Consider the following 71,249-nt stretch of genomic DNA (forward strand, 5'->3'; position numbering starts at 1 on the left):
CGACTTTTAATTCTGAAATCCCACTTTTTTACGCTCCAAACGCTACATTAAGGGCACAAAGTCTCCATTTTAGGTCACAACGCTTCCTTTTTAGAGTCCGGAACGTTGGTTCCACGGTTGAAAGCCTCCCTGTTCTGCTTCAAAGCGTCATTTAGAAGGTACAAGCCCTCATTTTTAGGGCGCAACGCCTCATTTTTTGGCCGCGAATCCTCCTTTTTAGGGGTCAATACCTCCTTTTTGCTGTAAAATCCCTCACTTTTATGTTCCAGACATCTCATTTAGGGCACAAAGCCTTGTTTTGTGGTCCCAAAGCTTCCTCTTCAGAGTCCAAAGCTTTGATTCTGTGGTTGAATTCCTCGTTTTATAATCCAAACCCTCACGTTTATTGCACAAACCCTCATTTTTAGGGCCCAAACGCTCATTTTTATGCTGCAAATCATTTCACTGGAAAATGCCTCCTTTTTATGCTCCAAACGCCTCCTTTAGGGCACGATGTCTGAATGTTAGGTCCCAAAGATTTGGTTAAGAGCCCAAAGCTTGGAGTCTAGGGTTGAAAGCCTGCTTTTTACTCTACAAACCCTCCTGTTTAGGGTACAAACCCTCCTTTTTGGTGCACAAGCCCTCGCTGTTAGGGTGCAAACACTCACGTTAAGATTCCCAAGCTTCGAGTCCAGGGTTGAAATCCACATCTTTATGCTCCAAACGACCGTCTTTAGGCTTCAAATCCGACTTTTAATTCTGAAATCCCACTTTTTTACGCTCCAAACGCTACATTAAGGGCACAAAGTCTCCATTTTAGGTCACAACGCTTCCTTTTTAGAGTCCGGAACGTTGGTTCCACGGTTGAAAGCCTCCCTGTTCTGCTTCAAAGCGTCATTTAGAAGGTACAAGCCCTCATTTTTAGGGCGCAACGCCTCATTTTTTGGCCGCGAATCCTCCTTTTTAGGGGTCAATACGTCCTTTTTGCTGTAAAATCCCTCACTTTTATGTTCCAGACATCTCATTTAGGGCACAAAGCCTTGTTTTGTGTTCCCAAAGCTTCCTCTTCAGAGTCCAAAGCTTTGATTCTGTGGTTGAATTCCTCGTTTTATAATCCAAACCCTCACGTTTATTGCACAAACCCTCATTTTTAGGGCCCAAACGCTCATTTTTATGCTGCAAATCATTTCACTGGAAAATGCCTCCTTTTTATGCTCCAAACGCCTCCTTTAGGGCACGATGTCTGAATGTTAGGTCCCAAGACTTGGTTAAGAGCCCAAAGCTTGGAGTCTAGGGTTGAAAGCCTGCTTTTTACTCTACAAACCCTCCTTTGTAGGGTACAAACCCTCCTTTTTGGTGCACAAGCCCTCGCTGTTAGGGTGCAAACACTCACGTTAAGATTCCCAAGCTTCGAGTCCAGGGTTGAAATCCACATCTTTATGCTCCAAACGACCGTCTTTAGGCTTCAAATCCGACTTTTAATTCTGAAATCCCACTTTTTTACGCTCCAAACGCTACATTAAGGGCACAAAGTCTCCATTTTAGGTCACAACGCTTCCTTTTTAGAGTCCAGAACGTTGGTTCCACGGTTGAAAGCCTCCCTGTTCTGCTTCAAAGCGTCATTTAGAAGGTACAAGCCCTCATTTTTAGGGCGCAACGCCTCATTTTTTGGCCGCGAATCCTCCTTTTTAGGGGTCAATACCTCCTTTTTGCTGTAAAATCCCTCACTTTTATGTTCCAGACATCTCATTTAGGGCACAAAGCCTTGTTTTGTGGTCCCAAAGCTTCCTCTTCAGAGTCCAAAGCTTTGATTCTGTGGTTGAATTCCTCGTTTTATAATCCAAACCCTCACGTTTATTGCACAAACCCTCATTTTTAGGGCCCAAACGCTCATTTTTATGCTGCAAATCATTTCACTGGAAAATGCCTCCTTTTTATGCTCCAAACGCCTCCTTTAGGGCACGATGTCTGAATGTTAGGTCCCAAGACTTGGTTAAGAGCCCAAAGCTTGGAGTCTAGGGTTGAAAGCCTGCTTTTTACTCTACAAACCCTCCTGTTTAGGGTACAAACCCTCCTTTTTGGTGCACAAGCCCTCACTGTTAGGGTGCAAACACTCCTGTTAAGATTCCCAAGCTTCGAGTCCAGGGTTGAAATCCACATCTTTATGCTCCAAACGACCGTCTTTAGGCTTCAAATCCGACTTTTAATTCTGAAATCCCACTTTTTTACGCTCCAAACGCTACATTAAGGGCACAAAGTCTCCATTTTAGGTCACAACGCTTCCTTTTTAGAGTCCGGAACGTTGGTTCCACGGTTGAAAGCCTCCCTGTTCTGCTTCAAAGCGTCATATAGAAGGTACAAGCCCTCATTTTTAGGGCACAACGCCTCATTTTTTGGCCGCGAATCCCCCTTTTTAGGGGTCAATACGTCCTTTTTGCTGTAAAATCCCTCACTTCTATGTTCCGGACATCTCATTTAGGGCACAAAGCCTTGTTTTGTGGTCCCAAAGCTTCCTCTTCAGAGTCCAAAGCTTTGATTCTGTGGTTGAATTCCTCGTTTTATAATCTAAACCCTCACGTTTATTGCACAAACCCTCATTTTTAGGGCCCAAACGCTCATTTTTATGCTGCAAATCATTTCACTGGAAAATGCCTCCTTTTTATGCTCCAAACGCCTCCTTTAGGGCACGATGTCTGAATGTTAGGTCCCAAAGATTTGGTTAAGAGCCCAAAGCTTGGAGTCTAGGGTTGAAAGCCTGCTTTTTACTCTACAAACCCTCCTGTTTAGGGTACAAACCCTCCTTTTTGGTGCACAAGCCCTCGCTGTTAGGGTGCAAACACTCCTGTTAAGATTCCCAAGCTTCGAGTCCAGGGTTGAAATCCACATCTTTATGCTCCAAACGACCATCTTTAGGCTTCAAATCCGACTTTTAATTCTGAAATCCCACCTTTTTACGCTCCAAATGCTACATTAAGGGCACAAAGTCTCCATTTTAGGTCACAACGCTTCCTTTTTAGAGTCCGGAACGTTGGTTCCAGGGTTGAAAGCCTCCCTGTTCTGCTTCAAAGCGTCATTTAGAAGGTACAAGCCCTCATTTTTAGGGCGCAACGCCTCATTTTTTGGCCGCGAATCCTCCTTTTTAGGGGTCAATACGTCCTTTTTGCTGTAAAATCCCTCACTTTTATGTTCCGGACATCTCATTTAGGGCACAAAGCCTTGTTTTGTGGTCCCAAAGCTTCCTCTTCAGAGTCCAAAGCTTTGATTCTGTGGTTGAATTCCTCGTTTTATAATCCAAACCCTCATGTTTATTGCACAAACCCTCATTTTTAGGGCCCAAACGCTCATTTTTATGCTGCAAATCATTTCACTGGAAAATGCCTCCTTTTTATGCTCCAAACGCCTCCTTTAGGGCACGATGTCTGAATGTTAGGTCCCAAAGATTTGGTTAAGAGCCCAAAGCTTGGAGTCTAGGGTTGCAAGCCTGCTTTTTACTCTACAAATCCTCCTGTTTAGGGTACAAACCCTCCTTTTTGGTGCACAAGCCCTCGCTGTTAGGGTGCAAACACTCACGTTAAGATTCCCAAGCTTCGAGTCCAGGGTTGAAATCCACATCTTTATGCTCCAAACGACCGTCTTTAGGCTTCAAATCCGACTTTTAATTCTGAAATCCCACTTTTTTACGCTCCAAACGCTACATTAAGGGCACAAAGTCTCCATTTTAGGTCACAACGCTTCCTTTTTAGAGTCCGGAACGTTGGTTCCAGGGTTGAAAGCCTCCCTGTTCTGCTTCAAAGCGTCATTTAGAAGGTACAAGCCCTCATTTTTAGGGCGCAACGCCTCATTTTTTGGCCGCGAATCCTCCTTTTTAGGGGTCAATACGTCCTTTTCGCTGTAAAATCCCTCACTTTTATGTTCCAGACATCTCATTTAGGGCACAAAGCCTTGTTTTGTGGTCCCAAAGCTTCCTCTTCAGAGTCCAAAGCTTTGATTCTGTGGTTGAATTCCTCGTTTTATAATCCAAACCCTCACGTTTATTGCACAAACCCTCATTTTTAGGGCCCAAACGCTCATTTTTATGCTGTAAATCATTTCACTGGAAAATGCCTCCTTTTTATGCTCCAAATGCCTCCTTTAGGGCACGATGTCTGAATGTTAGGTCCCAAAGATTTGGTTAAGAGCCCAAAGCTTTGAGTCTAGGGTTGAAAGCCTGCTTTTTACTGTACAAACCCTCCTGTTTAGGGTACAAACCCTCCTTTTTGGTGCACAAGCCCTCGCTGTTAGGGTGCAAACACTCACGTTAAGATTCCCAAGCTTCGAGTCCAGGGTTGAAATCCACATCTTTATGCTCCAAACGACCGTCTTTAGGCTTCAAATCCGACTTTTAATTCTGAAATCCCACTTTTTTACGCTCCAAACGCTACATTAAGGGCACAAAGTCTCCATTTTAGGTCACAACGCTTCCTTTTTAGAGTCCGGAACGTTGGTTCCAGGGTTGAAAGCCTCCCTGTTCTGCTTCAAAGCGTCATTTAGAAGGTACAAGCCCTCATTTTTAGGGCGCAACGCCTCATTTTTTGGCCGCGAATCCTCCTTTTTAGGGGTCAATACGTCCTTTTCGCTGTAAAATCCCTCACTTTTATGTTCCAGACATCTCTTTTAGGGCACAAAGCCTTGTTTTGTGGTCCCAAAGCTTCCTCTTCAGAGTCCAAAGCTTTGATTCTGTGGTTGAATTCCTCGTTTTATAATCCAAACCCTCACGTTTATTGCACAAACCCTTATTTTTAGGCCCAAACGCTCATTTTTATGCTGCAAATCATTTCACTGGAAAATGCCTCCTTTTTGTGCTCCAAACGCCTCCTTTAGGGCACGATGTCTGAATGTTAGGTCCCAAAGATTTGGTTAAGAGCCCAAAGCTTGGAGTCTAGGGTTGAAAGCCTGCTTTTTACTCTACAAACCCTCCTGTTTAGGGTACAAACCCTCCTTTTTGGTGCACAAGCCCTCGCTGTTAGGGTGCAAACACTCACGTTAAGATTCCCAAGCTTCGAGTCCAGGGTTGAAATCCACATCTTTATGCTCCAAACGACCGTCTTTAGGCTTCAAATCCGACTTTTAATTCTGAAATCCCACTTTTTTACGCTCCAAACGCTACATTAAGGGCACAAAGTCTCCATTTTAGGTCACAACGCTTCCTTTTTAGAGTCCGGAACGTTGGTTCCAGGGTTGAAAGCCTCCCTGTTCTGCTTCAAAGCGTCATTTAGAAGGTACAAGCCCTCATTTTTAGGGCGCAACGCCTCATTTTTTGGCCGCGAATCCTCCTTTTTAGGGGTCAATACGTCCTTTTCGCTGTAAAATCCCTCACTTTTATGTTCCAGACATCTCTTTTAGGGCACAAAGCCTTGTTTTGTGGTCCCAAAGCTTCCTCTTCAGAGTCCAAAGCTTTGATTCTGTGGTTGAATTCCTCGTTTTATAATCCAAACCCTCACGTTTATTGCACAAACCCTCATTTTTAGGGCCCAAACGCTCATTTTTATGCTGTAAATCATTTCACTGGAAAATGCCTCCTTTTTGTGCTCCAAACGCCTCCTTTAGGGCACGATGTCTGAATGTTAGGTCCCAAAGATTTGGTTAAGAGCCCAAAGCTTGGAGTCTAGGGTTGAAAGCCTGCTTTTTACTCTACAAACCCTCCTGTTTAGGGTACAAACCCTCCTTTTTGGTGCACAAGCCCTCGCTGTTAGTGTGCAAACACTCACGTTAAGATTCCCAAGCTTCGAGTCCAGGGTTGAAATCCACATCTTTATGCTCCAAACGACCGTCTTTAGGCTTCAAATCCGACTTTTAATTCTGAAATCCCACTTTTTTACGCTCCAAACGCTACATTAAGGGCACAAAGTCTCCATTTTAGGTCACAACGCTTCCTTTTTAGAGTCCGGAACGTTGGTTCCAGGGTTGAAAGCCTCCCTGTTCTGCTTCAAAGCGTCATTTAGAAGGTACAAGCCCTCATTTTTAGGGCACAACGCCTCATTTTTTGGCCGCGAATCCTCCTTTTTAGGGGTCAATACGTCCTTTTCGCTGTAAAATCCCTCACTTTTATGTTCCAGACATCTCTTTTAGGGCACAAAGCCTTGTTTTGTGGTCCCAAAGCTTCCTCTTCAGAGTCCAAAGCTTTGATTCTGTGGTTGAATTCCTCGTTTTATAATCCAAACCCTCACGTTTATTGCACAAACCCTCATTTTTAGGGCCCAAACGCTCATTTTTATGCTGTAAATCATTTCACTGGAAAATGCCTCCTTTTTGTGCTCCAAACGCCTCCTTTAGGGCACGATGTCTGAATGTTAGGTCCCAAAGATTTGGTTAAGAGCCCAAAGCTTTGAGTCTAGGGTTGAAAGCCTGCTTTTTACTCTACAAACCCTCCTGTTTAGGGTACAAACCCTCCTTTTTGGTGCACAAGCCCTCGCTGTTAGTGTGCAAACACTCACGTTAAGATTCCCAAGCTTCGAGTCCAGGGTTGAAATCCACATCTTTATGCTCCAAACGACCGTCTTTAGGCTTCAAATCCGACTTTTAATTCTGAAATCCCACTTTTTTACGCTCCAAACGCTACATTAAGGGCACAAAGTCTCCATTTTAGGTCACAACGCTTCCTTTTTAGAGTCCGGAACGTTGGTTCCAGGGTTGAAAGCCTCCCTGTTCTGCTTCAAAGCGTCATTTAGAAGGTACAAGCCCTCATTTTTAGGGCGCAACGCCTCATTTTTTGGCCGCGAATCCTCCTTTTTAGGGGTCAATACGTCCTTTTCGCTGTAAAATCCCTCACTTTTATGTTCCAGACATCTCATTTAGGGCACAAAGCCTTGTTTTGTGGTCCCAAAGCTTCCTCTTCAGAGTCCAAAGCTTTGATTCTGTGGTTGAATTCCTCGTTTTATAATCCAAACCCTCACGTTTATTGCACAAACCCTCATTTTTAGGGCCCAAACGCTCATTTTTATGCTGTAAATCATTTCACTGGAAAATGCCTCCTTTTTGTGCTCCAAACGCCTCCTTTAGGGCACGATGTCTGAATGTTAGGTCCCAAAGATTTGGTTAAGAGCCCAAAGCTTTGAGTCTAGGGTTGAAAGCCTGCTTTTTACTCTACAAACCCTCCTGTTTAGGGTACAAACCCTCCTTTTTGGTGCACAAGCCCTCGCTGTTAGGGTGCAAACACTCACGTTAAGATTCCCAAGCTTCGAGTCCAGGGTTGAAATCCACATCTTTATGCTCCAAACGACCGTCTTTAGGCTTCAAATCCGACTTTTAATTCTGAAATCCCACTTTTTTACGCTCCAAACGCTACATTAAGGGCACAAAGTCTCCATTTTAGGTCACAACGCTTCCTTTTTAGAGTCCGGAACGTTGGTTCCAGGGTTGAAAGCCTCCCTGTTCTGCTTCAAAGCGTCATTTAGAAGGTACAAGCCCTCATTTTTAGGGCGCAACGCCTCATTTTTTGGCCGCGAATCCTCCTTTTTAGGGGTCAATACGTCCTTTTCGCTGTAAAATCCCTCACTTTTATGTTCCAGACATCTCTTTTAGGGCACAAAGCCTTGTTTTGTGGTCCCAAAGCTTCCTCTTCAGAGTCCAAAGCTTTGATTCTGTGGTTGAATTCCTCGTTTTATAATCCAAACCCTCACGTTTATTGCACAAACCCTTATTTTTAGGGCCCAAACGCTCATTTTTATGCTGCAAATCATTTCACTGGAAAATGCCTCCTTTTTGTGCTCCGAACGCCTCCTTTAGGGCACGATGTCTGAATGTTAGGTCCCAAAGATTTGGTTAAGAGCCCAAAGCTTGGAGTCTAGGGTTGAAAGCCTGCTTTTTACTCTACAAACCCTCCTGTTTAGGGTACAAACCCTCCTTTTTGGTGCACAAGCCCTCGCTGTTAGGGTGCAAACACTCACGTTAAGATTCCCAAGCTTCGAGTCCAGGGTTGAAATCCACATCTTTATGCTCCAAACGACCGTCTTTAGGCTTCAAATCCGACTTTTAATTCTGAAATCCCACTTTTTTACGCTCCAAACGCTACATTAAGGGCACAAAGTCTCCATTTTAGGTCACAACGCTTCCTTTTTAGAGTCCGGAACGTTGGTTCCAGGGTTGAAAGCCTCCCTGTTCTGCTTCAAAGCGTCATTTAGAAGGTACAAGCCCTCATTTTTAGGGCGCAACGCCTCATTTTTTGGCCGCGAATCCTCCTTTTTAGGGGTCAATACGTCCTTTTCGCTGTAAAATCCCTCACTTTTATGTTCCAGACATCTCATTTAGGGCACAAAGCCTTGTTTTGTGGTCCCAAAGCTTCCTCTTCAGAGTCCAAAGCTTTGATTCTGTGGTTGAATTCCTCGTTTTATAATCCAAACCCTCACGTTTATTGCACAAACCCTCATTTTTAGGGCCCAAACGCTCATTTTTATGCTGTAAATCATTTCACTGGAAAATGCCTCCTTTTTGTGCTCCAAACGCCTCCTTTAGGGCACGATGTCTGAATGTTAGGTCCCAAAGATTTGGTTAAGAGCCCAAAGCTTTGAGTCTAGGGTTGAAAGCCTGCTTTTTACTCTACAAACCCTCCTGTTTAGGGTACAAACCCTCCTTTTTGGTGCACAAGCCCTCGCTGTTAGGGTGCAAACACTCACGTTAAGATTCCCAAGCTTCGAGTCCAGGGTTGAAATCCACATCTTTATGCTCCAAACGACCGTCTTTAGGCTTCAAATCTGACTTTTAATTCTGAAATCCCACTTTTTTACGCTCCAAACGCTACATTAAGGGCACAAAGTCTCCATTTTAGGTCACAACGCTTCCTTTTTAGAGTCCGGAACGTTGGTTCCAGGGTTGAAAGCCTCCCTGTTCTGCTTCAAAGCGTCATTTAGAAGGTACAAGCCCTCATTTTTAGGGCGCAACGCCTCATTTTTTGGCCGCGAATCCTCCTTTTTAGGGGTCAATACGTCCTTTTCGCTGTAAAATCCCTCACTTTTATGTTCCAGACATCTCTTTTAGGGCACAAAGCCTTGTTTTGTGGTCCCAAAGCTTCCTCTTCAGAGTCCAAAGCTTTGATTCTGTGGTTGAATTCCTCGTTTTATAATCCAAACCCTCACGTTTATTGCACAAACCCTCATTTTTAGGGCCCAAACGCTCATTTTTATGCTGTAAATCATTTCACTGGAAAATGCCTCCTTTTTGTGCTCCAAACGCCTCCTTTAGGGCACGATGTCTGAATGTTAGGTCCCAAAGATTTGGTTAAGAGCCCAAAGCTTTGAGTCTAGGGTTGAAAGCCTGCTTTTTACTCTACAAACCCTCCTGTTTAGGGTACAAACCCTCCTTTTTGGTGCACAAGCCCTCGCTGTTAGGGTGCAAACACTCACGTTAAGATTCCCAAGCTTCGAGTCCAGGGTTGAAATCCACATCTTTATGCTCCAAACGACCGTCTTTAGGCTTCAAATCCGACTTTTAATTCTGAAATCCCACTTTTTTACGCTCCAAACGCTACATTAAGGGCACAAAGTCTCCATTTTAGGTCACAACGCTTCCTTTTTAGAGTCCGGAACGTTGGTTCCAGGGTTGAAAGCCTCCCTGTTCTGCTTCAAAGCGTCATTTAGAAGGTACAAGCCCTCATTTTTAGGGCGCAACGCCTCATTTTTTGGCCGCGAATCCTCCTTTTTAGGGGTCAATACGTCCTTTTCGCTGTAAAATCCCTCACTTTTATGTTCCAGACATCTCTTTTAGGGCACAAAGCCTTGTTTTGTGGTCCCAAAGCTTCCTCTTCAGAGTCCAAAGCTTTGATTCTGTGGTTGAATTCCTCGTTTTATAATCCAAACCCTCACGTTTATTGCACAAACCCTCATTTTTAGGGCCCAAACGCTCATTTTTATGCTGTAAATCATTTCACTGGAAAATGCCTCCTTTTTGTGCTCCAAACGCCTCCTTTAGGGCACGATGTCTGAATGTTAGGTCCCAAAGATTTGGTTAAGAGCCCAAAGCTTGGAGTCTAGGGTTGAAAGCCTGCTTTTTACTGTACAAACCCTCCTGTTTAGGGTACAAACCCTCCTTTTTGGTGCACAAGCCCTCGCTGTTAGTGTGCAAACACTCACGTTAAGATTCCCAAGCTTCGAGTCCAGGGTTGAAATCCACATCTTTATGCTCCAAACGACCGTCTTTAGGCTTCAAATCCGACTTTTAATTCTGAAATCCCACTTTTTTACACTCCAAACGCTACATTAAGGGCACAAAGTCTCCATTTTAGGTCACAACGCTTCCTTTTTAGAGTCCGGAACGTTGGTTCCAGGGTTGAAAGCCTCCCTGTTCTGCTTCAAAGCGTCATTTAGAAGGTACAAGCCCTCATTTTTAGGGCGCAACGCCTCATTTTTTGGCCGCGAATCCTCCTTTTTAGGGGTCAATACGTCCTTTTCGCTGTAAAATCCCTCACTTTTATGTTCCAGACATCTCATTTAGGGCACAAAGCCTTGTTTTGTGGTCCCAAAGCTTCCTCTTCAGAGTCCAAAGCTTTGATTCTGTGGTTGAATTCCTCGTTTTATAATCCAAACCCTCACGTTTATTGCACAAACCCTCATTTTTAGGGCCCAAACGCTCATTTTTATGCTGTAAATCATTTCACTGGAAAATGCCTCCTTTTTGTGCTCCAAACGCCTCCTTTAGGGCACGATGTCTGAATGTTAGGTCCCAAAGATTTGGTTAAGAGCCCAAAGCTTTGAGTCTAGGGTTGAAAGCCTGCTTTTTACTCTACAAACCCTCCTGTTTAGGGTACAAACCCTCCTTTTTGGTGCACAAGCCCTCGCTGTTAGGGTGCAAACACTCACGTTAAGATTCCCAAGCTTCGAGTCCAGGGTTGAAATCCACATCTTTATGCTCCAAACGACCGTCTTTAGGCTTCAAATCCGACTTTTAATTCTGAAATCCCACTTTTTTACGCTCCAAACGCTACATTAAGGGCACAAAGTCTCCATTTTAGGTCACAACGCTTCCTTTTTAGAGTCCGGAACGTTGGTTCCAGGGTTGAAAGCCTCCCTGTTCTGCTTCAAAGCGTCATATAGAAGGTACAAGCCCTCATTTTTAGGGCGCAACGCCTCATTTTTTGTCCGCGAATCCTCCTTTTTAGGGGTCAATACGTCCTTTTCGCTGTAAAATCCCTCACTTTTATGTTCCAGACATCTCATTTAGGGCACAAAGCCTTGTTTTGTGGTCCCAAAGCTTCCTCTTCAGAGTCCAAAGCTTTGATTCTGTGGTTGAATTCCTCGTTTTATAATCCAAACCCTCACGTTTATTGCACAAACCCTCATTTTTAGGGCCCAAACGCTCATTTTTATGCTGTAAATCATTTCACTGGAAAATGCCTCCTTTTTGTGCTCCAAACGCCTCCTTTAGGGCACGATGTCTGAATGTTAGGTCCCAAAGATTTGGTTAAGAGCCCAAAGCTTTGAGTCTAGGGTTGAAAGCCTGCTTTTTACTCTACAAACCCTCCTGTTTAGGGTACAAACCCTCCTTTTTGGTGCACAAGCCCTCGCTGTTAGGGTGCAAACACTCACGTTAAGATTCCCAAGCTTCGAGTCCAGGGTTGAAATCCACATCTTTATGCTCCAAACGACCGTCTTTAGGCTTCAAATCCGACTTTTAATTCTGAAATCCCACTTTTTTACGCTCCAAACGCTACATTAAGGGCACAAAGTCTCCATTTTAGGTCACAACGCTTCCTTTTTAGAGTCCGGAACGTTGGTTCCAGGGTTGAAAGCCTCCCTGTTCTGCTTCAAAGCGTCATTTAGAAGGTACAAGCCCTCATTTTTAGGGCGCAACGCCTCATTTTTTGGCCGCGAATCCTCCTTTTTAGGGGTCAATACGTCCTTTTCGCTGTAAAATCCCTCACTTTTATGTTCCAGACATCTCTTTTAGGGCACAAAGCCTTGTTTTGTGGTCCCAAAGCTTCCTCTTCAGAGTCCAAAGCTTTGATTCTGTGGTTGAATTCCTCGTTTTATAATCCAAACCCTCACGTTTATTGCACAAACCCTCATTTTTAGGGCCCAAACGCTCATTTTTATGCTGTAAATCATTTCACTGGAAAATGCCTCCTTTTTGTGCTCCAAACGCCTCCTTTAGGGCACGATGTCTGAATGTTAGGTCCCAAAGATTTGGTTAAGAGCCCAAAGCTTTGAGTCTAGGGTTGAAAGCCTGCTTTTTACTCTACAAACCCTCCTGTTTAGGGTACAAACCCTCCTTTTTGGTGCACAAGCCCTCGCTGTTAGGGTGCAAACACTCACGTTAAGATTCCCAAGCTTCGAGTCCAGGGTTGAAATCCACATCTTTATGCTCCAAACGACCGTCTTTAGGCTTCAAATCCGACTTTTAATTCTGAAATCCCACTTTTTTACGCTCCAAACGCTACATTAAGGGCACAAAGTCTCCATTTTAGGTCACAACGCTTCCTTTTTAGAGTCCGGAACGTTGGTTCCAGGGTTGAAAGCCTCCCTGTTCTGCTTCAAAGCGTCATATAGAAGGTACAAGCCCTCATTTTTAGGGCGCAACGCCTCATTTTTTGTCCGCGAATCCTCCTTTTTAGGGGTCAATACGTCCTTTTCGCTGTAAAATCCCTCACTTTTATGTTCCAGACATCTCATTTAGGGCACAAAGCCTTGTTTTGTGGTCCCAAAGCTTCCTCTTCAGAGTCCAAAGCTTTGATTCTGTGGTTGAATTCCTCGTTTTATAATCCAAACCCTCACGTTTATTGCACAAACCCTCATTTTTAGGGCCCAAACGCTCATTTTTATGCTGTAAATCATTTCACTGGAAAATGCCTCCTTTTTGTGCTCCAAACGCCTCCTTTAGGGCACGATGTCTGAATGTTAGGTCCCAAAGATTTGGTTAAGAGCCCAAAGCTTTGAGTCTAGGGTTGAAAGCCTGCTTTTTACTCTACAAACCCTCCTTTGTAGGGTACAAACCCTCCTTTTTGGTGCACAAGCCCTCGCTGTTAGGGTGCAAACACTCACGTTAAGATTCCCAAGCTTCGAGTCCAGGGTTGAAATCCACATCTTTATGCTCCAAACGACCGTCTTTAGGCTTCAAATCCGACTTTTAATTCTGAAATCCCACTTTTTTACGCTCCAAACGCTACATTAAGGGCACAAAGTCTCCATTTTAGGTCACAACGCTTCCTTTTTAGAGTCCGGAACGTTGGTTCCAGGGTTGAAAGCCTCCCTGTTCTGCTTCAAAGCGTCATTTAGAAGGTACAAGCCCTCATTTTTAGGGCGCAACGCCTCATTTTTTGGCCGCGAATCCTCCTTTTTAGGGGTCAATACGTCCTTTTCGCTGTAAAATCCCTCACTTTTATGTTCCGGACATCTCATTTAGGGCACAAAGCCTTGTTTTGTGGTCCCAAAGCTTCCTCTTCAGAGTCCAAAGCTTTGATTCTGTGGTTGAATTCCTCGTTTTATAATCCAAACCCTCACGTTTATTGCACAAACCCTCATTTTTAGGGCCCAAACGCTCATTTTTATGCTGCAAATCATTTCACTGGAAAATGCCTCCTTTTTATGCTCCAAACGCCTCCTTTAGGGCACGATGTCTGAATGTTAGGTCCCAAAGATTTGGTTAAGAGCCCAAAGCTTGGAGTCTAGGGTTGAAAGCCTGCTTTTTACTCTACAAACCCTCCTGTTTAGGGTACAAACCCTCCTTTTTGGTGCACAAGCCCTCGCTGTTAGGGTGCAAACACTCACGTTAAGATTCCCAAGCTTCGAGTCCAGGGTTGAAATCCACATCTTTATGCTCCAAACGACCGTCTTTAGGCTTCAAATCCGACTTTTAATTCTGAAATCCCACTTTTTTACGCTCCAAACGCTACATTAAGGGCACAAAGTCTCCATTTTAGGTCACAACGCTTCCTTTTTAGAGTCCGGAACGTTGGTTCCACGGTTGAAAGCCTCCCTGTTCTGCTTCAAAGCGTCATTTAGAAGGTACAAGCCCTCATTTTTAGGGCGCAACGCCTCATTTTTTGGCCGCGAATCCTCCTTTTTAGGGGTCAATACGTCCTTTTTGCTGTAAAATCCCTCACTTCTATGTTCCGGACATCTCATTTAGGGCACAAAGCCTTGTTTTGTGGTCCCAAAGCTTCCTCTTCAGAGTCCAAAGCTTTGATTCTGTGGTTGAATTCCTCGTTTTATAATCTAAACCCTCACGTTTATTGCACAAACCCTCATTTTTAGGGCCCAAACGCTCATTTTTATGCTGCAAATCATTTCACTGGAAAATGCCTCCTTTTTGTGCTCCAAACGCCTCCTTTAGGGCACGATGTCTGAATGTTAGGTCCCAAAGATTTGGTTAAGAGCCCAAAGCTTGGAGTCTAGGGTTGAAAGCCTGCTTTTTACTCTACAAACCCTCCTGTTTAGGGTACAAACCCTCCTTTTTGGTGCACAAGCCCTCGCTGTTAGGGTGCAAACACTCACGTTAAGATTCCCAAGCTTCGAGTCCAGGGTTGAAATCCACATCTTTATGCTCCAAACGACCGTCTTTGGGCTTCAAATCCGACTTTTAATTCTGAAATCCCACTTTTTTACGCTCCAAACGCTACATTAAGGGCACAAAGTCTCCATTTTAGGTCACAACGCTTCCTTTTTAGAGTCCGGAACGTTGGTTCCACGGTTGAAAGCCTCCCTGTTCTGCTTCAAAGCGTCATTTAGAAGGTACAAGCCCTCATTTTTAGGGCACAACGCCTCATTTTTTGGCCGCGAATCCTCCTTTTTAGGGGTCAATACGTCCTTTTTGCTGTAAAATCCCTCACTTCTATGTTCCGGACATCTCATTTAGGGCACAAAGCCTTGTTTTGTGGTCCCAAAGCTTCCTCTTCAGAGTCCAAAGCTTTGATTCTGTGGTTGAATTCCTCGTTTTATAATCTAAACCCTCACGTTTATTGCACAAACCCTCATTTTTAGGGCCCAAACGCTCATTTTTATGCTGCAAATCATTTCACTGGAAAATGCCTCCTTTTTATGCTCCAAACGCCTCCTTTAGGGCACGATGTCTGAATGTTAGGTCCCAAAGATTTGGTTAAGAGCCCAAAGCTTGGAGTCTAGGGTTGAAAGCCTGCTTTTTACTCTACAAACCCTCCTGTTTAGGGTACAAACCCTCCTTTTTGGTGCACAAGCCCTCGCTGTTAGGGTGCAAACACTCACGTTAAGATTCCCAAGCTTCGAGTCCAGGGTTGAAATCCACATCTTTATGCTCCAAACGACCGTCTTTGGGCTTCAAATCCGACTTTTAATTCTGAAATCCCACTTTTTTACGCTCCAAACGCTACATTAAGGGCACAAAGTCTCCATTTTAGGTCACAAGGCTTCCTTTTTAGAGTCCGGAACGTTGGTTCCACGGTTGAAAGCCTCCCTGTTCTGCTTCAAAGCGTCATATAGAAGGTACAAGCCCTCATTTTTAGGGCACAACGCCTCATTTTTTGGCCGCGAATCCTCCTTTTTAGGGGTCAATACGTCCTTTTTGCTGTAAAATCCCTCACTTCTATGTTCCGGACATCTCATTTAGGGCACAAAGCCTTGTTTTGTGGTCCCAAAGCTTCCTCTTCAGAGTCCAGAGCTTTGATTCTGTGGTTGAATTCCTCGTTTTATAATCCAAACCCTCACGTTTATTGCACAAACCCTCATTTTTAGGGCCCAAACGCTCATTTTTATGCTGCAAATCATTTCACTGGAAAATGCCTCCTTTTTATGCTCCAAACGCCTCCTTTAGGGCACGATGTCTGAATGTTAGGTCCCAAAGATTTGGTTAAGAGCCCAAAGCTTGGAGTCTAGGGTTGAAAGCCTGCTTTTTACTCTACAAACCCTCCTGTTTAGGGTACAAACCCTCCTTTTTGGTGCACAAGCCCTCGCTGTTAGGGTGCAAACACTCACGTTAAGATTCCCAAGCTTCGAGTCCAGGGTTGAAATCCACATCTTTATGCTCCAAACGACCGTCTTTGGGCTTCAAATCCGACTTTTAATTCTGAAATCCCACTTTTTTACGCTCCAAACGCTACATTAAGGGCACAAAGTCTCCATTTTAGGTCACAACGCTTCCTTTTTAGAGTCCGGAACGTTGGTTCCACGGTTGAAAGCCTCCCTGTTCTGCTTCAAAGCGTCATTTAGAAGGTACAAGCCCTCATTTTTAGGGCACAACGCCTCATTTTTTGGCCGCGAATCCTCCTTTTTATGGGTCAATACGTCCTTTTTGCTGTAAAATCCCTCACTTCTATGTTCCGGACATCTCATTTAGGGCACAAAGCCTTGTTTTGTGTTCCCAAGCTTCCTCTTCAGAGTCCAAAGCTTTGATTCTGTGGTTGAATTCCTCTTTTTATAATCTAAACCCTCACGTTTATTGCACAAACCCTCATTTTTAGGGCCCAAACGCTCATTTTTATGCTGCAAATCATTTCACTGGAAAATGCCTCCTTTTTATGCTCCAAACGCCTCCTTTAGGGCACGATGTCTGAATGTTAGGTCCCAAAGATTTGGTTAAGAGCCCAAAGCTTGGAGTCTAGGGTTGAAAGCCTGCTTTTTACTCTACAAACCCTCCTGTTTAGGGTACAAACCCTCCTTTTTGGTGCACAAGCCCTCGCTGTTAGGGTGCAAACACTCACGTTAAGATTCCCAAGCTTCGAGTCCAGGGTTGAAATCCACATCTTTATGCTCCAAACGACCGTCTTTAGGCTTCAAATCCGACTTTTAATTCTGAAATCCCACTTTTTTACGCTCCAAACGCTACATTAAGGGCACAAAGTCTCCATTTTAGGTGACAACGCTTCCTTTTTAGAGTCCGGAACGTTGGTTCCAGGGTTGAAAGCCTCCCTGTTCTGCTTCAAAGCGTCATTTAGAAGGTACAAGCCCTCATTTTTAGGGCGCAACGCCTCATTTTTTGGCCGCGAATCCTCCTTTTTATTGGTCAATACGTCCTTTTTGCTGTAAAATCCCTCACTTCTATGTTCCGGACATCTCATTTAGGGCACAAAGCCTTGTTTTGTGGTCCCAAAGCTTCCTCTTCAGAGTCCAAAGCTTTGATTCTGTGGTTGAATTCCTCGTTTTATAATCCAAACCCTCACGTTTATTGCACAAACCCTCATTTTTAGGGCCCAAACGCTCATTTTTATGCTGCAAATCATTTCACTGGAAAATGCCTCCTTTTTATGCTCCAAACGCCTCCTTTAGGGCACGATGTCTGAATGTTAGGTCCCAAAGATTTGGTTAAGAGCCCAAAGCTTGGAGTCTAGGGTTGAAAGCCTGCTTTTTACTGTACAAACCCTCCTGTTTAGGGTACAAACCCTCCTTTTTGGTGCACAAGCCCTCGCTGTTAGGGTGCAAACACTCCTGTTAAGATTCCCAAGCTTCGAGTCCAGGGTTGAAATCCACATCTTTATGCTCCAAACGACCGTCTTTAGGCTTCAAATCCGACTTTTAATTCTGAAATCCCACTTTTTTACGCTCCAAACGCTACATTAAGGGCACAAAGTCTCCATTTTAGGTCACAACGCTTCCTTTTTAGAGTCCGGAACGTTGGTTCCACGGTTGAAAGCCTCCCTGTTCTGCTTCAAAGCGTCATTTAGAAGGTACAAGCCCTCATTTTTAGGGCACAACGCCTCATTTTTTGGCCGCGAATCCTCCTTTTTAGGGGTCAATGCGTCCTTTTTGCTGTAAAATCCCTCACTTTTATGTTCCGGACATCTCATTTAGGGCACAAAGCCTTGTTTTGTGGTCCCAAAGCTTCCTCTTCAGAGTCCAAAGCTTTGATTCTGTGGTTGAATTCCTCGTTTTATAATCCAAACCCTCACGTTTATTGCACAAACCCTCATTTTTAGGGCCCAAACGCTCATTTTTATGCTGCAAATCATTTCACTGGAAAATGCCTCCTTTTTATGCTCCAAACGCCTCCTTTAGGGCACGATGTCTGAATGTTAGGTCCCAAGATTTGGTTAAGAGCCCAAAGCTTGGAGTCTAGGGTTGAAAGCCTGCTTTTTACTCTACAAACCCTCCTGTTTAGGGTACAAACCCTCCTTTTTGGTGCACAAGCCCTCGCTGTTAGGGTGCAAACACTCCTGTTAAGATTCCCACGCTTCGAGTCCAGGGTTGAAATCCACATCTTTATGCTCCAAACGACCGTCTTTAGGCTTCAAATCCGACTTTTAATTCTGAAATCCCACTTTTTTACGCTCCAAACGCTACATTAAGGGCACAAAGTCTCCATTTTAGGTCACAACGCTTCCTTTTTAGAGTCCGGAACGTTGGTTCCAGGGTTGAAAGCCTCCCTGTTCTGCTTCAAAGCGTCATTTAGAAGGTACAAGCCCTCATTTTTAGGGCGCAACGCCTCATTTTTTGGCCGCGAATCCTCCTTTTTATTGGTCAATACGTCCTTTTTGCTGTAAAATCCCTCACTTTTATGTTCCGGACATCTCATTTAGGGCACAAAGCCTTGTTTTGTGGTCCCAAAGCTTCCTCTTCAGAGTCCAAAGCTTTGATTCTGTGGTTGAATTCCTCGTTTTATAATCCAAACCCTCACGTTTATTGCACAAACCCTCATTTTTAGGGCCCAAACGCTCATTTTTATGCTGCAAATCATTTCACTGGAAAATGCCTCCTTTTTATGCTCCAAACGCCTCCTTTAGGGCACGATGTCTGAATGTTAGGTCCCAAAGATTTGGTTAAGAGCCCAAAGCTTGGAGTCTAGGGTTGAAAGCCTGCTTTTTACTCTACAAACCCTCCTGTTTAGGGTACAAACCCTCCTTTTTGGTGCACAAGCCCTCGCTGTTAGGGTGCAAACACTCACGTTAAGATTCCCAAGCTTCGAGTCCAGGGTTGAAATCCACATCTTTATGCTCCAAACGACCGTCTTTAGGCTTCAAATCCGACTTTTAATTCTGAAATCCCACTTTTTTACGCTCCAAACGCTACATTAAGGGCACAAAGTCTCCATTTTAGGTCACAACGCTTCCTTTTTAGAGTCCGGAACGTTGGTTCCACGGTTGAAAGCCTCCCTGTTCTGCTTCAAAGCGTCATTTAGAAGGTACAAGCCCTCATTTTTAGGGCGCAACGCCTCATTTTTTGGCCGCGAATCCTCCTTTTTAGGGGTCAATACGTCCTTTTTGCTGTAAAATCCCTCACTTCTATGTTCCGGACATCTCTTTTAGGGCACAAAGCCTTGTTTTGTGGTCCCAAAGCTTCCTCTTCAGAGTCCAAAGCTTTGATTCTGTGGTTGAATTCCTCGTTTTATAATCTAAACCCTCACGTTTATTGCACAAACCCTCATTTTTAGGGCCCAAACGCTCATTTTTATGCTGCAAATCATTTCACTGGAAAATGCCTCCTTTTTATGCTCCAAACGCCTCCTTTAGGGCACGATGTCTGAATGTTAGGTCCCAAAGATTTGGTTAAGAGCCCAAAGCTTGGAGTCTAGGGTTGAAAGCCTGCTTTTTACTCTACAAACCCTCCTGTTTAGGGTACAAACCCTCCTTTTTGGTGCACAAGCCCTCGCTGTTAGGGTGCAAACACTCACGTTAAGATTCCCAAGCTTCGAGTCCAGGGTTGAAATCCACATCTTTATGCTCCAAACGACCGTCTTTGGGCTTCAAATCCGACTTTTAATTCTGAAATCCCACTTTTTTACGCTCCAAACGCTACATTAAGGGCACAAAGTCTCCATTTTAGGTCACAACGCTTCCTTTTTAGAGTCCGGAACGTTGGTTCCAGGGTTGAAAGCCTCCCTGTTCTGCTTCAAAGCGTCATTTAGAAGGTACAAGCCCTCATTTTTAGGGCGCAACGCCTCATTTTTTGGCCGCGAATCCTCCTTTTTAGGGGTCAATACGTCCTTTTTGCTGTAAGATCCCTCACTTTTATGTTCCAGACATCTCATTTAGGGCACAAAGCCTTGTTTTGTGGTCCCAAAGCTTCCTCTTCAGAGTCCAAAGCTTTGATTCTGTGGTTGAATTCCTCGTTTTATAATCCAAACCCTCACGTTTATTGCACAAACCCTCATTTTTAGGGCCCAAACGCTCATTTTTATGCTGCAAATCATTTCACTGGAAAATGCCTCCTTTTTATGCTCCAAACGCCTCCTTTAGGGCACGATGTCTGAATGTTAGGTCCCAAGATTTGGTTAAGAGCCCAAAGCTTGGAGTCTAGGGTTGAAAGCCTGCTTTTTACTCTACAAACCCTCCTGTTTAGGGTACAAACCCTCCTTTTTGGTGCACAAGCCCTCGCTGTTAGGGTGCAAACACTCACGTTAAGATTCCCAAGCTTCGAGTCCAGGGTTGAAATCCACATCTTTATGCTCCAAACGACCGTCTTTAGGCTTCAAATCCGACTTTTAATTCTGAAATCCCACTTTTTTATGCTCCAAACGCTACATTAAGGGCACAAAGTCTCCATTTTAGGTCACAACGCTTCCTTTTTAGAGTCCGGAACGTTGGTTCCAGGGTTGAAAGCCTCCCTGTTCTGCTTCAAAGCGTCATTTAGAAGGTACAAGCCCTCATTTTTAGGGCGCAACGCCTCATTTTTTGGCCGCGAATCCTCCTTTTTAGGGGTCAATACGTCCTTTTTGCTGTAAAATCCCTCACTTTTATGTTCCGGACATCTCATTTAGGGCACAAAGCCTTGTTTTGTGGTCCCAAAGCTTCCTCTTCAGAGTCCAGAGCTTTGATTCTGTGGTTGAATTCCTCGTTTTATAATCCAAACCCTCACGTTTATTGCACAAACCCTCATTTTTAGGGCCCAAACGCTCATTTTTATGCTGCAAATCATTTCACTGGAAAATGCCTCCTTTTTATGCTCCAAACGCCTCCTTTAGGGCACGATGTCTGAATGTTAGGTCCCAAGATTTGGTTAAGAGCCCAAAGCTTGGAGTCTAGGGTTGAAAGCCTGCTTTTTACTCTACAAACCCTCCTGTTTAGGGTACAAACCCTCCTTTTTGGTGCACAAGCCCTCGCTGTTAGGGTGCAAACACTCACGTTAAGATTCCCAAGCTTCGAGTCCAGGGTTGAAATCCACATCTTTATGCTCCAAACGACCGTCTTTAGGCTTCAAATCCGACTTTTAATTCTGAAATCCCACTTTTTTACGCTCCAAACGCTACATTAAGGGCACAAAGTCTCCATTTTAGGTCACAACGCTTCCTTTTTAGAGTCCGGAACGTTGGTTCCACGGTTGAAAGCCTCCCTGTTCTGCTTCAAAGCGTCATTTAGAAGGTACAAGCCCTCATTTTTAGGGCGCAACGCCTCATTTTTTGGCCGCAAATCCTCCTTTTTAGGGGTCAATACGTCCTTTTTGCTGTAAAATCCCTCACTTCTATGTTCCGGACATCTCATTTAGGGCACAAAGCCTTGTTTTGTGGTCCCAAAGCTTCCTCTTCAGAGTCCAAAGCTTTGATTCTGTGGTTGAATTCCTCGTTTTATAATCCAAACCCTCACGTTTATTGCACAAACCCTCATTTTTAGGGCCCAAACGCTCATTTTTATGCTGCAAATCATTTCACTGGAAAATGCCTCCTTTTTATGCTCCAAACGCCTCCTTTAGGGCACGATGTCTGAATGTTAGGTCCCAAAGATTTGGTTAAGAGCCCAAAGCTTGGAGTCTAGGGTTGAAAGCCTGCTTTTTACTCTACAAACCCTCCTTTGTAGGGTACAAACCCTCCTTTTTGGTGCACAAGCCCTCGCTGTTAGGGTGCAAACACTCACGTTAAGATTCCCAAGCTTCGAGTCCAGGGTTGAAATCCACATCTTTATGCTCCAAACGACCGTCTTTAGTCTTCAAATCCGACTTTTAATTCTGAAATCCCACTTTTTTACGCTCCAAACGCTACATTGAGGGCACAAAGTCTCCATTTTAGGTCACAACGCTTCCTTTTTAGAGTCCGGAACGTTGGTTCCAGGGTTGAAAGCCTCCCTGTTCTGCTTCAAAGCGTCATTTAGAAGGTACAAGCCCTCATTTTTAGGGCGCAACGCCTCATTTTTTGGCCACGAATCCTCCTTTTTAGGGGTCAATACGTCCTTTTTGCTGTAAAATCCCTCACTTTTATGTTCCAGACATCTCATTTAGGGCACAAAGCCTTGTTTTGTGGTCCCAAAGCTTCCTCTTCAGAGTCCAAAGCTTTGATTCTGTGGTTGAATTCCTCGTTTTATAATCCAAACCCTCACGTTTATTGCACAAACCCTCATTTTTAGGGCCCAAACGCTCATTTTTATGCTGCAAATCATTTCACTGGAAAATGCCTCCTTTTTATGCTCCAAACGCCTCCTTTAGGGCACGATGTCTGAATGTTAGGTCCCAAAGATTTGGTTAAGAGCCCAAAGCTTGGAGTCTAGGGTTGAAAGCCTGCTTTTTACTCTACAAACCCTCCTGTTTAGGGTACAAACCCTCCTTTTTGGTGCACAAGCCCTCGCTGTTAGGGTGCAAACACTCACGTTAAGATTCCCAAGCTTCGAGTCCAGGGTTGAAATCCACATCTTTATGCTCCAAATGACCGTCTTTAGGCTTCAAATCCGACTTTAAATTCTGAAATCCCACTTTTTTACGCTCCAAACGCTACATTAAGGGCACAAAGTCTCCATTTTAGGTCACAACGCTTCCTTTTTAGAGTCCGGAACGTTGGTTCCAGGGTTGAAAGCCTCCCTGTTCTGCTTCAAAGCGTCATTTAGAAGGTACAAGCCCTCATTTTTAGGGCGCAACGCCTCATTTTTTGGCCGCGAATCCTCCTTTTTAGGGGTCAATACGTCCTTTTTGCTGTAAAATCCCTCACTTTTATGTTCCAGACATCTCATTTAGGGCACAAAGCCTTGTTTTGTGGTCCCAAAGCTTCCTCTTCAGAAGCCAAAGCTTTGATTCTGTGGTTGAATTCCTCGTTTTATAATCCAAACCCTCACGTTTATTGCACAAACCCTCATTTTTAGGGCCCAAACGCTCATTTTTATGCTGCAAATCATTTCACTGGAAAATGCCTCCTTTTTATGCTCCAAACGCCTCCTTTAGGGCACGATGTCTGAATGTTAGGTCCCAAGATTTGGTTAAGAGCCCAAAGCTTGGAGTCTAGGGTTGAAAGCCTGCTTTTTACTCTACAAACCCTCCTGTTTAGGGTACAAACCCTCCTTTTTGGTGCACAAGCCCTCGCTGTTAGGGTGCAAACACTCACGTTAAGATTCCCAAGCTTCGAGTCCAGGGTTGAAATCCACATCTTTATGCTCCAAACGACCGTCTTTAGGCTTCAAATCCGACTTTTAATTCTGAAATCCCACTTTTTTACGCTCCAAACGCTACATTAAGGGCACAAAGTCTCCATTTTAGGTCACAACGCTTCCTTTTTAGAGTCCGGAACGTTGGTTCCAGGGTTGAAAGCCTCCCTGTTCTGCTTCAAAGCGTCATTTAGAAGGTACAAGCCCTCATTTTTAGGGCACAACGCCTCATTTTTTGGCCGCGAATCCTCCTTTTTAGGGGTCAATACGTCCTTTTTGCTGTAAAATCCCTCACTTCTATGTTCCGGACATCTCATTTAGGGCACAAAGCCTTGTTTTGTGGTCCCAAAGCTTCCTCTTCAGAGTCCAAAGCTTTGATTCTGTGGTTGAATTCCTCGTTTTATAATCCAAACCCTCACGTTTATTGCACAAACCCTCATTTTTAGGGCCCAAACGCTCATTTTTATGCTGCAAATCATTTCACTGGAAAATGCCTCCTTTTTATGCTCCAAACGCCTCCTTTAGGGCACGATGTCTGAATGTTAGGTCCCAAAGATTTGGTTAAGAGCCCAAAGCTTGGAGTCTAGGGTTGAAAGCCTGCTTTTTACTCTACAAACCCTCCTGTTTAGGGTACAAACCCTCCTTTTTGGTGCACAAGCCCTCGCTGTTAGGGTGCAAACACTCACGTTAAGATTCCCAAGCTTCGAGTCCAGGGTTGAAATCCACATCTTTATGCTCCAAATGACCGTCTTTAGGCTTCAAATCCGACTTTAAATTCTGAAATCCCACTTTTTTACGCTCCAAACGCTACATTAAGGGCACAAAGTCTCCATTTTAGGTCACAACGCTTCCTTTTTAGAGTCCGGAACGTTGGTTCCAGGGTTGAAAGCCTCCCTGTTCTGCTTCAAAGCGTCATTTAGAAGGTACAAGCCCTCATTTTTAGGGCGCAACGCCTCATTTTTTGGCCGCGAATCCTCCTTTTTAGGGGTCAATACGTCCTTTTTGCTGTAAAATCCCTCACTTTTATGTTCCAGACATCTCATTTAGGGCACAAAGCCTTGTTTTGTGGTCCCAAAGCTTCCTCTTCAGAAGCCAAAGCTTTGATTCTGTGGTTGAATTCCTCGTTTTATAATCCAAACCCTCACGTTTATTGCACAAACCCTCATTTTTAGGGCCCAAACGCTCATTTTTATGCTGCAAATCATTTCACTGGAAAATGCCTCCTTTTTATGCTCCAAACGCCTCCTTTAGGGCACGATGTCTGAATGTTAGGTCCCAAGATTTGGTTAAGAGCCCAAAGCTTGGAGTCTAGGGTTGAAAGCCTGCTTTTTACTCTACAAACCCTCCTGTTTAGGGTACAAACCCTCCTTTTTGGTGCACAAGCCCTCGCTGTTAGGGTGCAAACACTCACGTTAAGATTCCCAAGCTTCGAGTCCAGGGTTGAAATCCACATCTTTATGCTCCAAACGACCGTCTTTAGGCTTCAAATCCGACTTTTAATTCTGAAATCCCACTTTTTTACGCTCCAAACGCTACATTAAGGGCACAAAGTCTCCATTTTAGGTCACAACGCTTCCTTTTTAGAGTCCGGAACGTTGGTTCCAGGGTTGAAAGCCTCCCTGTTCTGCTTCAAAGCGTCATTTAGAAGGTACAAGCCCTCATTTTTAGGGCACAACGCCTCATTTTTTGGCCGCGAATCCTCCTTTTTAGGGGTCAATACGTCCTTTTTGCTGTAAAATCCCTCACTTCTATGTTCCGGACATCTCATTTAGGGCACAAAGCCTTGTTTTGTGGTCCCAAAGCTTCCTCTTCAGAGTCCAAAGCTTTGATTCTGTGGTTGAATTCCTCGTTTTATAATCCAAACCCTCACGTTTATTGCACAAACCCTCATTTTTAGGGCCCAAACGCTCATTTTTATGCTGCAAATCATTTCACTGGAAAATGCCTCCTTTTTATGCTCCAAACGCCTCCTTTAGGGCACGATGTCTGAATGTTAGGTCCCAAAGATTTGGTTAAGAGCCCAAAGCTTGGAGTCTAGGGTTGAAAGCCTGCTTTTTACTCTACAAACCCTCCTGTTTAGGGTACAAACCCTCCTTTTTGGTGCACAAGCCCTCGCTGTTAGGGTGCAAACACTCCTGTTAAGATTCCCACGCTTCGAGTCCAGGGTTGAAATCCACATCTTTATGCTCCAAACGACCGTCTTTAGGCTTCAAATCCGACTTTTAATTCTGAAATCCCACTTTTTTACGCTCCAAACGCTACATTAAGGGCACAAAGTCTCCATTTTAGGTCACAACGCTTCCTTTTTAGAGTCCGGAACGTTGGTTCCAGGGTTGAAAGCCTCCCTGTTCTGCTTCAAAGCGTCATTTAGAAGGTACAAGCCCTCATTTTTAGGGCGCAACGCCTCATTTTTTGGCCGCGAATCCTCCTTTTTATTGGTCAATACGTCCTTTTTGCTGTAAAATCCCTCACTTTTATGTTCCGGACATCTCATTTAGGGCACAAAGCCTTGTTTTGTGGTCCCAAAGCTTCCTCTTCAGAGTCCAAAGCTTTGATTCTGTGGTTGAATTCCTCGTTTTATAATCCAAACCCTCACGTTTATTGCACAAACCCTCATTTTTAGGGCCCAAACGCTCATTTTTATGCTGCAAATCATTTCACTGGAAAATGCCTCCTTTTTATGCTCCAAACGCCTCCTTTAGGGCACGATGTCTGAATGTTAGGTCCCAAAGATTTGGTTAAGAGCCCAAAGCTTGGAGTCTAGGGTTGAAAGCCTGCTTTTTACTCTACAAACCCTCCTTTGTAGGGTACAAACCCTCCTTTTTGGTGCACAAGCCCTCGCTGTTAGGGTGCAAACACTCACGTTAAGATTCCCAAGCTTCGAGTCCAGGGTTGAAATCCACATCTTTATGCTCCAAACGACCGTCTTTAGGCTTCAAATCCGACTTTTAATTCTGAAATCCCACTTTTTTACGCTCCAAACGCTACATTAAGGGCACAAAGTCTCCATTTTAGGTCACAACGCTTCCTTTTTAGAGTCCGGAACGTTGGTTCCAGGGTTGAAAGCCTCCCTGTTCTGCTTCAAAGCGTCATTTAGAAGGTACAAGCCCTCATTTTTAGGGCGCAACGCCTCATTTTTTGGCCGCGAATCCTCCTTTTTAGGGGTCAATACGTCCTTTTTGCTGTAAAATCCCTCACTTTTATGTTCCGGACATCTCATTTAGGGCACAAAGCCTTGTTTTGTGGTCCCAAAGCTTCCTCTTCAGAGTCCAGAGCTTTGATTCTGTGGTTGAATTCCTCGTTTTATAATCCAAACCCTCACGTTTATTGCACAAACCCTCATTTTTAGGGCCCAAACGCTCATTTTTATGCTGCAAATCATTTCACTGGAAAATGCCTCCTTTTTATGCTCCAAACGCCTCCTTTAGGGCACGATGTCTGAATGTTAGGTCCCAAGATTTGGTTAAGAGCCCAAAGCTTGGAGTCTAGGGTTGAAAGCCTGCTTTTTACTCTACAAACCCTCCTGTTTAGGGTACAAACCCTCCTTTTTGGTGCACAAGCCCTCGCTGTTAGGGTGCAAACACTCCTGTTAAGATTCCCAAGCTTCGAGTCCAGGGTTGAAATCCACATCTTTATGCTCCAAACGACCGTCTTTAGGCTTCAAATCCGACTTTTAATTCTGAAATCCCACTTTTTTACGCTCCAAACGCTACATTAAGGGCACAAAGTCTCCATTTTAGGTCACAACGCTTCCTTTTTAGAGTCCGGAACGTTGGTTCCAGGGTTGAAAGCCTCCCTGTTCTGCTTCAAAGCGTCATTTAGAAGGTACAAGCCCTCATTTTTAGGGCACAACGCCTCATTTTTTGGCCGCGAATCCTCCTTTTTAGGGGTCAATACGTCCTTTTTGCTGTAAAATCCCTCACTTTTATGTTCCGGACATCTCATTTAGGGCACAAAGCCTTGTTTTGTGGTCCCAAAGCTTCCTCTTCAGAGTCCAAAGCTTTGATTCTGTGGTTGAATTCCTCGTTTTATAATCCAAACCCTCACGTTTATTGCACAAACCCTCATTTTTAGGGCCCAAACGCTCATTTTTATGCTGCAAATCATTTCACTGGAAAATGCCTCCTTTTTATGCTCCAAACGCCTCCTTTAGGGCACGATGTCTGAATGTTAGGTCCCAAAGATTTGGTTAAGAGCCCAAAGCTTGGAGTCTAGGGTTGAAAGCCTGCTTTTTACTCTACAAACCCTCCTGTTTAGGGTACAAACCCTCCTTTTTGGTGCACAAGCCCTCGCTGTTAGGGTGCAAACACTCACGTTAAGATTCCCAAGCTTCGAGTCCAGGGTTGAAATCCACATCTTTATGCTCCAAACGACCGTCTTTGGGCTTCAAATCCGACTTTTAATTCTGAAATCCCACTTTTTTACGCTCCAAACGCTACATTAAGGGCACAAAGTCTCCATTTTAGGTCACAACGCTTCCTTTTTAGAGTCCGGAACGTTGGTTCCACGGTTGAAAGCCTCCCTGTTCTGCTTCAAAGCGTCATTTAGAAGGTACAAGCCCTCATTTTTAGGGCACAACGCCTCATTTTTTGGCCGCGAATCCTCCTTTTTAGGGGTCAATACGTCCTTTTTGCTGTAAAATCCCTCACTTCTATGTTCCGGACATCTCATTTAGGGCACAAAGCCTTGTTTTGTGGTCCCAAAGCTTCCTCTTCAGAGTCCAAAGCTTTGATTCTGTGGTTGAATTCCTCGTTTTATAATCTAAACCCTCACGTTTATTGCACAAACCCTCATTTTTAGGGCCCAAACGCTCATTTTTATGCTGCAAATCATTTCACTGGAAAATGCCTCCTTTTTATGCTCCAAACGCCTCCTTTAGGGCACGATGTCTGAATGTTAGGTCCCAAAGATTTGGTTAAGAGCCCAAAGCTTGGAGTCTAGGGTTGAAAGCCTGCTTTTTACTCTACAAACCCTCCTGTTTAGGGTACAAACCCTCCTTTTTGGTGCACAAGCCCTCGCTGTTAGGGTGCAAACACTCACGTTAAGATTCCCAAGCTTCGAGTCCAGGGTTGAAATCCACATCTTTATGCTCCAAACGACCGTCTTTGGGCTTCAAATCCGACTTTTAATTCTGAAATCCCACTTTTTTACGCTCCAAACGCTACATTAAGGGCACAAAGTCTCCATTTTAGGTCACAACGCTTCCTTTTTAGAGTCCGGAACGTTGGTTCCAGGGTTGAAAGCCTCCCTGTTCTGCTTCAAAGCGTCATTTAGAAGGTACAAGCCCTCATTTTTAGGGCGCAACGCCTCATTTTTTGGCCGCGAATCCTCCTTTTTAGGGGTCAATACGTCCTTTTTGCTGTAAAATCCCTCACTTTTATGTTCCAGACATCTCATTTAGGGCACAAAGCCTTGTTTTGTGGTCCCAAAGCTTCCTCTTCAGAGTCCAAAGCTTTGATTCTGTGGTTGAATTCCTCGTTTTATAATCCAAACCCTCACGTTTATTGCACAAACCCTCATTTTTAGGGCCCAAACGCTCATTTTTATGCTGCAAATCATTTCACTGGAAAATGCCTCCTTTTTATGCTCCAAACGCCTCCTTTAGGGCACGATGTCTGAATGTTAGGTCCCAAGATTTGGTTAAGAGCCCAAAGCTTGGAGTCTAGGGTTGAAAGCCTGCTTTTTACTCTACAAACCCTCCTGTTTAGGGTACAAACCCTCCTTTTTGGTGCACAAGCCCTCGCTGTTAGGGTGCAAACACTCACGTTAAGATTCCCAAGCTTCGAGTCCAGGGTTGAAATCCACATCTTTATGCTCCAAACGACCGTCTTTAGGCTTCAAATCCGACTTTTAATTCTGAAATCCCACTTTTTTATGCTCCAAACGCTACATTAAGGGCACAAAGTCTCCATTTTAGGTCACAACGCTTCCTTTTTAGAGTCCGGAACGTTGGTTCCAGGGTTGAAAGCCTCCCTGTTCTGCTTCAAAGCGTCATTTAGAAGGTACAAGCCCTCATTTTTAGGGCGCAACGCCTCATTTTTTGGCCGCGAATCCTCCTTTTTAGGGGTCAATACGTCCTTTTTGCTGTAAAATCCCTCACTTTTATGTTCCGGACATCTCATTTAGGGCACAAAGCCTTGTTTTGTGGTCCCAAAGCTTCCTCTTCAGAGTCCAGAGCTTTGATTCTGTGGTTGAATTCCTCGTTTTATAATCCAAACCCTCACGTTTATTGCACAAACCCTCATTTTTAGGGCCCAAACGCTCATTTTTATGCTGCAAATCATTTCACTGGAAAATGCCTCCTTTTTATGCTCCAAACGCCTCCTTTAGGGCACGATGTCTGAATGTTAGGTCCCAAGATTTGGTTAAGAGCCCAAAGCTTGGAGTCTAGGGTTGAAAGCCTGCTTTTTACTCTACAAACCCTCCTGTTTAGGGTACAAACCCTCCTTTTTGGTGCACAAGCCCTCGCTGTTAGGGTGCAAACACTCCTGTTAAGATTCCCAAGCTTCGAGTCCAGGGTTGAAATCCACATCTTTATGCTCCAAACGACCGTCTTTAGGCTTCAAATCCGACTTTTAATTCTGAAATCCCACTTTTTTACGCTCCAAACGCTACATTAAGGGCACAAAGTCTCCATTTTAGGTCACAAGGCTTCCTTTTTAGAGTCCGGAACGTTGGTTCCACGGTTGAAAGCCTCCCTGTTCTGCTTCAAAGCGTCATTTAGAAGGTACAAGCCCTCATTTTTAGGGCGCAACGCCTCATTTTTTGGCCGCAAATCCTCCTTTTTAGGGGTCAATACGTCCTTTTTGCTGTAAAATCCCTCACTTCTATGTTCCGGACATCTCATTTAGGGCACAAAGCCTTGTTTTGTGGTCCCAAAGCTTCCTCTTCAGAGTCCAAAGCTTTGATTCTGTGGTTGAATTCCTCGTTTTATAATCTAAACCCTCACGTTTATTGCACAAACCCTCATTTTTAGGGCCCAAACGCTTATTTTTATGCTGCAAATCATTTCACTGGAAAATGCCTCCTTTTTATGCTCCAAACGCCTCCTTTAGGGCACGATGTCTGAATGTTAGGTCCCAAAGATTTGGTTAAGAGCCCAAAGCTTGGAGTCTAGGGTTGAAAGCCTGCTTTTTACTCTACAAACCCTCCTTTGTAGGGTACAAACCCTCCTTTTTGGTGCACAAGCCCTCGCTGTTAGGGTGCAAACACTCACGTTAAGATTCCCAAGCTTCGAGTCCAGGGTTGAAATCCACATCTTTATGCTCCAAACGACCGTCTTTGGGCTTCAAATCCGACTTTTAATTCTGAAATCCCACTTTTTTACGCTCCAAACGCTACATTAAGGGCACAAAGTCTCCATTTTAGGTCACAACGCTTCCTTTTTAGAGTCCGGAACGTTGGTTCCAGGGTTGAAAGCCTCCCTGTTCTGCTTCAAAGCGTCATTTAGAAGGTACAAGCCCTCATTTTTAGGGCGCAACGCCTCATTTTTTGGCCACGAATCCTCCTTTTTAGGGGTCAATACGTCCTTTTTGCTGTAAAATCCCTCACTTTTATGTTCCAGACATCTCATTTAGGGCACAAAGCCTTGTTTTGTGGTCCCAAAGCTTCCTCTTCAGAGTCCAAAGCTTTGATTCTGTGGTTGAATTCCTCGTTTTATAATCCAAACCCTCACGTTTATTGCACAAACCCTCATTTTTAGGGCCCAAACGCTCATTTTTATGCTGCAAATCATTTCACTGGAAAATGCCTCCTTTTTATGCTCCAAACGCCTCCTTTAGGGCACGATGTCTGAATGTTAGGTCCCAAAGATTTGGTTAAGAGCCCAAAGCTTGGAGTCTAGGGTTGAAAGCCTGCTTTTTACTCTACAAACCCTCCTGTTTAGGGTACAAACCCTCCTTTTTGGTGCACAAGCCCTCGCTGTTAGGGTGCAAACACTCACGTTAAGATTCCCAAGCTTCGAGTCCAGGGTTGAAATCCACATCTTTATGCTCCAAATGACCGTCTTTAGGCTTCAAATCCGACTTTAAATTCTGAAATCCCACTTTTTTACGCTCCAAACGCTACATTAAGGGCACAAAGTCTCCATTTTAGGTCACAACGCTTCCTTTTTAGAGTCCGGAACGTTGGTTCCAGGGTTGAAAGCCTCCCTGTTCTGCTTCAAAGCGTCATTTAGAAGGTACAAGCCCTCATTTTTAGGGCGCAACGCCTCATTTTTTGGCCGCGAATCCTCCTTTTTAGGGGTCAATACGTCCTTTTTGCTGTAAAATCCCTCACTTTTATGTTCCAGACATCTCATTTAGGGCACAAAGCCTTGTTTTGTGGTCCCAAAGCTTCCTCTTCAGAAGCCAAAGCTTTGATTCTGTGGTTGAATTCCTCGTTTTATAATCCAAACCCTCACGTTTATTGCACAAACCCTCATTTTTAGGGCCCAAACGCTCATTTTTATGCTGCAAATCATTTCACTGGAAAATGCCTCCTTTTTATGCTCCAAACGCCTCCTTTAGGGCACGATGTCTGAATGTTAGGTCCCAAGATTTGGTTAAGAGCCCAAAGCTTGGAGTCTAGGGTTGAAAGCCTGCTTTTTACTCTACAAACCCTCCTGTTTAGGGTACAAACCCTCCTTTTTGGTGCACAAGCCCTCGCTGTTAGGGTGCAAACACTCACGTTAAGATTCCCAAGCTTCGAGTCCAGGGTTGAAATCCACATCTTTATGCTCCAAACGACCGTCTTTAGGCTTCAAATCCGACTTTTAATTCTGAAATCCCACTTTTTTACGCTCCAAACGCTACATTAAGGGCACAAAGTCTCCATTTTAGGTCACAACGCTTCCTTTTTAGAGTCCGGAACGTTGGTTCCAGGGTTGAAAGCCTCCCTGTTCTGCTTCAAAGCGTCATTTAGAAGGTACAAGCCCTCATTTTTAGGGCACAACGCCTCATTTTTTGGCCGCGAATCCTCCTTTTTAGGGGTCAATACGTCCTTTTTGCTGTAAAATCCCTCACTTCTATGTTCCGGACATCTCATTTAGGGCACAAAGCCTTGTTTTGTGGTCCCAAAGCTTCCTCTTCAGAGTCCAAAGCTTTGATTCTGTGGTTGAATTCCTCGTTTTATAATCCAAACCCTCACGTTTATTGCACAAACCCTCATTTTTAGGGCCCAAACGCTCATTTTTATGCTGCAAATCATTTCACTGGAAAATGCCTCCTTTTTATGCTCCAAACGCCTCCTTTAGGGCACGATGTCTGAATGTTAGGTCCCAAAGATTTGGTTAAGAGCCCAAAGCTTGGAGTCTAGGGTTGAAAGCCTGCTTTTTACTCTACAAACCCTCCTTTGTAGGGTACAAACCCTCCTTTTTGGTGCACAAGCCCTCGCTGTTAGGGTGCAAACACTCACGTTAAGATTCCCAAGCTTCGAGTCCAGGGTTGAAATCCACATCTTTATGCTCCAAACGACCGTCTTTGGGCTTCAAATCCGACTTTTAATTCTGAAATCCCACTTTTTTACGCTCCAAACGCTACATTAAGGGCACAAAGTCTCCATTTTAGGTCACAACGCTTCCTTTTTAGAGTCCGGAACGTTGGTTCCAGGGTTGAAAGCCTCCCTGTTCTGCTTCAAAGCGTCATTTAGAAGGTACAAGCCCTCATTTTTAGGGCGCAACGCCTCATTTTTTGGCCACGAATCCTCCTTTTTAGGGGTCAATACGTCCTTTTTGCTGTAAAATCCCTCACTTTTATGTTCCAGACATCTCATTTAGGGCACAAAGCCTTGTTTTGTGGTCCCAAAGCTTCCTCTTCAGAGTCCAAAGCTTTGATTCTGTGGTTGAATTCCTCGTTTTATAATCCAAACCCTCACGTTTATTGCACAAACCCTCATTTTTAGGGCCCAAACGCTCATTTTTATGCTGCAAATCATTTCACTGGAAAATGCCTCCTTTTTATGCTCCAAACGCCTCCTTTAGGGCACGATGTCTGAATGTTAGGTCCCAAAGATTTGGTTAAGAGCCCAAAGCTTGGAGTCTAGGGTTGAAAGCCTGCTTTTTACTCTACAAACCCTCCTGTTTAGGGTACAAACCCTCCTTTTTGGTGCACAAGCCCTCGCTGTTAGGGTGCAAACACTCACGTTAAGATTCCCAAGCTTCGAGTCCAGGGTTGAAATCCACATCTTTATGCTCCAAATGACCGTCTTTAGGCTTCAAATCCGACTTTAAATTCTGAAATCCCACTTTTTTACGCTCCAAACGCTACATTAAGGGCACAAAGTCTCCATTTTAGGTCACAACGCTTCCTTTTTAGAGTCCGGAACGTTGGTTCCAGGGTTGAAAGCCTCCCTGTTCTGCTTCAAAGCGTCATTTAGAAGGTACAAGCCCTCATTTTTAGGGCGCAACGCCTCATTTTTTGGCCGCGAATCCTCCTTTTTAGGGGTCAATACGTCCTTTTTGCTGTAAAATCCCTCACTTTTATGTTCCAGACATCTCATTTAGGGCACAAAGCCTTGTTTTGTGGTCCCAAAGCTTCCTCTTCAGAAGCCAAAGCTTTGATTCTGTGGTTGAATTCCTCGTTTTATAATCCAAACCCTCACGTTTATTGCACAAACCCTCATTTTTAGGGCCCAAACGCTCATTTTTATGCTGCAAATCATTTCACTGGAAAATGCCTCCTTTTTATGCTCCAAACGCCTCCTTTAGGGCACGATGTCTGAATGTTAGGTCCCAAGATTTGGTTAAGAGCCCAAAGCTTGGAGTCTAGGGTTGAAAGCCTGCTTTTTACTCTACAAACCCTCCTGTTTAGGGTACAAACCCTCCTTTTTGGTGCACAAGCCCTCGCTGTTAGGGTGCAAACACTCACGTTAAGATTCCCAAGCTTCGAGTCCAGGGTTGAAATCCACATCTTTATGCTCCAAACGACCGTCTTTAGGCTTCAAATCCGACTTTTAATTCTGAAATCCCACTTTTTTACGCTCCAAACGCTACATTAAGGGCACAAAGTCTCCATTTTAGGTGACAACGCTTCCTTTTTAGAGTCCGGAACGTTGGTTCCAGGGTTGAAAGCCTCCCTGTTCTGCTTCAAAGCGTCATTTAGAAGGTACAAGCCCTCATTTTTAGGGCACAACGCCTCATTTTTTGGCCGCGAATCCTCCTTTTTAGGGGTCAATACGTCCTTTTTGCTGTAAAATCCCTCACTTCTATGTTCCGGACATCTCATTTAGGGCACAAAGCCTTGTTTTGTGGTCCCAAAGCTTCCTCTTCAGAGTCCAAAGCTTTGATTCTGTGGTTGAATTCCTCGTTTTATAATCCAAACCCTCACGTTTATTGCACAAACCCTCATTTTTAGGGCCCAAACGCTCATTTTTATGCTGCAAATCATTTCACTGGAAAATGCCTCCTTTTTATGCTCCAAACGCCTCCTTTAGGGCACGATGTCTGAATGTTAGGTCCCAAAGATTTGGTTAAGAGCCCAAAGCTTGGAGTCTAGGGTTGAAAGCCTGCTTTTTACTCTACAAACCCTCCTGTTTAGGGTACAAACCCTCCTTTTTGGTGCACAAGCCCTCGCTGTTAGGGTGCAAACACTCACGTTAAGATTCCCAAGCTTCGAGTCCAGGGTTGAAATCCACATCTTTATGCTCCAAACGACCGTCTTTAGGCTTCAAATCCGACTTTTAATTCTGAAATCCCACTTTTTTACGCTCCAAACGCTACATTAAGGGCACAAAGTCTCCATTTTAGGTGACAACGCTTCCTTTTTAGAGTCCGGAACGTTGGTTCCAGGGTTGAAAGCCTCCCTGTTCTGCTTCAAAGCGTCATTTAGAAGGTACAAGCCCTCATTTTTAGGGCACAACGCCTCATTTTTTGGCCGCGAATCCTCCTTTTTAGGGGTCAATACGTCCTTTTTGCTGTAAAATCCCTCACTTCTATGTTCCGGACATCTCATTTAGGGCACAAAGCCTTGTTTTGTGGTCCCAAAGCTTCCTCTTCAGAGTCCAAAGCTTTGATTCTGTGGTTGAATTCCTCGTTTTATAATCCAAACCCTCACGTTTATTGCACAAACCCTCATTTTTAGGGCCCAAACGCTCATTTTTATGCTGCAAATCATTTCACTGGAAAATGCCTCCTTTTTATGCTCCAAACGCCTCCTTTAGGGCACGATGTCTGAATGTTAGGTCCCAAAGATTTGGTTAAGAGCCCAAAGCTTGGAGTCTAGGGTTGAAAGCCTGCTTTTTACTCTACAAACCCTCCTGTTTAGGGTACAAACCCTCCTTTTTGGTGCACAAGCCCTCGCTGTTAGGGTGCAAACACTCCTGTTAAGATTCCCAAGCTTCGAGTCCAGGGTTGAAATCCACATCTTTATGCTCCAAACGACCGTCTTTAGGCTTCAAATCCGACTTTTAATTCTGAAATCCCACTTTTTTACGCTCCAAACGCTACATTAAGGGCACAAAGTCTCCATTTTAGGTCACAACGCTTCCTTTTTAGAGTCCGGAACGTTGGTTCCACGGTTGAAAGCCTCCCTGTTCTGCTTCAAAGCGTCATTTAGAAGGTACAAGCCCTCATTTTTAGGGCGCAACGCCTCATTTTTTGGCCGCGAATCCTCCTTTTTATTGGTCAATACGTCCTTTTTGCTGTAAAATCCCTCACTTTTATGTTCCAGACATCTCATTTAGGGCACAAAGCCTTGTTTTGTGGTCCCAAAGCTTCCTCTTCAGAGTCCAGAGCTTTGATTCTGTGGTTGAATTCCTCGTTTTATAATCCAAACCCTCACGTTTATTGCACAAACCCTCATTTTTAGGGCCCAAACGCTCATTTTTATGCTGCAAATCATTTCACTGGAAAATGCCTCCTTTTTATGCTCCAAACGCCTCCTTTAGGGCACGATGTCTGAATGTTAGGTCCCAAAGATTTGGTTAAGAGCCCAAAGCTTGGAGTCTAGGGTTGAAAGCCTGCTTTTTACTCTACAAACCCTCCTGTTTAGGGTACAAACCCTCCTTTTTGGTGCACAAGCCCTCGCTGTTAGGGTGCAAACACTCACGTTAAGATTCCCAAGCTTCGAGTCCAGGGTTGAAATCCACATCTTTATGCTCCAAACGACCGTCTTTAGGCTTCAAATCCGACTTTTAATTCTGAAATCCCACTTTTTTACGCTCCAAACGCTACATTAAGGGCACAAAGTCTCCATTTTAGGTCACAACGCTTCCTTTTTAGAGTCCGGAACGTTGGTTCCAGGGTTGAAAGCCTCCCTGTTCTGCTTCAAAGCGTCATTTAGAAGGTACAAGCCCTCATTTTTAGGGCGCAACGCCTCATTTTTTGGCCGCGAATCCTCCTTTTTAGGGGTCAATACGTCCTTTTTGCTGTAAAATCCCTCACTTCTATGTTCCGGACATCTCATTTAGGGCACAAAGCCTTGTTTTGTGGTCCCAAAGCTTCCTCTTCAGAGTCCAGAGCTTTGATTCTGTGGTTGAATTCCTCGTTTTATAATCCAAACCCTCACGTTTATTGCACAAACCCTCATTTTTAGGGCCCAAACGCTCATTTTTATGCTGCAAATCATTTCACTGGAAAATGCCTCCTTTTTATGCTCCAAACGCCTCCTTTAGGGCACGATGTCTGAATGTTAGGTCCCAAGATTTGGTTAAGAGCCCAAAGCTTGGAGTCTAGGGTTGAAAGCCTGCTTTTTACTCTACAAACCCTCCTTTGTAGGGTACAAACCCTCCTTTTTGGTGCACAAGCCCTCGCTGTTAGGGTGCAAACACTCCTGTTAAGATTCCCAAGCTTCGAGTCCAGGGTTGAAATCCACATCTTTATGCTCCAAACGACCGTCTTTAGGCTTCAAATCCGACTTTTAATTCTGAAATCCCACTTTTTTACGCTCCAAACGCTACATTAAGGGCACAAAGTCTCCATTTTAGGTCACAACGCTTCCTTTTTAGAGTCCGGAACGTTGGTTCCAGGGTTGAAAGCCTCCCTGTTCTGCTTCAAAGCGTCATTTAGAAGGTACAAGCCCTCATTTTTAGGGCGCAACGCCTCATTTTTTGGCCGCGAATCCTCCTTTTTAGGGGTCAATACGTCCTTTTTGCTGTAAAATCCCTCACTTTTATGTTCCAGACATCTCTTTTAGGGCACAAAGCCTTGTTTTGTGGTCCCAAAGCTTCCTCTTCAGAGTCCAAAGCTTTGATTCTGTGGTTGAATTCCTCGTTTTATAATCCAAACCCTCACGTTTATTGCACAAACCCTCATTTTTAGGGCCCAAACGCTCATTTTTATGCTGCAAATCATTTCACTGGAAAATGCCTCCTTTTTGTGCTCCAAACGCCTCCTTTAGGGCACGATGTCTGAATGTTAGGTCCCAAAGATTTGGTTAAGAGCCCAAAGCTTGGAGTCTACGGTTGAAAGCCTGCTTTTTACTCTACAAACCCTCCTGTTTAGGGTACAAACCCTCCTTTTTGGTGCACAAGCCCTCGCTGTTAGGGTGCAAACACTCACGTTAAGATTCCCAAGCTTCGAGTCCAGGGTTGAAATCCACATCTTTATGCTCCAAACGACCGTCTTTGGGCTTCAAATCCGACTTTTAATTCTGAAATCCCACTTTTTTACGCTCCAAACGCTACATTAAGGGCACAAAGTCTCCATTTTAGGTCACAACGCTTCCTTTTTAGAGTCCGGAACGTTGGTTCCAGGGTTGAAAGCCTCCCTGTTCTGCTTCAAAGCGTCATTTAGAAGGTACAAGCCCTCATTTTTAGGGTGCAACGCCTCATTTTTTGGCCGCGAATCCTCCTTTTTAGGGGTCAATACGTCCTTTTTGCTGTAAAATCCCTCACTTCTATGTTCCGGACATCTCATTTAGGGCACAAAGCCTTGTTTTGTGGTCCCAAAGCTTCCTCTTCAGAGTCCAGAGCTTTGATTCTGTGGTTGAATTCCTCGTTTTATAATCCAAACCCTCACGTTTATTGCACAAACCCTCATTTTTAGGGCCCAAACGCTCATTTTTATGCTGCAAATCATTTCACTGGAAAATGCCTCCTTTTTATGCTCCAAACGCCTCCTTTAGGGCACGATGTCTGAATGTTAGGTCCCAAAGATTTGGTTAAGAGCCCAAAGCTTGGAGTCTAGGGTTGAAAGCCTGCTTTTTACTCTACAAACCCTCCTGTTTAGGGTACAAACCCTCCTTTTTGGTGCACAAGCCCTCGCTGTTAGGGTGCAAACACTCACGTTAAGATTCCCAAGCTTCGAGTCCAGGGTTGAAATCCACATCTTTATGCTCCAAATGACCGTCTTTAGGCTTCAAATCCGACTTTAAATTCTGAAATCCCACTTTTTTACGCTCCAAACGCTACATTAAGGGCACAAAGTCTCCATTTTAGGTCACAACGCTTCCTTTTTAGAGTCCGGAACGTTGGTTCCAGGGTTGAAAGCCTCCCTGTTCTGCTTCAAAGCGTCATTTAGAAGGTACAAGCCCTCATTTTTAGGGCGCAACGCCTCATTTTTTGGCCGCGAATCCTCCTTTTTAGGGGTCAATACGTCCTTTTTGCTGTAAAATCCCTCACTTTTATGTTCCAGACATCTCATTTAGGGCACAAAGCCTTGTTTTGTGGTCCCAAAGCTTCCTCTTCAGAAGCCAAAGCTTTGATTCTGTGGTTGAATTCCTCGTTTTATAATCCAAACCCTCACGTTTATTGCACAAACCCTCATTTTTAGGGCCCAAACGCTCATTTTTATGCTGCAAATCATTTCACTGGAAAATGCCTCCTTTTTATGCTCCAAACGCCTCCTTTAGGGCACGATGTCTGAATGTTAGGTCCCAAGATTTGGTTAAGAGCCCAAAGCTTGGAGTCTAGGGTTGAAAGCCTGCTTTTTACTCTACAAACCCTCCTGTTTAGGGTACAAACCCTCCTTTTTGGTGCACAAGCCCTCGCTGTTAGGGTGCAAACACTCACGTTAAGATTCCCAAGCTTCGAGTCCAGGGTTGAAATCCACATCTTTATGCTCCAAACGACCGTCTTTAGGCTTCAAATCCGACTTTTAATTCTGAAATCCCACTTTTTTACGCTCCAAACGCTACATTAAGGGCACAAAGTCTCCATTTTAGGTCACAACGCTTCCTTTTTAGAGTCCGGAACGTTGGTTCCAGGGTTGAAAGCCTCCCTGTTCTGCTTCAAAGCGTCATTTAGAAGGTACAAGCCCTCATTTTTAGGGCACAACGCCTCATTTTTTGGCCGCGAATCCTCCTTTTTAGGGGTCAATACGTCCTTTTTGCTGTAAAATCCCTCACTTCTATGTTCCGGACATCTCATTTAGGGCACAAAGCCTTGTTTTGTGGTCCCAAAGCTTCCTCTTCAGAGTCCAAAGCTTTGATTCTGTGGTTGAATTCCTCGTTTTATAATCCAAACCCTCACGTTTATTGCACAAACCCTCATTTTTAGGGCCCAAACGCTCATTTTTATGCTGCAAATCATTTCACTGGAAAATGCCTCCTTTTTATGCTCCAAACGCCTCCTTTAGGGCACGATGTCTGAATGTTAGGTCCCAAAGATTTGGTTAAGAGCCCAAAGCTTGGAGTCTAGGGTTGAAAGCCTGCTTTTTACTCTACAAACCCTCCTTTGTAGGGTACAAACCCTCCTTTTTGGTGCACAAGCCCTCGCTGTTAGGGTGCAAACACTCACGTTAAGATTCCCAAGCTTCGAGTCCAGGGTTGAAATCCACATCTTTATGCTCCAAACGACCGTCTTTGGGCTTCAAATCCGACTTTTAATTCTGAAATCCCACTTTTTTACGCTCCAAACGCTACATTAAGGGCACAAAGTCTCCATTTTAGGTCACAACGCTTCCTTTTTAGAGTCCGGAACGTTGGTTCCAGGGTTGAAAGCCTCCCTGTTCTGCTTCAAAGCGTCATTTAGAAGGTACAAGCCCTCATTTTTAGGGCGCAACGCCTCATTTTTTGGCCACGAATCCTCCTTTTTAGGGGTCAATACGTCCTTTTTGCTGTAAAATCCCTCACTTTTATGTTCCAGACATCTCATTTAGGGCACAAAGCCTTGTTTTGTGGTCCCAAAGCTTCCTCTTCAGAGTCCAAAGCTTTGATTCTGTGGTTGAATTCCTCGTTTTATAATCCAAACCCTCACGTTTATTGCACAAACCCTCATTTTTAGGGCCCAAACGCTCATTTTTATGCTGCAAATCATTTCACTGGAAAATGCCTCCTTTTTATGCTCCAAACGCCTCCTTTAGGGCACGATGTCTGAATGTTAGGTCCCAAAGATTTGGTTAAGAGCCCAAAGCTTGGAGTCTAGGGTTGAAAGCCTGCTTTTTACTCTACAAACCCTCCTGTTTAGGGTACAAACCCTCCTTTTTGGTGCACAAGCCCTCGCTGTTAGGGTGCAAACACTCACGTTAAGATTCCCAAGCTTCGAGTCCAGGGTTGAAATCCACATCTTTATGCTCCAAATGACCGTCTTTAGGCTTCAAATCCGACTTTAAATTCTGAAATCCCACTTTTTTACGCTCCAAACGCTACATTAAGGGCACAAAGTCTCCATTTTAGGTCACAACGCTTCCTTTTTAGAGTCCGGAACGTTGGTTCCAGGGTTGAAAGCCTCCCTGTTCTGCTTCAAAGCGTCATTTAGAAGGTACAAGCCCTCATTTTTAGGGCGCAACGCCTCATTTTTTGGCCGCGAATCCTCCTTTTTAGGGGTCAATACGTCCTTTTTGCTGTAAAATCCCTCACTTTTATGTTCCAGACATCTCATTTAGGGCACAAAGCCTTGTTTTGTGGTCCCAAAGCTTCCTCTTCAGAAGCCAAAGCTTTGATTCTGTGGTTGAATTCCTCGTTTTATAATCCAAACCCTCACGTTTATTGCACAAACCCTCATTTTTAGGGCCCAAACGCTCATTTTTATGCTGCAAATCATTTCACTGGAAAATGCCTCCTTTTTATGCTCCAAACGCCTCCTTTAGGGCACGATGTCTGAATGTTAGGTCCCAAGATTTGGTTAAGAGCCCAAAGCTTGGAGTCTAGGGTTGAAAGCCTGCTTTTTACTCTACAAACCCTCCTGTTTAGGGTACAAACCCTCCTTTTTGGTGCACAAGCCCTCGCTGTTAGGGTGCAAACACTCACGTTAAGATTCCCAAGCTTCGAGTCCAGGGTTGAAATCCACATCTTTATGCTCCAAACGACCGTCTTTAGGCTTCAAATCCGACTTTTAATTCTGAAATCCCACTTTTTTACGCTCCAAACGCTACATTAAGGGCACAAAGTCTCCATTTTAGGTGACAACGCTTCCTTTTTAGAGTCCGGAACGTTGGTTCCAGGGTTGAAAGCCTCCCTGTTCTGCTTCAAAGCGTCATTTAGAAGGTACAAGCCCTCATTTTTAGGGCACAACGCCTCATTTTTTGGCCGCGAATCCTCCTTTTTAGGGGTCAATACGTCCTTTTTGCTGTAAAATCCCTCACTTCTATGTTCCGGACATCTCATTTAGGGCACAAAGCCTTGTTTTGTGGTCCCAAAGCTTCCTCTTCAGAGTCCAAAGCTTTGATTCTGTGGTTGAATTCCTCGTTTTATAATCCAAACCCTCACGTTTATTGCACAAACCCTCATTTTTAGGGCCCAAACGCTCATTTTTATGCTGCAAATCATTTCACTGGAAAATGCCTCCTTTTTATGCTCCAAACGCCTCCTTTAGGGCACGATGTCTGAATGTTAGGTCCCAAAGATTTGGTTAAGAGCCCAAAGCTTGGAGTCTAGGGTTGAAAGCCTGCTTTTTACTCTACAAACCCTCCTGTTTAGGGTACAAACCCTCCTTTTTGGTGCACAAGCCCTCGCTGTTAGGGTGCAAACACTCACGTTAAGATTCCCAAGCTTCGAGTCCAGGGTTGAAATCCACATCTTTATGCTCCAAACGACCGTCTTTAGGCTTCAAATCCGACTTTTAATTCTGAAATCCCACTTTTTTACGCTCCAAACGCTACATTAAGGGCACAAAGTCTCCATTTTAGGTGACAACGCTTCCTTTTTAGAGTCCGGAACGTTGGTTCCAGGGTTGAAAGCCTCCCTGTTCTGCTTCAAAGCGTCATTTAGAAGGTACAAGCCCTCATTTTTAGGGCACAACGCCTCATTTTTTGGCCGCGAATCCTCCTTTTTAGGGGTCAATACGTCCTTTTTGCTGTAAAATCCCTCACTTCTATGTTCCGGACATCTCATTTAGGGCACAAAGCCTTGTTTTGTGGTCCCAAAGCTTCCTCTTCAGAGTCCAAAGCTTTGATTCTGTGGTTGAATTCCTCGTTTTATAATCCAAACCCTCACGTTTATTGCACAAACCCTCATTTTTAGGGCCCAAACGCTCATTTTTATGCTGCAAATCATTTCACTGGAAAATGCCTCCTTTTTATGCTCCAAACGCCTCCTTTAGGGCACGATGTCTGAATGTTAGGTCCCAAAGATTTGGTTAAGAGCCCAAAGCTTGGAGTCTAGGGTTGAAAGCCTGCTTTTTACTCTACAAACCCTCCTGTTTAGGGTACAAACCCTCCTTTTTGGTGCACAAGCCCTCGCTGTTAGGGTGCAAACACTCCTGTTAAGATTCCCAAGCTTCGAGTCCAGGGTTGAAATCCACATCTTTATGCTCCAAACGACCGTCTTTAGGCTTCAAATCCGACTTTTAATTCTGAAATCCCACTTTTTTACGCTCCAAACGCTACATTAAGGGCACAAAGTCTCCATTTTAGGTCACAACGCTTCCTTTTTAGAGTCCGGAACGTTGGTTCCACGGTTGAAAGCCTCCCTGTTCTGCTTCAAAGCGTCATTTAGAAGGTACAAGCCCTCATTTTTAGGGCGCAACGCCTCATTTTTTGGCCGCGAATCCTCCTTTTTATTGGTCAATACGTCCTTTTTGCTGTAAAATCCCTCACTTTTATGTTCCAGACATCTCATTTAGGGCACAAAGCCTTGTTTTGTGGTCCCAAAGCTTCCTCTTCAGAGTCCAGAGCTTTGATTCTGTGGTTGAATTCCTCGTTTTATAATCCAAACCCTCACGTTTATTGCACAAACCCTCATTTTTAGGGCCCAAACGCTCATTTTTATGCTGCAAATCATTTCACTGGAAAATGCCTCCTTTTTATGCTCCAAACGCCTCCTTTAGGGCACGATGTCTGAATGTTAGGTCCCAAAGATTTGGTTAAGAGCCCAAAGCTTGGAGTCTAGGGTTGAAAGCCTGCTTTTTACTCTACAAACCCTCCTGTTTAGGGTACAAACCCTCCTTTTTGGTGCACAAGCCCTCGCTGTTAGGGTGCAAACACTCACGTTAAGATTCCCAAGCTTCGAGTCCAGGGTTGAAATCCACATCTTTATGCTCCAAACGACCGTCTTTAGGCTTCAAATCCGACTTTTAATTCTGAAATCCCACTTTTTTACGCTCCAAACGCTACATTAAGGGCACAAAGTCTCCATTTTAGGTCACAACGCTTCCTTTTTAGAGTCCGGAACGTTGGTTCCAGGGTTGAAAGCCTCCCTGTTCTGCTTCAAAGCGTCATTTAGAAGGTACAAGCCCTCATTTTTAGGGCGCAACGCCTCATTTTTTGGCCGCGAATCCTCCTTTTTAGGGGTCAATACGTCCTTTTTGCTGTAAAATCCCTCACTTCTATGTTCCGGACATCTCATTTAGGGCACAAAGCCTTGTTTTGTGGTCCCAAAGCTTCCTCTTCAGAGTCCAGAGCTTTGATTCTGTGGTTGAATTCCTCGTTTTATAATCCAAACCCTCACGTTTATTGCACAAACCCTCATTTTTAGGGCCCAAACGCTCATTTTTATGCTGCAAATCATTTCACTGGAAAATGCCTCCTTTTTATGCTCCAAACGCCTCCTTTAGGGCACGATGTCTGAATGTTAGGTCCCAAGATTTGGTTAAGAGCCCAAAGCTTGGAGTCTAGGGTTGAAAGCCTGCTTTTTACTCTACAAACCCTCCTTTGTAGGGTACAAACCCTCCTTTTTGGTGCACAAGCCCTCGCTGTTAGGGTGCAAACACTCCTGTTAAGATTCCCAAGCTTCGAGTCCAGGGTTGAAATCCACATCTTTATGCTCCAAACGACCGTCTTTAGGCTTCAAATCCGACTTTTAATTCTGAAATCCCACTTTTTTACGCTCCAAACGCTACATTAAGGGCACAAAGTCTCCATTTTAGGTCACAACGCTTCCTTTTTAGAGTCCGGAACGTTGGTTCCAGGGTTGAAAGCCTCCCTGTTCTGCTTCAAAGCGTCATTTAGAAGGTACAAGCCCTCATTTTTAGGGCGCAACGCCTCATTTTTTGGCCGCGAATCCTCCTTTTTAGGGGTCAATACGTCCTTTTTGCTGTAAAATCCCTCACTTTTATGTTCCAGACATCTCTTTTAGGGCACAAAGCCTTGTTTTGTGGTCCCAAAGCTTCCTCTTCAGAGTCCAAAGCTTTGATTCTGTGGTTGAATTCCTCGTTTTATAATCCAAACCCTCACGTTTATTGCACAAACCCTCATTTTTAGGGCCCAAACGCTCATTTTTATGCTGCAAATCATTTCACTGGAAAATGCCTCCTTTTTGTGCTCCAAACGCCTCCTTTAGGGCACGATGTCTGAATGTTAGGTCCCAAAGATTTGGTTAAGAGCCCAAAGCTTGGAGTCTACGGTTGAAAGCCTGCTTTTTACTCTACAAACCCTCCTGTTTAGGGTACAAACCCTCCTTTTTGGTGCACAAGCCCTCGCTGTTAGGGTGCAAACACTCACGTTAAGATTCCCAAGCTTCGAGTCCAGGGTTGAAATCCACATCTTTATGCTCCAAACGACCGTCTTTGGGCTTCAAATCCGACTTTTAATTCTGAAATCCCACTTTTTTACGCTCCAAACGCTACATTAAGGGCACAAAGTCTCCATTTTAGGTCACAACGCTTCCTTTTTAGAGTCCGGAACGTTGGTTCCAGGGTTGAAAGCCTCCCTGTTCTGCTTCAAAGCGTCATTTAGAAGGTACAAGCCCTCATTTTTAGGGTGCAACGCCTCATTTTTTGGCCGCGAATCCTCCTTTTTAGGGGTCAATACGTCCTTTTTGCTGTAAAATCCCTCACTTCTATGTTCCGGACATCTCATTTAGGGCACAAAGCCTTGTTTTGTGGTCCCAAAGCTTCCTCTTCAGAGTCCAAAGCTTTGATTCTGTGGTTGAATTCCTCGTTTTATAATCCAAACCCTCACGTTTATTGCACAAACCCTCATTTTTAGGCCCAAACGCTCATTTTTATGCTGCAAATCATTTCACTGGAAAATGCCTCCTTTTTATGCTCCAAACGCCTCCTTTAGGGCACGATGTCTGAATGTTAGGTCCCAAAGATTTGGTTAAGAGCCCAAAGCTTGGAGTCTAGGGTTGAAAGCCTGCTTTTTACCCTACAAACCCTCCTGTTTAGGGTACAAACCCTCCTTTTTGGTGCACAAGCCCTCGCTGTTAGGGTGCAAACACTCCTGTTAAGATTCCCAAGCTTCGAGTCCAGGGTTGAAATCCACATCTTTATGCTCCAAACGACCGTCTTTAGGCTTCAAATCCGACTTTTAATTCTGAAATCCCACTTTTTTACGCTCCAAACGCTACATTAAGGGCACAAAGTCTCCATTTTAGGTCACAACGCTTCCTTTTTAGAGTCCGGAACGTTGGTTCCAGGGTTGAAAGCCTCCCTGTTCTGCTTCAAAGCGTCATTTAGAAGGTACAAGCCCTCATTTTTAGCGCACAACGCCTCATTTTTTGGCCGCGAATCCTCCTTTTTAGGGGTCAATGCGTCCTTTTTGCTGTAAAATCCCTCACTTTTATGTTCCGGACATCTCATTTAGGGCACAAAGCCTTGTTTTGTGGTCCCAAAGCTTCCTCTTCAGAGTCCAAAGCTTTGATTCTGTGGTTGAATTCCTCGTTTTATAATCCAAACCCTCACGTTTATTGCACAAACCCTCATTTTTAGGCCCAAACGCTCATTTTTATGCTGCAAATCATTTCACTGGAAAATGCCTCCTTTTTATGCTCCAAACGCCTCCTTTAGGGCACGATGTCTGAATGTTAGGTCCCAAAGATTTGGTTAAGAGCCCAAAGCTTGGAGTCTACGGTTGAAAGCCTGCTTTTTACTCTACAAACCCTCCTGTTTAGGGTACAAACCCTCCTTTTTGGTGCACAAGCCCTCGCTGTTAGGGTGCAAACACTCACGTTAAGATTCCCACGCTTCGAGTCCAGGGTTGAAATCCACATCTTTATGCTCCAAACGACCGTCTTTGGGCTTCAAATCCGACTTTTAATTCTGAAATCCCACTTTTTTACGCTCCAAACGCTACATTAAGGGCACAAAGTCTCCATTTTAGGTCACAACGCTTCCTTTTTAGAGTCCGGAACGTTGGTTCCAGGGTTGAAAGCCTCCCTGTTCTGCTTCAAAGCGTCATTTAGAAGGTACAAGCCCTCATTTTTAGGGTGCAACGCCTCATTTTTTGGCCGCGAATCCTCCTTTTTAGGGGTCAATACGTCCTTTTTGCTGTAAAATCCCTCACTTCTATGTTCCGGACATCTCATTTAGGGCACAAAGCCTTGTTTTGTGGTCCCAAAGCTTCCTCTTCAGAGTCCAAAGCTTTGATTCTGTGGTTGAATTCCTCGTTTTATAATCCAAACCCTCACGTTTATTGCACAAACCCTCATTTTTAGGCCCAAACGCTCATTTTTATGCTGCAAATCATTTCACTGGAAAATGCCTCCTTTTTATGCTCCAAACGCCTCCTTTAGGGCACGATGTCTGAATGTTAGGTCCCAAAGATTTGGTTAAGAGCCCAAAGCTTGGAGTCTAGGGTTGAAAGCCTGCTTTTTACTCTACAAACCCTCCTGTTTAGGGTACAAACCCTCCTTTTTGGTGCACAAGCCCTCGCTGTTAGGGTGCAAACACTCCTGTTAAGATTCCCAAGCTTCGAGTCCAGGGTTGAAATCCACATCTTTATGCTCCAAACGACCGTCTTTAGGCTTCAAATCCGACTTTTAATTCTGAAATCCCACTTTTTTACGCTCCAAACGCTACATTAAGGGCACAAAGTCTCCATTTTAGGTCACAACGCTTCCTTTTTAGAGTCCGGAACGTTGGTTCCAGGGTTGAAAGCCTCCCTGTTCTGCTTCAAAGCGTCATTTAGAAGGTACAAGCCCTCATTTTTAGGGCGCAACGCCTCATTTTTTGGCCGCGAATCCTCCTTTTTAGGGGTCAATACGTCCTTTTTGCTGTAAAATCCCTCACTTCTATGTTCCGGACATCTCATTTAGGGCACAAAGCCTTGTTTTGTGGTCCCAAAGCTTCCTCTTCAGAGTCCAGAGCTTTGATTCTGTGGTTGAATTCCTCGTTTTATAATCCAAACCCTCACGTTTATTGCACAAACCCTCATTTTTAGGCCCAAACGCTCATTTTTATGCTGCAAATCATTTCACTGGAAAATGCCTCCTTTTTATGCTCCAAACGCCTCCTTTAGGGCACGATGTCTGAATGTTAGGTCCCAAAGATTTGGTTAAGAGCCCAAAGCTTGGAGTCTAGGGTTGAAAGCCTGCTTTTTACTCTACAAACCCTCCTGTTTAGGGTACAAACCCTCCTTTTTGGTGCACAAGCCCTCGCTGTTAGGGTGCAAACACTCACGTTAAGATTCCCAAGCTTCGAGTCCAGGGTTGATATCCACATCTTTATGCTCCAAACGACCGTCTTTAGGCTTCAAATCCGACTTTTAATTCTGAAATCCCACTTTTTTACGCTCCAAACGCTACATTAAGGGCACAAAGTCTCCATTTTAGGTGACAACGCTTCCTTTTTAGAGTCCGGAACGTTGGTTCCAGGGTTGAAAGCCTCCCTGTTCTGCTTCAAAGCGTCATTTAGAAGGTACAAGCCCTCATTTTTAGGGCACAACGCCTCATTTTTTGGCCGCGAATCCTCCTTTTTAGGGGTCAATACGTCCTTTTTGCTGTAAAATCCCTCACTTCTATGTTCCGGACATCTCATTTAGGGCACAAAGCCTTGTTTTGTGGTCCCAAAGCTTCCTCTTCAGAGTCCAAAGCTTTGATTCTGTGGTTGAATTCCTCGTTTTATAATCCAAACCCTCACGTTTATTGCACAAACCCTCATTTTTAGGCCCAAACGCTCATTTTTATGCTGCAAATCATTTCACTGGAAAATGCCTCCTTTTTATGCTCCAAACGCCTCCTTTAGGGCACGATGTCTGAATGTTAGGTCCCAAGATTTGGTTAAGAGCCCAAAGCTTGGAGTCTAGGGTTGAAAGCCTGCTTTTTACTCTACAAACCCTCCTGTTTAGGGTACAAACCCTCCTTTTTGGTGCACAAGCCCTCGCTGTTAGGGTGCAAACACTCACGTTAAGATTCCCAAGCTTCGAGTCCAGGGTTGAAATCCACATCTTTATGCTCCAAACGACCGTCTTTAGGCTTCAAATCCGACTTTTAATTCTGAAATCCCACTTTTTTATGCTCCAAACGCTACATTAAGGGCACAAAGTCTCCATTTTGGGTCACAACGCTTCCTTTTTAGAGTCCGGAACGTTGGTTCCAGGGTTGAAAGCCTCCCTGTTCTGCTTCAAAGCGTCATTTAGAAGGTACAAGCCCTCATTTTTAGGGCACAACGCCTCATTTTTTGGCCGCGAATCCTCCTTTTTAGGGGTCAATACGTCCTTTTTGCTGTAAAATCCCTCACTTCTATGTTCCGGACATCTCATTTAGGGCACAAAGCCTTGTTTTGTGGTCCCAAAGCTTCCTCTTCAGAGTCCAAAGCTTTGATTCTGTGGTTGAATTCCTCGTTTTATAATCCAAACCCTCACGTTTATTGCACAAACCCTCATTTTTAGGGCCCAAACGCTCATTTTTATGCTGCAAATCATTTCACTGGAAAATGCCTCCTTTTTATGCTCCAAACGCCTCCTTTAGGGCACGATGTCTGAATGTTAGGTCCCAAAGATTTGGTTAAGAGCCCAAAGCTTGGAGTCTAGGGTTGAAAGCCTGCTTTTTACTCTACAAACCCTCCTGTTTAGGGTACAAACCCTCCTTTTTGGTGCACAAGCCCTCGCTGTTAGGGTGCAAACACTCCTGTTAAGATTCCCAAGCTTCGAGTCCAGGGTTGAAATCCACATCTTTATGCTCCAAACGACCGTCTTTAGGCTTCAAATCCGACTTTTAATTCTGAAATCCCACTTTTTTACGCTCCAAACGCTACATTAAGGGCACAAAGTCTCCATTTTAGGTCACAACGCTTCCTTTTTAGAGTCCGGAACGTTGGTTCCACGGTTGAAAGCCTCCCTGTTCTGCTTCAAAGCGTCATTTAGAAGGTACAAGCCCTCATTTTTAGGGCGCAACGCCTCATTTTTTGGCCGCGAATCCTCCTTTTTATTGGTCAATACGTCCTTTTTGCTGTAAAATCCCTCACTTTTATGTTCCAGACATCTCATTTAGGGCACAAAGCCTTGTTTTGTGGTCCCAAAGCTTCCTCTTCAGAGTCCAGAGCTTTGATTCTGTGGTTGAATTCCTCGTTTTATAATCCAAACCCTCACGTTTATTGCACAAACCCTCATTTTTAGGGCCCAAACGCTCATTTTTATGCTGCAAATCATTTCACTGGAAAATGCCTCCTTTTTATGCTCCAAACGCCTCCTTTAGGGCACGATGTCTGAATGTTAGGTCCCAAAGATTTGGTTAAGAGCCCAAAGCTTGGAGTCTAGGGTTGAAAGCCTGCTTTTTACTCTACAAACCCTCCTGTTTAGGGTACAAACCCTCCTTTTTGGTGCACAAGCCCTCGCTGTTAGGGTGCAAACACTCACGTTAAGATTCCCAAGCTTCGAGTCCAGGGTTGAAATCCACATCTTTATGCTCCAAACGACCGTCTTTAGGCTTCAAATCCGACTTTTAATTCTGAAATCCCACTTTTTTACGCTCCAAACGCTACATTAAGGGCACAAAGTCTCCATTTTAGGTCACAACGCTTCCTTTTTAGAGTCCGGAACGTTGGTTCCAGGGTTGAAAGCCTCCCTGTTCTGCTTCAAAGCGTCATTTAGAAGGTACAAGCCCTCATTTTTAGGGCGCAACGCCTCATTTTTTGGCCGCGAATCCTCCTTTTTAGGGGTCAATACGTCCTTTTTGCTGTAAAATCCCTCACTTCTATGTTCCGGACATCTCATTTAGGGCACAAAGCCTTGTTTTGTGGTCCCAAAGCTTCCTCTTCAGAGTCCAGAGCTTTGATTCTGTGGTTGAATTCCTCGTTTTATAATCCAAACCCTCACGTTTATTGCACAAACCCTCATTTTTAGGGCCCAAACGCTCATTTTTATGCTGCAAATCATTTCACTGGAAAATGCCTCCTTTTTATGCTCCAAACGCCTCCTTTAGGGCACGATGTCTGAATGTTAGGTCCCAAGATTTGGTTAAGAGCCCAAAGCTTGGAGTCTAGGGTTGAAAGCCTGCTTTTTACTCTACAAACCCTCCTTTGTAGGGTACAAACCCTCCTTTTTGGTGCACAAGCCCTCGCTGTTAGGGTGCAAACACTCCTGTTAAGATTCCCAAGCTTCGAGTCCAGGGTTGAAATCCACATCTTTATGCTCCAAACGACCGTCTTTAGGCTTCAAATCCGACTTTTAATTCTGAAATCCCACTTTTTTACGCTCCAAACGCTACATTAAGGGCACAAAGTCTCCATTTTAGGTCACAACGCTTCCTTTTTAGAGTCCGGAACGTTGGTTCCAGGGTTGAAAGCCTCCCTGTTCTGCTTCAAAGCGTCATTTAGAAGGTACAAGCCCTCATTTTTAGGGCGCAACGCCTCATTTTTTGGCCGCGAATCCTCCTTTTTAGGGGTCAATACGTCCTTTTTGCTGTAAAATCCCTCACTTCTATGTTCCGGACATCTCTTTTAGGGCACAAAGCCTTGTTTTGTGGTCCCAAAGCTTCCTCTTCAGAGTCCAAAGCTTTGATTCTGTGGTTGAATTCCTCATTTTATAATCCAAACCCTCACGTTTATTGCACAAACCCTCATTTTTAGGCCCAAACGCTCATTTTTATGCTGCAAATCATTTCACTGGAAAATGCCTCCTTTTTATGCTCCAAACGCCTCCTTTAGGGCACGATGTCTGAATGTTAGGTCCCAAGATTTGGTTAAGAGCCCAAAGCTTTGAGTCTAGGGTTGAAAGCCTGCTTTTTACTCTACAAACCCTCCTGTTTAGGGTACAAACCCTCCTTTTTGGTGCACAAGCCCTCGCTGTTAGGGTGCAAACACTCACGTTAAGATTCCCAAGCTTCGAGTCCAGGGTTGAAATCCACATCTTTATGCTCCAAACGACCGTCTTTAGGCTTCAAATCCGACTTTTAATTCTGAAATCCCACTTTTTTACGCTCCAAACGCTACATTAAGGGCACAAAGTCTCCATTTTAGGTCACAACGCTTCCTTTTTAGAGTCCGGAACGTTGGTTCCAGGGTTGAAAGCCTCCCTGTTCTGCTTCAAAGCGTCATTTAGAAGGTACAAGCCCTCATTTTTAGGGCGCAACGCCTCATTTTTTGGCCGCGAATCCTCCTTTTTAGGGGTCAATACGTCCTTTTTACTGTAAAATCCCTCACTTTTATGTTCCAGACATCTCTTTTAGGGCACAAAGCCTTGTTTTGTGGTCCCAAAGCTTCCTCTTCAGAGTCCAAAGCTTTGATTCTGTGGTTGAATTCCTCGTTTTATAATCCAAACCCTCACGTTTATTGCACAAACCCTCATTTTTAGGGCCCAAACGCTCATTTTTATGCTGCAAATCATTTCACTGGAAAATGCCTCCTTTTTGTGCTCCAAACGCCTCCTTTAGGGCACGATGTCTGAATGTTAGGTCCCAAAGATTTGGTTAAGAGCCCAAAGCTTGGAGTCTACGGTTGAAAGCCTGCTTTTTACTCTACAAACCCTCCTGTTTAGGGTACAAACCCTCCTTTTTGGTGCACAAGCCCTCGCTGTTAGGGTGCAAACACTCACGTTAAGATTCCCAAGCTTCGAGTCCAGGGTTGAAATCCACATCTTTATGCTCCAAACGACCGTCTTTGGGCTTCAAATCCGACTTTTAATTCTGAAATCCCACTTTTTTACGCTCCAAACGCTACATTAAGGGCACAAAGTCTCCATTTTAGGTCACAACGCTTCCTTTTTAGAGTCCGGAACGTTGGTTCCAGGGTTGAAAGCCTCCCTGTTCTGCTTCAAAGCGTCATTTAGAAGGTACAAGCCCTCATTTTTAGGGCGCAACGCCTCATTTTTTGGCCGCGAATCCTCCTTTTTAGGGGTCAATACGTCCTTTTTGCTGTAAAATCCCTCACTTCTATGTTCCGGACATCTCATTTAGGGCACAAAGCCTTGTTTTGTGGTCCCAAAGCTTCCTCTTCAGAGTCCAAAGCTTTGATTCTGTGGTTGAATTCCTCGTTTTATAATCCAAACCCTCACGTTTATTGCACAAACCCTCATTTTTAGGCCCAAACGCTCATTTTTATGCTGCAAATCATTTCACTGGAAAATGCCTCCTTTTTATGCTCCAAACGCCTCCTTTAGGGCACGATGTCTGAATGTTAGGTCCCAAAGATTTGGTTAAGAGCCCAAAGCTTGGAGTCTAGGGTTGAAAGCCTGCTTTTTACTCTACAAACCCTCCTGTTTAGGGTACAAACCCTCCTTTTTGGTGCACAAGCCCTCGCTGTTAGGGTGCAAACACTCACGTTAAGATTCCCACGCTTCGAGTCCAGGGTTGAAATCCACATCTTTATGCTCCAAACGACCGTCTTTGGGCTTCAAATCCGACTTTTAATTCTGAAATCCCACTTTTTTACGCTCCAAACGCTACATTAAGGGCACAAAGTCTCCATTTTAGGTCACAACGCTTCCTTTTTAGAGTCCGGAACGTTGGTTCCAGGGTTGAAAGCCTCCCTGTTCTGCTTCAAAGCGTCATTTAGAAGGTACAAGCCCTCATTTTTAGGGTGCAACGCCTCATTTTTTGGCCGCGAATCCTCCTTTTTAGGGGTCAATACGTCCTTTTTGCTGTAAAATCCCTCACTTCTATGTTCCAGACATCTCATTTAGGGCACAAAGCCTTGTTTTGTGGTCCCAAAGCTTCCTCTTCAGAGTCCAAAGCTTTGATTCTGTGGTTGAATTCCTCGTTTTATAATCCAAACCCTCACGTTTATTGCACAAACCCTCATTTTTAGGCCCAAACGCTCATTTTTATGCTGCAAATCATTTCACTGGAAAATGCCTCCTTTTTATGCTCCAAACGCCTCCTTTAGGGCACGATGTCTGAATGTTAGGTCCCAAAGATTTGGTTAAGAGCCCAAAGCTTGGAGTCTAGGGTTGAAAGCCTGCTTTTTACTCTACAAACCCTCCTTTGTAGGGTACAAACCCTCCTTTTTGGTGCACAAGCCCTCGCTGTTAGGGTGCAAACACTCCTGTTAAGATTCCCAAGCTTCGAGTCCAGGGTTGAAATCCACATCTTTATGCTCCAAACGACCGTCTTTAGGCTTCAAATCCGACTTTTAATTCTGAAATCCCACTTTTTTACGCTCCAAACGCTACATTAAGGGCACAAAGTCTCCATTTTAGGTCACAACGCTTCCTTTTTAGAGTCCGGAACGTTGGTTCCAGGGTTGAAAGCCTCCCTGTTCTGCTTCAAAGCGTCATTTAGAAGGTACAAGCCCTCATTTTTAGGGCGCAACGCCTCATTTTTTGGCCGCGAATCCTCCTTTTTAGGGGTCAATACGTCCTTTTTGCTGTAAAATCCCTCACTTCTATGTTCCGGACATCTCTTTTAGGGCACAAAGCCTTGTTTTGTGGTCCCAAAGCTTCCTCTTCAGAGTCCAAAGCTTTGATTCTGTGGTTGAATTCCTCATTTTATAATCCAAACCCTCACGTTTATTGCACAAACCCTCATTTTTAGGCCCAAACGCTCATTTTTATGCTGCAAATCATTTCACTGGAAAATGCCTCCTTTTTATGCTCCAAACGCCTCCTTTAGGGCACGATGTCTGAATGTTAGGTCCCAAGATTTGGTTAAGAGCCCAAAGCTTTGAGTCTAGGGTTGAAAGCCTGCTTTTTACTCTACAAACCCTCCTGTTTAGGGTACAAACCCTCCTTTTTGGTGCACAAGCCCTCGCTGTTAGGGTGCAAACACTCACGTTAAGATTCCCAAGCTTCGAGTCCAGGGTTGAAATCCACATCTTTATGCTCCAAACGACCGTCTTTAGGCTTCAAATCCGACTTTTAATTCTGAAATCCCACTTTTTTACGCTCCAAACGCTACATTAAGGGCACAAAGTCTCCATTTTAGGTCACAACGCTTCCTTTTTAGAGTCCGGAACGTTGGTTCCAGGGTTGAAAGCCTCCCTGTTCTGCTTCAAAGCGTCATTTAGAAGGTACAAGCCCTCATTTTTAGGGCGCAACGCCTCATTTTTTGGCCGCGAATCCTCCTTTTTAGGGGTCAATACGTCCTTTTTACTGTAAAATCCCTCACTTTTATGTTCCAGACATCTCTTTTAGGGCACAAAGCCTTGTTTTGTGGTCCCAAAGCTTCCTCTTCAGAGTCCAAAGCTTTGATTCTGTGGTTGAATTCCTCGTTTTATAATCCAAACCCTCACGTTTATTGCACAAACCCTCATTTTTAGGGCCCAAACGCTCATTTTTATGCTGCAAATCATTTCACTGGAAAATGCCTCCTTTTTGTGCTCCAAACGCCTCCTTTAGGGCACGATGTCTGAATGTTAGGTCCCAAAGATTTGGTTAAGAGCCCAAAGCTTGGAGTCTACGGTTGAAAGCCTGCTTTTTACTCTACAAACCCTCCTGTTTAGGGTACAAACCCTCCTTTTTGGTGCACAAGCCCTCGCTGTTAGGGTGCAAACACTCACGTTAAGATTCCCAAGCTTCGAGTCCAGGGTTGAAATCCACATCTTTATGCTCCAAACGACCGTCTTTGGGCTTCAAATCCGACTTTTAATTCTGAAATCCCACTTTTTTACGCTCCAAACGCTACATTAAGGGCACAAAGTCTCCATTTTAGGTCACAACGCTTCCTTTTTAGAGTCCGGAACGTTGGTTCCAGGGTTGAAAGCCTCCCTGTTCTGCTTCAAAGCGTCATTTAGAAGGTACAAGCCCTCATTTTTAGGGCGCAACGCCTCATTTTTTGGCCGCGAATCCTCCTTTTTAGGGGTCAATACGTCCTTTTTGCTGTAAAATCCCTCACTTCTATGTTCCGGACATCTCATTTAGGGCACAAAGCCTTGTTTTGTGGTCCCAAAGCTTCCTCTTCAGAGTCCAAAGCTTTGATTCTGTGGTTGAATTCCTCGTTTTATAATCCAAACCCTCACGTTTATTGCACAAACCCTCATTTTTAGGCCCAAACGCTCATTTTTATGCTGCAAATCATTTCACTGGAAAATGCCTCCTTTTTATGCTCCAAACGCCTCCTTTAGGGCACGATGTCTGAATGTTAGGTCCCAAAGATTTGGTTAAGAGCCCAAAGCTTGGAGTCTAGGGTTGAAAGCCTGCTTTTTACTCTACAAACCCTCCTGTTTAGGGTACAAACCCTCCTTTTTGGTGCACAAGCCCTCGCTGTTAGGGTGCAAACACTCACGTTAAGATTCCCACGCTTCGAGTCCAGGGTTGAAATCCACATCTTTATGCTCCAAACGACCGTCTTTGGGCTTCAAATCCGACTTTTAATTCTGAAATCCCACTTTTTTACGCTCCAAACGCTACATTAAGGGCACAAAGTCTCCATTTTAGGTCACAACGCTTCCTTTTTAGAGTCCGGAACGTTGGTTCCAGGGTTGAAAGCCTCCCTGTTCTGCTTCAAAGCGTCATTTAGAAGGTACAAGCCCTCATTTTTAGGGTGCAACGCCTCATTTTTTGGCCGCGAATCCTCCTTTTTAGGGGTCAATACGTCCTTTTTGCTGTAAAATCCCTCACTTCTATGTTCCAGACATCTCATTTAGGGCACAAAGCCTTGTTTTGTGGTCCCAAAGCTTCCTCTTCAGAGTCCAAAGCTTTGATTCTGTGGTTGAATTCCTCGTTTTATAATCCAAACCCTCACGTTTATTGCACAAACCCTCATTTTTAGGCCCAAACGCTCATTTTTATGCTGCAAATCATTTCACTGGAAAATGCCTCCTTTTTATGCTCCAAACGCCTCCTTTAGGGCACGATGTCTGAATGTTAGGTCCCAAAGATTTGGTTAAGAGCCCAAAGCTTGGAGTCTAGGGTTGAAAGCCTGCTTTTTACTCTACAAACCCTCCTGTTTAGGGTACAAACCCTCCTTTTTGGTGCACAAGCCCTCGCTGTTAGGGTGCAAACACTCCTGTTAAGATTCCCAAGCTTCGAGTCCAGGGTTGAAATCCACATCTTTATGCTCCAAACGACCGTCTTTAGGCTTCAAATCCGACTTTTAATTCTGAAATCCCACTTTTTTACGCTCCAAACGCTACATTAAGGGCACAAAGTCTCCATTTTAGGTCACAACGCTTCCTTTTTAGAGTCCGGAACGTTGGTTCCAGGGTTGAAAGCCTCCCTGTTCTGCTTCAAAGCGTCATTTAGAAGGTACAAGCCCTCATTTTTAGGGCGCAACGCCTCATTTTTTGGCCGCGAATCCTCCTTTTTAGGGGTCAATACGTCCTTTTTGCTGTAAAATCCCTCACTTCTATGTTCCGGACATCTCATTTAGGGCACAAAGCCTTGTTTTGTGGTCCCAAAGCTTCCTCTTCAGAGTCCAAAGCTTTGATTCTGTGGTTGAATTCCTCGTTTTATAATCCAAACCCTCACGTTTATTGCACAAACCCTCATTTTTAGGGCCCAAACGCTCATTTTTATGCTGCAAATCATTTCACTGGAAAATGCCTCCTTTTTGTGCTCCAAACGCCTCCTTTAGGGCACGATGTCTGAATGTTAGGTCCCAAAGATTTGGTTAAGAGCCCAAAGCTTGGAGTCTACGGTTGAAAGCCTGCTTTTTACTCTACAAACCCTCCTGTTTAGGGTACAAACCCTCCTTTTTGGTGCACAAGCCCTCGCTGTTAGGGTGCAAACACTCACGTTAAGATTCCCAAGCTTCGAGTCCAGGGTTGAAATCCACATCTTTATGCTCCAAACGACCGTCTTTGGGCTTCAAATCCGACTTTTAATTCTGAAATCCCACTTTTTTACGCTCCAAACGCTACATTAAGGGCACAAAGTCTCCATTTTAGGTCACAACGCTTCCTTTTTAGAGTCCGGAACGTTGGTTCCAGGGTTGAAAGCCTCCCTGTTCTGCTTCAAAGCGTCATTTAGAAGGTACAAGCCCTCATTTTTAGGGCGCAACGCCTCATTTTTTGGCCGCGAATCCTCCTTTTTAGGGGTCAATACGTCCTTTTTGCTGTAAAATCCCTCACTTCTATGTTCCGGACATCTCATTTAGGGCACAAAGCCTTGTTTTGTGGTCCCAAAGCTTCCTCTTCAGAGTCCAAAGCTTTGATTCTGTGGTTGAATTCCTCGTTTTATAATCCAAACCCTCACGTTTATTGCACAAACCCTCATTTTTAGGCCCAAACGCTCATTTTTATGCTGCAAATCATTTCACTGGAAAATGCCTCCTTTTTATGCTCCAAACGCCTCCTTTAGGGCACGATGTCTGAATGTTAGGTCCCAAAGATTTGGTTAAGAGCCCAAAGCTTGGAGTCTAGGGTTGAAAGCCTGCTTTTTACTCTACAAACCCTCCTGTTTAGGGTACAAACCCTCCTTTTTGGTGCACAAGCCCTCGCTGTTAGGGTGCAAACACTCACGTTAAGATTCCCACGCTTCGAGTCCAGGGTTGAAATCCACATCTTTATGCTCCAAACGACCGTCTTTGGGCTTCAAATCCGACTTTTAATTCTGAAATCCCACTTTTTTACGCTCCAAACGCTACATTAAGGGCACAAAGTCTCCATTTTAGGTCACAACGCTTCCTTTTTAGAGTCCGGAACGTTGGTTCCAGGGTTGAAAGCCTCCCTGTTCTGCTTCAAAGCGTCATTTAGAAGGTACAAGCCCTCATTTTTAGGGTGCAACGCCTCATTTTTTGGCCGCGAATCCTCCTTTTTAGGGGTCAATACGTCCTTTTTGCTGTAAAATCCCTCACTTCTATGTTCCAGACATCTCATTTAGGGCACAAAGCCTTGTTTTGTGGTCCCAAAGCTTCCTCTTCAGAGTCCAAAGCTTTGATTCTGTGGTTGAATTCCTCGTTTTATAATCCAAACCCTCACGTTTATTGCACAAACCCTCATTTTTAGGCCCAAACGCTCATTTTTATGCTGCAAATCATTTCACTGGAAAATGCCTCCTTTTTATGCTCCAAACGCCTCCTTTAGGGCACGATGTCTGAATGTTAGGTCCCAAAGATTTGGTTAAGAGCCCAAATCTTGGAGTCTAGGGTTGAAAGCCTGCTTTTTACTCTACAAACCCTCCTGTTTAGGGTACAAACCCTCCTTTTTGGTGCACAAGCCCTCGCTGTTAGGGTGCAAACACTCCTGTTAAGATTCCCAAGCTTCGAGTCCAGGGTTGAAATCCACATCTTTATGCTCCAAACGACCGTCTTTAGGCTTCAAATCCGACTTTTAATTCTGAAATCCCACTTTTTTACGCTCCAAACGCTACATTAAGGGCACAAAGTCTCCATTTTAGGTCACAACGCTTCCTTTTTAGAGTCCGGAACGTTGGTTCCAGGGTTGAAAGCCTCCCTGTTCTGCTTCAAAGCGTCATTTAGAAGGTACAAGCCCTCATTTTTAGGGCACAACGCCTCATTTTTTGGCCGCGAATCCTCCTTTTTAGGGGTCAATACGTCCTTTTTGCTGTAAAATCCCTCACTTCTATGTTCCAGACATCTCATTTAGGGCACAAAGCCTTGTTTTGTGGTCCCAAAGCTTCCTCTTCAGAGTCCAGAGCTTTGATTCTGTGGTTGAATTCCTCGTTTTATAATCCAAACCCTCACGTTTATTGCACAAACCCTCATTTTTAGGCCCAAACGCTCATTTTTATGCTGCAAATCATTTCACTGGAAAATGCCTCCTTTTTATGCTCCAAACGCCTCCTTTAGGGCACGATGTCTGAATGTTAGGTCCCAAAGATTTGGTTAAGAGCCCAAAGCTTGGAGTCTAGGGTTGAAAGCCTGCTTTTTACTCTACAAACCCTCCTGTTTAGGGTACAAACCCTCCTTTTTGGTGCACAAGCCCTCGCTGTTAGGGTGCAAACACTCACGTTAAGATTCCCAAGCTTCGAGTCCAGGGTTGATATCCACATCTTTATGCTCCAAACGACCGTCTTTAGGCTTCAAATCCGACTTTTAATTCTGAAATCCCACTTTTTTACGCTCCAAACGCTACATTAAGGGCACAAAGTCTCCATTTTAGGTGACAACGCTTCCTTTTTAGAGTCCGGAACGTTGGTTCCAGGGTTGAAAGCCTCCCTGTTCTGCTTCAAAGCGTCATTTAGAAGGTACAAGCCCTCATTTTTAGGGCACAACGCCTCATTTTTTGGCCGCGAATCCTCCTTTTTAGGGGTCAATACGTCCTTTTTGCTGTAAAATCCCTCACTTCTATGTTCCGGACATCTCATTTAGGGCACAAAGCCTTGTTTTGTGGTCCCAAAGCTTCCTCTTCAGAGTCCAAAGCTTTGATTCTGTGGTTGAATTCCTCGTTTTATAATCCAAACCCTCACGTTTATTGCACAAACCCTCATTTTTAGGCCCAAACGCTCATTTTTATGCTGCAAATCATTTCACTGGAAAATGCCTCCTTTTTATGCTCCAAACGCCTCCTTTAGGGCACGATGTCTGAATGTTAGGTCCCAAGATTTGGTTAAGAGCCCAAAGCTTGGAGTCTAGGGTTGAAAGCCTGCTTTTTACTCTACAAACCCTCCTGTTTAGGGTACAAACCCTCCTTTTTGGTGCACAAGCCCTCGCTGTTAGGGTGCAAACACTCCTGTTAAGATTCCCAAGCTTCGAGTCCAGGGTTGAAATCCACATCTTTATGCTCCAAACGACCGTCTTTAGGCTTCAAATCCGACTTTTAATTCTGAAATCCCACTTTTTTACGCTCCAAACGCTACATTAAGGGCACAAAGTCTCCATTTTAGGTCACAACGCTTCCTTTTTAGCGTCCGGAACGTTGGTTCCAGGGTTGAAAGCCTCCCTGTTCCGCTTCAAAGCGTCATTTAGAAGGTACAAGCCCTCATTTTTAGGGCGCAACGCCTCATTTTTTGGCCGCGAATCCTCCTTTTTATTGGTCAATACGTCCTTTTTGCTGTAAAATCCCTCACTTTTATGTTCCAGACATCTCATTTAGGGCACAAAGCCTTGTTTTGTGGTCCCAAAGCTTCCTCTTCAGAGTCCAGAGCTTTGATTCTGTGGTTGAATTCCTCGTTTTATAATCCAAACCCTCACGTTTATTGCACAAACCCTCATTTTTAGGGCCCAAACGCTCATTTTTATGCTGCAAATCATTTCACTGGAAAATGCCTCCTTTTTATGCTCCAAACGCCTCCTTTAGGGCACGATGTCTGAATGTTAGGTCCCAAAGATTTGGTTAAGAGCCCAAAGCTTGGAGTCTAGGGTTGAAAGCCTGCTTTTTACTCTACAAACCCTCCTGTTTAGGGTACAAACCCTCCTTTTTGGTGCACAAGCCCTCGCTGTTAGGGTGCAAACACTCACGTTAAGATTCCCAAGCTTCGAGTCCAGGGTTGAAATCCACATCTTTATGCTCCAAACGACCGTCTTTAGGCTTCAAATCCGACTTTTAATTCTGAAATCCCACTTTTTTACGCTCCAAACGCTACATTAAGGGCACAAAGTCTCCATTTTAGGTCACAACGCTTCCTTTTTAGAGTCCGGAACGTTGGTTCCAGGGTTGAAAGCCTCCCTGTTCTGCTTCAAAGCGTCATTTAGAAGGTACAAGCCCTCATTTTTAGGGCGCAACGCCTCATTTTTTGGCCGCGAATCCTCCTTTTTAGGGGTCAATACGTCCTTTTTGCTGTAAAATCCCTCACTTCTATGTTCCGGACATCTCATTTAGGGCACAAAGCCTTATTTTGTGGTCCCAAAGCTTCCTCTTCAGAGTCCAGAGCTTTGATTCTGTGGTTGAATTCCTCGTTTTATAATCCAAACCCTCACGTTTATTGCACAAACCCTCATTTTTAGGCCCAAACGCTCATTTTTATGCTGCAAATCATTTCACTGGAAAATGCCTCCTTTTTATGCTCCAAACGCCTCCTTTAGGGCACGATGTCTGAATGTTAGGTCCCAAAGATTTGGTTAAGAGCCCAAAGCTTGGAGTCTAGGGTTGAAAGCCTGCTTTTTACTCTACAAACCCTCCTGTTTAGGGTACAAACCCTCCTTTTTGGTGCACAAGCCCTCGCTGTTAGGGTGCAAACACTCCTGTTAAGATTCCCAAGCTTCGAGTCCAGGGTTGAAATCCACATCTTTATGCTCCAAACGACCGTCTTTAGGCTTCAAATCCGACTTTTAATTCTGAAATCCCACTTTTTTACGCTCCAAACGCTACATTAAGGGCACAAAGTCTCCATTTTAGGTCACAACGCTTCCTTTTTAGAGTCCGGAACGTTGGTTCCAGGGTTGAAAGCCTCCCTGTTCTGCTTCAAAGCGTCATTTAGAAGGTACAAGCCCTCATTTTTAGGGCGCAACGCCTCATTTTTTGGCCGCGAATCCTCCTTTTTAGGGGTCAATGCGTCCTTTTTGCTGTAAAATCCCTCACTTTTATGTTCCGGACATCTCATTTAGGGCACAAAGCCTTGTTTTGTGGTCCCAAAGCTTCCTCTTCAGAGTCCAAAGCTTTGATTCTGTGGTTGAATTCCTCGTTTTATAATCCAAACCCTCACGTTTATTGCACAAACCCTCATTTTTAGGCCCAAACGCTCATTTTTATGCTGCAAATCATTTCACTGGAAAATGCCTCCTTTTTATGCTCCAAACGCCTCCTTTAGGGCACGATGTCTGAATGTTAGGTCCCAAAGATTTGGTTAAGAGCCCAAAGCTTGGAGTCTAGGGTTGAAAGCCTGCTTTTTACTCTACAAACCCTCCTGTTTAGGGTACAAACCCTCCTTTTTGGTGCACAAGCCCTCGCTGTTAGGGTGCAAACACTCACGTTAAGATTCCCAAGCTTCGAGTCCAGGGTTGAAATCCACATCTTTATGCTCCAAACGACCGTCTTTGGGCTTCAAATCCGACTTTTAATTCTGAAATCCCACTTTTTTACGCTCCAAACGCTACATTAAGGGCACAAAGTCTCCATTTTAGGTCACAACGCTTCCTTTTTAGAGTCCGGAACGTTGGTTCCAGGGTTGAAAGCCTCCCTGTTCTGCTTCAAAGCGTCATTTAGAAGGTACAAGCCCTCATTTTTAGGGTGCAACGCCTCATTTTTTGGCCGCGAATCCTCCTTTTTAGGGGTCAATACGTCCTTTTTGCTGTAAAATCCCTCACTTCTATGTTCCGGACATCTCATTTAGGGCACAAAGCCTTGTTTTGTGGTCCCAAAGCTTCCTCTTCAGAGTCCAAAGCTTTGATTCTGTGGTTGAATTCCTCGTTTTATAATCCAAACCCTCACGTTTATTGCACAAACCCTTATTTTTAGGCCCAAACGCTCATTTTTATGCTGCAAATCATTTCACTGGAAAATGCCTCCTTTTTATGCTCCAAACGCCTCCTTTAGGGCACGATGTCTGAATGTTAGGTCCCAAAGATTTGGTTAAGAGCCCAAAGCTTGGAGTCTAGGGTTGAAAGCCTGCTTTTTACTCTACAAACCCTCCTGTTTAGGGTACAAACCCTCCTTTTTGGTGCACAAGCCCTCGCTGTTAGGGTGCAAACACTCACGTTAAGATTCCCAAGCTTCGAGTCCAGGGTTGAAATCCACATCTTTATGCTCCAAACGACCGTCTTTAGGCTTCAAATCCGACTTTTAATTCTGAAATCCCACTTTTTTACGCTCCAAACGCTACATTAAGGGCACAAAGTCTCCATTTTAGGTCACAACGCTTCCTTTTTAGAGTCCGGAACGTTGGTTCCAGGGTTGAAAGCCTCCCTGTTCTGCTTCAAAGCGTCATTTAGAAGGTACAAGCCCTCATTTTTAGGGCACAACGCCTCATTTTTTGGCCGCGAATCCTCCTTTTTAGGGGTCAATACGTCCTTTTTGCTGTAAAATCCCTCACTTCTATGTTCCGGACATCTCATTTAGGGCACAAAGCCTTATTTTGTGGTCCCAAAGCTTCCTCTTCAGAGTCCAAAGCTTTGATTCTGTGGTTGAATTCCTCGTTTTATAATCCAAACCCTCACGTTTATTGCACAAACCCTCATTTTTAGGCCCAAACGCTCATTTTTATGCTGCAAATCATTTCACTGGAAAATGCCTCCTTTTTATGCTCCAAACGCCTCCTTTAGGGCACGATGTCTGAATGTTAGGTCCCAAGATTTGGTTAAGAGCCCAAAGCTTGGAGTCTAGGGTTGAAAGCCTGCTTTTTACTCTACAAACCCTCCTGTTTAGGGTACAAACCCTCCTTTTTGGTGCACAAGCCCTCGCTGTTAGGGTGCAAACACTCCTGTTAAGATTCCCAAGCTTCGAGTCCAGGGTTGAAATCCACATCTTTATGCTCCAAACGACCGTCTTTAGGCTTCAAATCCGACTTTTAATTCTGAAATCCCACTTTTTTACGCTCCAAACGCTACATTAAGGGCACAAAGTCTCCATTTTAGGTCACAACGCTTCCTTTTTAGCGTCCGGAACGTTGGTTCCAGGGTTGAAAGCCTCCCTGTTCCGCTTCAAAGCGTCATTTAGAAGGTACAAGCCCTCATTTTTAGGGCGCAACGCCTCATTTTTTGGCCGCGAATCCTCCTTTTTATTGGTCAATACGTCCTTTTTGCTGTAAAATCCCTCACTTTTATGTTCCAGACATCTCATTTAGGGCACAAAGCCTTGTTTTGTGGTCCCAAAGCTTCCTCTTCAGAGTCCAGAGCTTTGATTCTGTGGTTGAATTCCTCGTTTTATAATCCAAACCCTCACGTTTATTGCACAAACCCTCATTTTTAGGGCCCAAACGCTCATTTTTATGCTGCAAATCATTTCACTGGAAAATGCCTCCTTTTTATGCTCCAAACGCCTCCTTTAGGGCACGATGTCTGAATGTTAGGTCCCAAAGATTTGGTTAAGAGCCCAAAGCTTGGAGTCTAGGGTTGAAAGCCTGCTTTTTACTCTACAAACCCTCCTGTTTAGGGTACAAACCCTCCTTTTTGGTGCACAAGCCCTCGCTGTTAGGGTGCAAACACTCACGTTAAGATTCCCAAGCTTCGAGTCCAGGGTTGAAATCCACATCTTTATGCTCCAAACGACCGTCTTTAGGCTTCAAATCCGACTTTTAATTCTGAAATCCCACTTTTTTACGCTCCAAACGCTACATTAAGGGCACAAAGTCTCCATTTTAGGTCACAACGCTTCCTTTTTAGAGTCCGGAACGTTGGTTCCAGGGTTGAAAGCCTCCCTGTTCTGCTTCAAAGCGTCATTTAGAAGGTACAAGCCCTCATTTTTAGGGCGCAACGCCTCATTTTTTGGCCGCGAATCCTCCTTTTTAGGGGTCAATACGTCCTTTTTGCTGTAAAATCCCTCACTTCTATGTTCCGGACATCTCATTTAGGGCACAAAGCCTTATTTTGTGGTCCCAAAGCTTCCTCTTCAGAGTCCAGAGCTTTGATTCTGTGGTTGAATTCCTCGTTTTATAATCCAAACCCTCACGTTTATTGCACAAACCCTCATTTTTAGGCCCAAACGCTCATTTTTATGCTGCAAATCATTTCACTGGAAAATGCCTCCTTTTTATGCTCCAAACGCCTCCTTTAGGGCACGATGTCTGAATGTTAGGTCCCAAAGATTTGGTTAAGAGCCCAAAGCTTGGAGTCTAGGGTTGAAAGCCTGCTTTTTACCCTACAAACCCTCCTGTTTAGGGTACAAACCCTCCTTTTTGGTGCACAAGCCCTCGCTGTTAGGGTGCAAACACTCTTGTTAAGATTCCCAAGCTTCGAGTCCAGGGTTGAAATCCACATCTTTATGCTCCAAACGACCGTCTTTAGGCTTCAAATCCGACTTTTAATTCTGAAATCCCACTTTTTTACGCTCCAAACGCTACATTAAGGGCACAAAGTCTCCATTTTAGGTCACAACGCTTCCTTTTTAGAGTCCGGAACGTTGGTTCCAGGGTTGAAAGCCTCCCTGTTCTGCTTCAAAGCGTCATTTAGAAGGTACAAGCCCTCATTTTTAGGGCGCAACACCTCATTTTTTGGCCGCGAATCCTCCTTTTTAGGGGTCAATACGTCCTTTTTGCTGTAAAATCCCTCACTTCTATGTTCCGGACATCTCATTTAGGGCACAAAGCCTTGTTTTGTGGTCCCAAAGCTTCCTCTTCAGAGTCCAAAGCTTTGATTCTGTGGTTGAATTCCTCGTTTTATAATCCAAACCCTCACGTTTATTGCACAAACCCTCATTTTTAGGGCCCAAACGCTCATTTTTATGCTGCAAATCATTTCACTGGAAAATGCCTCCTTTTTATGCTCCAAACGCCTCCTTTAGGGCACGATGTCTGAATGTTAGGTCCCAAAGATTTGGTTAAGAGCCCAAAGCTTGGAGTCTAGGGTTGAAAGCCTGCTTTTTACTCTACAAACCCTCCTGTTTAGGGTACAAACCCTCCTTTTTGGTGCACAAGCCCTCGCTGTTAGGGTGCAAACACTCTTGTTAAGATTCCCAAGCTTCGAGTCCAGGGTTGAAATCCACATCTTTATGCTCCAAACGACCGTCTTTAGGCTTCAAATCCGACTTTTAATTCTGAAATCCCACTTTTTTACGCTCCAAACGCTACATTAAGGGCACAAAGTCTCCATTTTAGGTCACAACGCTTCCTTTTTAGAGTCCGGAACGTTGGTTCCAGGGTTGAAAGCCTCCCTGTTCTGCTTCAAAGCGTCATTTAGAAGGTACAAGCCCTCATTTTTAGGGCGCAACGCCTCATTTTTTGGCCGCGAATCCTCCTTTTTAGGGGTCAATGCGTCCTTTTTGCTGTAAAATCCCTCACTTTTATGTTCCGGACATCTGATTTAGGGCACAAAGCCTTGTTTTGTGGTCCCAAAGCTTCCTCTTCAGAGTCCAAAGCTTTGATTCTGTGGTTGAATTCCTCGTTTTATAATCCAAACCCTCACGTTTATTGCACAAACCCTCATTTTTAGGCCCAAACGCTCATTTTTATGCTGCAAATCATTTCACTGGAAAATGCCTCCTTTTTATGCTCCAAACGCCTCCTTTAGGGCACGATGTCTGAATGTTAGGTCCCAAAGATTTGGTTAAGAGCCCAAAGCTTGGAGTCTAGGGTTGAAAGCCTGCTTTTTACTCTACAAACCCTCCTGTTTAGGGTACAAACCCTCCTTTTTGGTGCACAAGCCCTCGCTGTTAGGGTGCAAACACTCACGTTAAGATTCCCAAGCTTCGAGTCCAGGGTTGAAATCCACATCTTTATGCTCCAAACGACCGTCTTTGGGCTTCAAATCCGACTTTTAATTCTGAAATCCCACTTTTTTACGCTCCAAACGCTACATTAAGGGCACAAAGTCTCCATTTTAGGTCACAACGCTTCCTTTTTAGAGTCCGGAACGTTGGTTCCAGGGTTGAAAGCCTCCCTGTTCTGCTTCAAAGCGTCATTTAGAAGGTACAAGCCCTCATTTTTAGGGTGCAACGCCTCATTTTTTGGCCGCGAATCCTCCTTTTTAGGGGTCAATACGTCCTTTTTGCTGTAAAATCCCTCACTTCTATGTTCCGGACATCTCATTTAGGGCACAAAGCCTTGTTTTGTGGTCCCAAAGCTTCCTCTTCAGAGTCCAAAGCTTTGATTCTGTGGTTGAATTCCTCGTTTTATAATCCAAACCCTCACGTTTATTGCACAAACCCTTATTTTTAGGCCCAAACGCTCATTTTTATGCTGCAAATCATTTCACTGGAAAATGCCTCCTTTTTATGCTCCAAACGCCTCCTTTAGGGCACGATGTCTGAATGTTAGGTCCCAAAGATTTGGTTAAGAGCCCAAAGCTTGGAGTCTAGGGTTGAAAGCCTGCTTTTTACTCTACAAACCCTCCTGTTTAGGGTACAAACCCTCCTTTTTGGTGCACAAGCCCTCGCTGTTAGGGTGCAAACACTCACGTTAAGATTCCCAAGCTTCGAGTCCAGGGTTGAAATCCACATCTTTATGCTCCAAACGACCGTCTTTAGGCTTCAAATCCGACTTTTAATTCTGAAATCCCACTTTTTTACGCTCCAAACGCTACATTAAGGGCACAAAGTCTCCATTTTAGGTCACAACGCTTCCTTTTTAGAGTCCGGAACGTTGGTTCCAGGGTTGAAAGCCTCCCTGTTCTGCTTCAAAGCGTCATTTAGAAGGTACAAGCCCTCATTTTTAGGGCGCAACACCTCATTTTTTGGCCGCGAATCCTCCTTTTTAGGGGTCAATACGTCCTTTTTGCTGTAAAATCCCTCACTTCTATGTTCCGGACATCTCATTTAGGGCACAAAGCCTTGTTTTGTGGTCCCAAAGCTTCCTCTTCAGAGTCCAAAGCTTTGATTCTGTGGTTGAATTCCTCGTTTTATAATCCAAACCCTCACGTTTATTGCACAAACCCTCATTTTTAGGCCCAAACGCTCATTTTTATGCTGCAAATCATTTCACTGGAAAATGCCTCCTTTTTATGCTCCAAACGCCTCCTTTAGGGCACGATGTCTGAATGTTAGGTCCCAAAGATTTGGTTAAGAGCCCAAAGCTTGGAGTCTAGGGTTGAAAGCCTGCTTTTTACTCTACAAACCCTCCTGTTTAGGGTACAAACCCTCCTTTTTGGTGCACAAGCCCTCGCTGTTAGGGTGCAAACACTCACGTTAAGATTCCCAAGCTTCGAGTCCAGGGTTGAAATCCACATCTTTATGCTCCAAACGACCGTCTTTAGGCTTCAAATCCGACTTTTAATTCTGAAATCCCACTTTTTTACGCTCCAAACGCTACATTAAGGGCACAAAGTCTCCATTTTAGGTCACAACGCTTCCTTTTTAGAGTCCGGAACGTTGGTTCCAGGGTTGAAAGCCTCCCTGTTCTGCTTCAAAGCGTCATTTAGAAGGTACAAGCCCTCATTTTTAGGGCGCAACGCCTCATTTTTTGGCCGCGAATCCTCCTTTTTAGGGGTCAATACGTCCTTTTTGCTGTAAAATCCCTCACTTCTATGTTCCGGACATCTCATTTAGGGCACAAAGCCTTGTTTTGTGGTCCCAAAGCTTCCTCTTCAGAGTCCAAAGCTTTGATTCTGTGGTTGAATTCCTCGTTTTATAATCTAAACCCTCACGTTTATTGCACAAACCCTCATTTTTAGGGCCCAAACGCTCATTTTTATGCTGCAAATCATTTCACTGGAAAATGCCTCCTTTTTATGCTCCAAACGCCTCCTTTAGGGCACGATGTCTGAATGTTAGGTCCCAAAGATTTGGTTAAGAGCCCAAAGCTTGGAGTCTAGGGTTGAAAGCCTGCTTTTTACTCTACAAACCCTCCTGTTTAGGGTACAAACCCTCCTTTTTGGTGCACAAGCCCTCGCTGTTAGGGTGCAAACACTCCTGTTAAGATTCCCAAGCTTCGAGTCCACGGTTGAAATCCACATCTTTATGCTCCAAACGACCGTCTTTAGGCTTCAAATCCGACTTTTAATTCTGAAATCCCACTTTTTTACGCTCCAAACGCTACATTAAGGGCACAAAGTCTCCATTTTAGGTCACAACGCTTCCTTTTTAGAGTCCGGAACGTTGGTTCCACGGTTGAAAGCCTCCCTGTTCTGCTTCAAAGCGTCATTTAGAAGGTACAAGCCCTCATTTTTAGGGCGCAACGCCTCATTTTTTGGCCGCGAATCCTCCTTTTTAGGGGTCAATACGTCCTTTTTGCTGTAAAATCCCTCACTTTTATGTTCCGGACATCTCATTTAGGGCACAAAGCCTTGTTTTGTGGTCCCAAAGCTTCCTCTTCAGAGTCCAAAGCTTTGATTCTGTGGTTGAATTCCTCGTTTTATAATCCATACCCTCACGTTTATTGCACAAACCCTCATTTTTAGGGCCCAAACGCTCATTTTTATGCTGCAAATCATTTCACTGGAAAATGCCTCCTTTTTTTGCTCCAAACGCCTCCTTTAGGGCACGATGTCTGAATGTTAGGTCCCAAAGATTTGGTTAAGAGCCCAAAGCTTGGAGTCTAGGGTTGAAAGCCTGCTTTTTACTCTACAAACCCTCCTGTTTAGGGTACAAACCCTCCTTTTTGGTGCACAAGCCCTCGCTGTTAGGGTGCAAACACTCCTGTTAAGATTCCCAAGCTTCGAGTCCAGGGTTGAAATCCACATCTTTATGCTCCAAACGACCGTCTTTAGGCTTCAAATCCGACTTTTAATTCTGAAATCCCACTTTTTTACGCTCCAAACGCTACATTAAGGGCACAAAGTCTCCATTTTAGGTCACAACGCTTCCTTTTTAGCGTCCGGAACGTTGGTTCCAGGGTTGAAAGCCTCCCTGTTCCGCTTCAAAGCGTCATTTAGAAGGTACAAGCCCTCATTTTTAGGGCGCAACGCCTCATTTTTTGGCCGCGAATCCTCCTTTTTATTGGTCAATACGTCCTTTTTGCTGTAAAATCCCTCACTTTTATGTTCCAGACATCTCATTTAGGGCACAAAGCCTTGTTTTGTGGTCCCAAAGCTTCCTCTTCAGAGTCCAGAGCTTTGATTCTGTGGTTGAATTCCTCGTTTTATAATCCAAACCCTCACGTTTATTGCACAAACCCTCATTTTTAGGGCCCAAACGCTCATTTTTATGCTGCAAATCATTTCACTGGAAAATGCCTCCTTTTTATGCTCCAAACGCCTCCTTTAGGGCACGATGTCTGAATGTTAGGTCCCAAAGATTTGGTTAAGAGCCCAAAGCTTGGAGTCTAGGGTTGAAAGCCTGCTTTTTACTCTACAAACCCTCCTGTTTAGGGTACAAACCCTCCTTTTTGGTGCACAAGCCCTCGCTGTTAGGGTGCAAACACTCACGTTAAGATTCCCAAGCTTCGAGTCCAGGGTTGAAATCCACATCTTTATGCTCCAAACGACCGTCTTTAGGCTTCAAATCCGACTTTTAATTCTGAAATCCCACTTTTTTACGCTCCAAACGCTACATTAAGGGCACAAAGTCTCCATTTTAGGTCACAACGCTTCCTTTTTAGAGTCCGGAACGTTGGTTCCAGGGTTGAAAGCCTCCCTGTTCTGCTTCAAAGCGTCATTTAGAAGGTACAAGCCCTCATTTTTAGGGCGCAACGCCTCATTTTTTGGCCGCGAATCCTCCTTTTTAGGGGTCAATACGTCCTTTTTGCTGTAAAATCCCTCACTTCTATGTTCCGGACATCTCATTTAGGGCACAAAGCCTTATTTTGTGGTCCCAAAGCTTCCTCTTCAGAGTCCAGAGCTTTGATTCTGTGGTTGAATTCCTCGTTTTATAATCCAAACCCTCACGTTTATTGCACAAACCCTCATTTTTAGGCCCAAACGCTCATTTTTATGCTGCAAATCATTTCACTGGAAAATGCCTCCTTTTTATGCTCCAAACGCCTCCTTTAGGGCACGATGTCTGAATGTTAGGTCCCAAAGATTTGGTTAAGAGCCCAAAGCTTGGAGTCTAGGGTTGAAAGCCTGCTTTTTACTCTACAAACCCTCCTGTTTAGGGTACAAACCCTCCTTTTTGGTGCACAAGCCCTCGCTGTTAGGGTGCAAACACTCACGTTAAGATTCCCAAGCTTCGAGTCCAGGGTTGAAATCCACATCTTTATGCTCCAAACGACCGTCTTTGGGCTTCAAATCCGACTTTTAATTCTGAAATCCCACTTTTTTACGCTCCAAACGCTACATTAAGGGCACAAAGTCTCCATTTTAGGTCACAACGCTTCCTTTTTAGAGTCCGGAACGTTGGTTCCAGGGTTGAAAGCCTCCCTGTTCTGCTTCAAAGCGTC

Source organism: Strix aluco, chromosome W, assembly GCF_031877795.1.
Source record: "Strix aluco isolate bStrAlu1 chromosome W, bStrAlu1.hap1, whole genome shotgun sequence".
In the NCBI taxonomy this organism is placed as follows: Eukaryota; Metazoa; Chordata; class Aves; order Strigiformes; family Strigidae; genus Strix; species Strix aluco.